The 68,793-nt window shown below is 38.2% G+C and overlaps 1 protein-coding gene and 1 pseudogene across 2 annotated transcripts; one reads left to right on the top strand and one right to left on the bottom strand.

Moving 5' to 3' along the window:
- Positions 1-3,929: 3,929 nt before the first annotated feature.
- LOC118888940 lies at positions 3,930-4,311 on the bottom strand (annotated as a pseudogene).
- A 14,630-nt stretch (positions 4,312-18,941) lies between these two features.
- CUL4B (cullin 4B) lies at positions 18,942-50,990 on the top strand. Of its 2 annotated transcripts, none has more exons than XM_036840563.1 (21): positions 18,942-19,034; positions 19,775-20,323; positions 22,486-22,601; positions 31,392-31,495; positions 32,831-32,900; positions 33,669-33,742; positions 34,543-34,705; positions 34,985-35,074; positions 35,375-35,457; positions 36,095-36,162; positions 37,093-37,211; positions 37,825-38,017; positions 39,673-39,777; positions 40,272-40,382; positions 40,837-40,922; positions 42,038-42,145; positions 43,019-43,132; positions 43,854-43,959; positions 45,074-45,246; positions 47,528-47,680; positions 49,830-50,990. In XM_036840563.1, the coding sequence occupies exons 1-21, from the start codon at positions 19,007-19,009 to the stop codon at positions 49,923-49,925; spliced, it is 2,709 nt and encodes a 902-aa protein (XP_036696458.1). In that variant the 5' UTR covers positions 18,942-19,006; the 3' UTR covers positions 49,926-50,990. The 2 variants fall into 2 exon arrangements, with proteins under 2 accessions (XP_036696458.1, XP_036696457.1); XM_036840562.1 differs by having other exon boundaries at positions 40,837-40,928.
- Positions 50,991-68,793: the final 17,803 nt, after the last annotated feature.

The following is a 68,793-nucleotide window of genomic DNA, read 5'->3' as shown; positions in this document are numbered from 1 at the left end:
CCACATTGGCTTTCCTGCTATTCCACAAGCATGCCAAGCATGGTCCCTTGCTTCTCAGAGTCTTATTTTTTTCCATTGGTTCTTGGATGAATAGAATTAAATTGATCATAAACTTTGATTCATGGCACATTCTCTTTATTAATACAAGTATGGTTCATTTTTAGTTAGTTTTTTAAATAATGTAATAAGTATCCATGAACCTAATAACTAAATCTAACCATATGGCCCTAATCTCATTCCTCTGTCTCCCCCAACCCCCTGGCAAAGAATCAATATCCTGAATCGTGTGTTCATCATTTTGTGGTGCTCCATTTAATACAATTTTATGTCATACATATATATGCACACACACATATATAGATATATATACATATATATACACATACATATATAGATATGTGTGCCTACATACATATATGGATATATATATATCTTTCTTAAAAGTATAATTTTTATTATAATGTATTTTAACTTTATACAGCTATATGCTGTATGTACTCTTTGGGAACCTAATTTTTCCCCCTCCATATTTACTTTTCTAAGATTCACCCATGTATAATTGCATGTTGCTGTTGTTCATTCATCTTGATTGTTGTATAATATTTCATTGTGTGAATAACACTTCAAGGCCTTGGCGCTTTTGCCCTCTGCCTAGAATGTGCTTCTCTTAGATATCCACATGACTCCCTCCTTCACTTCACTCACGCCATTATTCAAATGCCACATCATCCTAACACTATCTAAAATAGTGCCCCATTTTACACTCTCTCTTTTACTCTTCTTTACTTTTCCCCATAGCACTTATCACTACTGCGCTGAATATTCTCACTTTGCCTCTCCGGATCCACTCTCCCCCTTTCCACCCTGCTCTGTGCCCCGCAGCAGATCTTTATGATCTGAAATAATAGCTTCCTTGCCTTCTGGTTTCCCCTTTGGTTTTGCCTGTGAGAGATACCCTCAAGAGACAGGAGGGTGGGAGAGACTGGAGTTGTAGCATTTATTCCCCAGCTCCCTCCCTGCTGTGATTTTCCAGCAGCTGTGACACTCCTGTCCGGTGACTCTCTCCTATTGCCATACTTCTCTCCAGCTTGACTCAGGGCCAAGCTATGGTAATGTCTTCTCATCCCCCTCCCACCTGTGGCTGCTGAATCATTTCTTGTCCTTTCACTTAACATTGTTTACAACTTTGTAAATACTCCTTCATTAAATGCTTATCAATCCTTCTGTTTGAATGCACCTCTCTTTTCTGCCAGTACCCTGAGTGACAGGACTGCCTGACGTTAAAATTATTTATTTTTTTTGTTGTTGATTGTCTGTTTCCCCCAGTGGATAGTAAGCTTCAAGAAGGTAGGGGCTTCCCTGGTGGTGCAGTGGTTAAGAATCCGCCTGCCAATGGAGGGGACACGGGTTCGATCCCTGGTCCGGGAAGATCCCACATGCCACAGAGCAACTAAGCCTGTTGGACACAACTACTGAGCCTGCGCTCTAGAGCCTGTGAGCCACAACTATTGAGCCTGCATGCCACAACTACTGAAGCCTGCACGCCTAGAGCCCATGCTCCGCAACATGAGAAGCCACCGCAGTGAGAAGCCTGCGCACCACAATGAAGAGTAGCCCCCACTAGCCGCAACTAGAGAAAAGCCCACACATGGCAACAAAGACCCAATGTAGCCAAAAATAAAATAAATTAAAATAAAATAAATTTAAAAAAAAAGAAAATAGGGACTTTGGGACTTCCCTGGTGGCGCAGTGGTTAAGAATCTGCCTGCCAGTGCAGGGGACATGGGTTCGAGCCCTGGTCTGGGAAGATCCCACATGCCGCGGAGCAATTAAGCCTGTACGCCATAACTACTGAGCCTTTCCTCTAGAGCCTGCGAGCCACAAGTACTGAAGCCCGTGTGCCTACAGCCCGTGCTCTGCAACAAGAGAAGCCACTGCAATGAGAAGCTCACACACCACAACAAAGAGTAGCCCCCACTCGCCGCACCTAGAGAAAGCCCACGCACAGCAATGAAGACCCAACGCAGCCAAAAATAAATAATAAATAAACAAATAATTTTATTTAAAAAAAAACAAATAAAAGAAGAAGGTAGGGACTTTGTCTGACTCCCTGCTATATCCCCAAGGCCTAGAATAGGCTGAACTCATAATAAGCATGCAATAAATATTTAAGTGAATTATCAATACATATAATACTGCATTTTAAATGCTTACACACAAAAAAATTGCTTGCACATACCTCTTTCAAAACAAATGCCATTATTTCTTTAAGCTACATACCTAACAGAATTGCAGAGTTGAGGGTTAAGTGGATATTTAATTTAGTAGATAGCACCAAATTTTCCTCCATTCTCCAATAGAAGGAATCAGGGCTCCATGGAGAAATGGCTGACTCTAGGACTGGGGCATGGAAAATATAAGATGAGTCGGGAGCACCATAAAATTTTTTTTAATTATAAAAATCTGAACAAACATAAAAACAAAAACCCCCTGCAATTATAGAGGTATGTCAAAGGGATATAGGAGCCAAATGAAAGAGCTTCCAATGGCCAAATTTGAAACAATTTGAGCAACAAAATTATCATTGGATTATAATTCGAAGTATAAAATAAATATCAACAAATCCATACTGATATTAATAAATGATTGAATAAATAAATTAAAGGAGAGTACACAAATCTCTTGTACAGAAGAATTCCCAATAATTTATGTAGATACTCTCTCAAGCCAGTGGAGCATAACTGCCCACTCCTTAAGTGTAGGATGTGCATAATGACTTCCTTATAAACAGTGGAGTTTGGAAAGAGAGAAAGAGAGTAGTGTTGCAGTAGAGAGACAAGCCAAACACTGCCTCAGCCAGGCAATCAAGGTTCACCTCATCAATGATAAATCATGTTGATAGCATGTACCCTTGGTATGACTTGGTATAACTATGGAAAATGCATCAGACAAACTCAAATTGAAGGATATTCTGCAACATATCTGACCGGACTCCTTAGAACAGTCAGGGTAGTCAAAAACAAGGAAGGTCTAAGAAATGGTCACAGCCAAGAGGAGCCTAAAGAGATATGACTAAAGATGATGTGGTGTCCTGGATGGGATCCTGGAGGAGAAAAAAGGGGCATTTAGGTTAAAACTAAGGAAATCTGAAGAAAATATGGACATTAGTTATTAATAGTGTATCGATATTGGTTCATTAGTTGTGATAAATGTACCATAGTAATACTAACAATAGGAAAAACTGGGTACAGGATATATAGGAGCTCTCTGTAATATTCTTATATATTTTCTGTAAATGTAAAACTATCCTAAAAGAGTTTGTTAAATGTTTTAAAAATACCCTATCAGGATGGCTATGATTAAAAAGACAAATAATATCGTGTGTTGGCAAGGATGTGGAGACACTGGAACCCTCACACATTGCTGTGGGAAGATAAAACAGTACAACCTCTTTGGAAAACAGTTTGACAGTTCCATATAATGTTAAATATGGAGTTACCAAATGGTCCAGCAATTCCACTCCTAGGTATCTACCCAAGAAATGAAGACATATGCCCACACAAAAACTTGTACATGAATGTTCATAGCAGCATTATTCATAATAGCTAAAAAGTAGAAACAACACAAATATCCTTCAACTGGTGAAATAAACAAATATGGCTTACCCATACAATGGAATATGATTCAGCCATAAAAAGGAATGAAGTTCTGATGCATGCTACTACATGGATGAGCCTTGAGAATATTAGGCTAAGTAAAAGAAGCCAATCACAAAAGACCACATATTGTATAGTTCCATTTATATGAAACGTCCAGAATAGGCAAATACATAGAGACAGAAAGTAGATTAGTGGTTGCCAGGGTATGGGGAAAGGTGGGAATAGGATGTGTCAGCTAATGAACACAGGATTTCTTTTTTTTTTGTCAGCAAAGAGCTCTGCTCTTTATTGAACGTGTTACTAAAGAGGTTTAGTCAAAAAGACCAAAGCCCATGTCATCATCAGATTCTTCACATTCTTCTTTCTTTGCTTCTACTTTCCTCAGCTGGGGCAGCAGTGGTGGAGGAGGCAGGACCTCCTGCTGGTGCAGGTCCACCAGCCCCCACATTGCAGATGAGGCTCCCAATGTTGACACTGGCCAAAGCCTTTGCAAACAAGCCTGGCCAGAAAGGTTCAACATTTACACCAGCTGCTTTAATGAGGGCATTGATTTTATCCTCCGTGACCGTCACCTCATCGTCGTGCAGGATGAGGACGGAGTAGATGCAGGCGAGCTCTAAGACGGAGGCCATGGTGCGGGCGAGTGCTAGGCAGGGGCTGCCTGGCGTGGTTCTAGTCGCCCGATGATGTGAGGGCCTCACCCCAACGCGGCCTTAGCCACCTAAGTGGCAGCTGAGGAAAGGGACAGGATTTCTTTATGGGGTGATGACAAGGTTCTAAAATTAGAATGTGGCAATGGTTGCACAACTCTGTGAATATACTAAAATCATTGAATTGTATGCTTTAAAGGGGTGAATTTTATGGCATATAAATTCTATCTCAAGAAAGCTGTTATCTAAGGGTGTTGATTTTGGGGACTCTTTCTGTTGCTAATTTGTAATGTTATTGCACTGTGATCAGAGACTGTTACTCCTATGATTTCTGCATTTTTGCAGGCTAATAAATGAGTCATTTTGGCAAATGTTCTATGCGTATTTGCAAAGAAAACACATTCTATGTTTGGACAGGGTAATCTCATATATCTTATATATATATATGTATATATATATATATATTCAACCTTGTTGAGTAGTGTTATGAACTTCTGTATATCCTTACTTATTCACATGATCTGATGATTTCTTAGAGAAATATTTTACTTCAAATATGCCTGAAAGTCTGGCCAGCAACCCCAATCTTATCTCTTATTAAGTTATTCTGAACTATTTCAAACCTTCTCCACTTTTCTCAAATTTTTGCCACCCCTCCCCTAACCATCACATCCTACTTTATACATAAAATGGAAAGGAAGATGGGATTGCCTTCATCTGCCTGGTACCAAACATACAACTTGCAACTGTCTACCTTCATCCCGTTCCATTTAACTTTTCTCATTCTTCTAACAATAGAAGAACTACTCCTCCTTCTGAGACCCATTTCTCCACCTGCCCTTGGAATTCCATTCTTTTCCATTTTCTCAGAAACCTTGCCTTATCAATTATCCCTTTTCTCTCTTGATTCTTCAGCACCTCTCCCTCTCTGGAGTCTAATTCTTCTCTCCTTGAATCTGGGCTTGTCTTAGTGACTTCCTTAACCAAAAGAATGCAGCAGAAGTGATATTCTGGAATGTATAAGGCTAGGACATAAGAAGCCTTGCAGCTTCCACTTAGGCCTCTTGGAACACTTACTCTTGGACTCTTGAAGCACCATGTAATGTGTCTGCCTACCCTGAGTCCGTCCTTCTGTGAGAAGACCCAAGCTTGCCACGCGGAGAGGCTGTCTGGAGAAGAAGGTGTCCAGCCCGCCCCCAAATATTCTAGTTCTCAGCCATTCAAGTCATCCCAGCTGAGGCCCCAGACATCATGAAGCCAAAATGAGCTTGATGTGCTTTGTCTAAATTCTTGACCCAAATAAGCATGAGATATAATAATAATTATTATTACATTTTTGTGTTAAGCCACTAAATTTTGGGATTGTGTGTTAAGAATAACTAGAAAAGAATAACTAGAACGGGGACTTCCCTGGTGGCGCAGTGGTTAAGAATCCACCTACCAATGCAGGGGACATGGGTTTGAGCCCTGGTCCAGGAAGATCCCACATGCTGCAGAGCAACTAAGCCTGTGCGCCACAACTACTGAACCTGCACTCTAGAGCCCGTGAGCCCACGTGCCACAACTACTGAGCCCACACACCTAGAGCCTGTGCTCCTCAACAAGAGGAGCCACCACAGCAAGAAGCCCGCGCACCGCAACGAAGAGTAGCCCCCGCTCGCCGCAACTAGAGGAAGCCTGAAGACCCAATGCAGCCAAAAATAATTAATTAAAAAAAAAGAATAATTAGAACGGTCAAAAATATTCCAATAAAGATGTTAAAAAAAAAAAAAAGAATCTGCCTGCCAATGCAGTGGACACGGGTTCGAGCCCTAGTCTGGGAAGATCCCACATGCCACGGAGCAACTAAGCCCGTGTGCCACAACTACTGAGCCTGTGCTCTAGAGCCCACAAGCCACAACTACTGAGCCCACGCGCCTAGAACCCGTGCTCCACAACAAGAGAAGCCACCACAATGGGAAGCCCGCGCACTGCAATGAAGAGTAGCCCCCACTCACCGCAACTAGAGAAAGCCTGCGCACAGCAATGAATACCCAACGCAGCCAAAAAGAAAGAAAGAAAGAAAGAAAGAAAGAAAGAAAGAAAGAAAGAAAGAAAGAAAGAAAGAAAGAAAGAAAGAAAGAAAGAAAGAAAGAAAGAAAGAAAGAAAGAATATGTCTAAGAAGCTTGAGTAAATTATTAAGCTATTACTAAGAAGATCAAGCAGAATGAAACCATTATAAAAAATTAATAGCAAGGTGGAAATCAGTTTCCTGAGAGGGATCAGGGGATGGTGGTCAAGTGGGCAATTCTACTTTTGCTGTGTTGTGGTTGTTTTATAGTGAGAATGAACTCATGTAGTATTTTGACAAAAACTTTTTAAAGTTTCATAATATTTAGTGTTGCTAATGGTGTGGGCAATCAGTGGTCATTCTGAAGGTGGATGTGTATGTGCAACATTCCTTAAGGGTAATATGGCAGTCTATCGAAATTTAAATATACCTTCTTTTTTTCTTAACATCTTTATTGGAGTATAATTGCTTTACAATGGTGTGTTAGTTTTTGCTTTATAACAAAGTGAATCAGTTATACATATACACATATCCCCATATCTCTTCCTTCTTGCGTCTCCCTCCCTCCCACCCTCCCTATCCCACCCCTCTAGGTGGTCACAAAGCACCGAGCTGATCTCCCTGTGCTATGCGGCTGCTTCCCACTAGCTATCTATTTTACATTTGGTAGTGTATATATGTCCATGCCACTCTCTCACTTCGTCCCAGCTTACCCTTCCCCCTCCCCATATCCTCAAGTCCATTCTCTATGTCTGCGTCTTTTTTCCTGTCCTGCCCCTAGGTTCGTCAGAATCTTTTTTTTTTTTTTTAGATTCCATATATATGTGTTAGCATACTGTATTTGTTTTTCTCTTTCTGACTTACTTCACTCTGTATGACAGACTCTAGGTCCATCCACCTCACTACAAATAACTCAATTTCGTTTCCTTTTATGGCTGAGTAATATTCCATTGTATATATGTGCCACATCTTCTTTATCCATTCATCTGTTGATGGACACTTAGGTTGCTTTCATGTCCTGGCTATTGTAAATAGAGCTGCAGTGAACATTTTGGTACATGACTCTTTGAATTATGGTTTTCTCAGGGTATATGCCCAGTAGTGGGATTGCTGGGTCGTATGGTAGTTCTATTTTTAGTTTTTTAAGGAACCTCCATACTGTTCTCCATAGTGGCTGTATCAATTAACACTCCCACCAACAGTGCAAGAGTGTTCCCTTTTCTCCACACCCTCTCCAGCATTTATTGTTTCTAGATTTTTTGATGATGGCCATTCTGACCGGTGTGAGATGATATCTCATTGTAGTTTTGATTTGCATTTCTCTAATGGTTAATGATGTTGAGCATTCTTTCATATGTCTGTTGGCAATCTGTATATCTTCTTTGGAGAAATGTCTATTTAGGTCTTCTGCCCATTTTTGGATTGGGTTGTTTGTTTTTTTTAATATTGAGCTGCATGAGGTGCTTGTAAATTTTGGAGATTAATCCTTTGTCAGTTGCTTCATTTGCAAATATTTTCTCCCATTCTGAGGGTTGTCTTTTCGTCTTGTTTATGGTTTCCTTTGCTGTGCAAAAGCTTTTAAGTTTCATTAGGTCCCATTTGTTTATTTTTGTTTTTATTTCCATTTCTCTAGGAGCTGGGTCAAAAAGGATCTTGCTGTGATTTATGTCATAGAGTGTTCTGCCTATGTTTTCTTCTCAGAGTTTGATAGTGTCTGGCCTTACATTTAGGTCTTTAATCCATTTTGAGTTTATTTTTGTGTATGGTGTTAGGGAGTGTTCTAATTTCATACTTTTACATGTAGCTGTCCAGTTTTCCCAGCACCACTTATTGAAGAGGCTGTCTTTTCTCCACTGTATATGCTTGCCTCCTTTATCAAAGATAAGGTGACCATATGTGCGTGGGTTTATCTCTGGGCTTTCTATCCTGTTCCATTGATCTATGTTTCTGTTTTTGTGCCAGTACCAAACTGTCTTGATTACTGTAGCTTTGTAATATAGTCTGAAGTCAGGGAGCCTGATTCCTCCAGCTCCATTTTTCGTTCTCAAGATTGCTTTGGCTATTCGGGGTCTTTTGTGTTTCCATACAAATTGTGGATTTTTTTGTTCTAGTTCTGTGAAAAATGCCAGTGGTAGTTTGATAGGGATTGCATTGAATCTGTAGATTGCTTTGGGTAGTAGAGTCATTTTCACAATGTTGATTCTTCCAATCCAAGAACATGATATATCTCTCCATCTATTTGTATCATCTTTACTTTCTTTCATCAGTGTCTTATAATTTTCTGCATACAGGTCTTTTGTCTCCTTAGGTAGGTTTATTCCTAGATATTTTATTCTTTTTGTTGCAATGGTAATTGGGAGTGTTTTCTTAATTTCACTTTCAGATTTTTCATCACTAGTGTATAGGAATGCAAGAGTTTTCTGTGCATTAATTTGTATCCTGGTACTTTACCAGATTCATTGATTAGCTCTAGTAGTTTTCTGGTAGCATCTTTAGGATTCTCTATGTATAGTATCATGTCATCTGCAAACAGTGACAGCTTTACTTCTTTTCTGATTTGGATTCCTTTTATTTCTTTTTCTTCTGATTGCTGTGGCTAAAACTTCCAAAACTATGTTGAATAATAGTGGTAAGAGTGGGCAACCTTTTCTTGTTCCTGATCTTAGTGGAAATGGTTTTAGTTTTTCACCATTGAGGACGATGTTGGTTGTAGGTTTGTCATATATGGCCTTTATTATGTTGAGGAAAGTTCCCGCTATGCCTACTTTCTGGAGGGTTTTTATCATAAATGGGTGTTGAATTTTGTCGAAACTTTCTCTGCATCTCTGGAGATGATCATATGGTTTCTCGGAAATACTTTTACACATGCACAAAGATATATGTTACAGGATGTTCATTGCTGCATGTTTGTAGTAGCAAAAAATTGGAAGTAACCAAACGTCCCAAAATAGGGGAATGATTACATGAAATGTGGTATGTTTTTATTACCAAATAGTACAGGCTTTAAAAAGAATTAGATAGATCTCCATGTACTATCATGAAAAGATCTCCAATGTATATTAGGTTTAAAAAGCAAATTGTAGAACTATATGTACAGTAATGATACCATTTTTTAAAAAGACAGTAAAGCTTATTTGTATAAATATAAATATATATGTACATAAATGCTGAGGAAGGCTGTGCACCAAACTTAACAGTGAAGGGACACTTCTTCTCTTTATCCTATGTTCTTCTATATTGTTTTTGTATTCTTTTTTACAAAAATGTGTTTGTGTGTCATTTGTATAAATAAACAAAACCGAAAGGTAACCATTAATAGAATATAAATAGTTCATAGAACTTCCCAGCCACTAATAGTTAAAAAAGAAGGAAAAAAGGAAATTCAGTCGGTCCAGCAAAAGTAAGGAAAGGGGAAAAAGGGACAAGACAGTGTGATAATTAGAATTTTTTAAAAATGACAGGAATATGTACATCCATATACAGTTGTCCCTTGGTATCCACCGTGGATTGGTTCCAGGACCCCCTCGCCCCACCGCCCTCCCCCTTCCTCTCCCTCCCCCCTCCCCCTCCCGCCACCTCCCCCCCTCCCCCCTTCCCCTTGCCCTCACCTCCCCCCCACCCCCTGCAGGAATAACAAAATCCCCGATGTTCAAGTCCCTTACCTGAAATGGTATAGTACATTCCACCCTCCGGATCCACTGATGCAGAACTGGTGGATACAGAGGGCTAAATGTACTATGCTGCCCGCAAAAATGGTGAGGTAAATCTATGAATACTGACACGGAAATATGTCCATGATATAATATTAAGCGAAATAAAAGTCACAGAACAATTCACACAGTGTGAACTATTTTTTTAAAAAAGCAAAAACTCTGTATATAGCTAAATATATAGAAAAAGATCTTTAATTAGCAAACTGTTAACTGAGATTACCTTTGGGGATTGGGGGGAGCTGTCACCTCATTTTGTAGTCAAAGGTTGTTGAGACCTGGACATATCTAAATGTACAGCTGATCGTATTACTCCCTTCACTGCTTGAAGCCCTTCAGTGGGTTACCCATGACCTAATGGAGCGAATCCAAACTCTGGAGCATGACGTACAAAGTTTGTCATGATCTGAACCCTGCCTGTCTTCATCTCCCGCCATCCGTCCTGTAGGCCTATTGCACATCAGTCACACAGCATGGTCATGCTTGCATTTGCTTAAATGGGCCATGATTTTCCTCATACTTCCATGTCTTTGTACACATTGTTCCCTTTTTCAGGTAACCCGTAGATTTCCAGATCTCACCATCCTGATACTACAAATTAAGTTCATATTTGTATAATTAATATACAAATAACAATTCCAAGCCCCCATCTTCTGGACCATGGGAAGTCTATTCTTCCACCAGTTAGGATGGCGATTCCTCCAGCTCCTGAGTAATTTCAGGGAATCCAGGAGAAATGCTTAAATGTTCCAAAAATCAGCCCTAGTTGTCATTTGCCATCTCTTCCAGGTATTCATTCTCCAAACTGCTATGCTCTAGCATTCAACTGATCACCACTTGCTGTCTTTATACTTTTTAAAACTTTTTATTATATAATTTTAATATATACATAAGAATATGTGTGACATGTAATTTATGGAGCATAATAATAAAACAAAAATCCAAGAACCCATCATCAGCTTAAGAACTAGAACACTACCAATGCTTTTGAATCTACCTAAATTCTCCCCCTTTGCTTCCCCTAAAGCAGTCCCCTATCATGGATTTTGTGTTTATTATTTCCCTTCTATATTTTAAGTTTTATCACATTATATATCCATGAGTTTTCTTATTTTTGAGCTTTACCAAAAAATTACCAAATTGTATGTATGTATTCTGTGATTTGCTTTTCTCATGTAACATTATTTCTGTGATTTATGCATGTAACTGCAATTTATTTTTCAATGCTGTGTAGTATTTTCTTGTGTGAATATACCACATTTAGTCATTCTGTCGAAGAATATTCTCTTGCCATTCTTTGAAGTCTGTGTCAAAGGTGATGCAGACTAGGAACAGAAAATCCTTAGCATGTTTTGAATCACTTCGTCCTTTGTGCCACCACTAAACATTCTCCATGTATCTTTTTTTAGCACTTAGCGTATTTAAGAGCAAGGGTCAGCAATTTTTTTTTTAATTTTTATTTATTTATCTATTCATTTACGGCTGTGCCGGGTCCCCGCCTCCACGCGAGGGCCCTCTCCAGCTGCGGCAAGTGGGGGCCACTCTTCATCGCGGTGCGCGGGCCTCTCACTGTCGCGGCCTCTCCCGTTGCGGAGCACAGGCTCCAGACGCGCAAGCTCAGTCGTTGTGGCTCACGGGCCCAGCCGCTCCGCGGCATGCGGGATCCTCCCAGACCAGGGCTCGAACCCGCGTCCGCCACACCGGCAGGCAGACTCTCAACCACTGCGCCACCAGGGAAACCCAGCAATTCTTTTTTCTGTAAACGACTAGGTAGGAAATATTTTACGCTCTGCGGGCCATATGGTCTGTTGCAGCTTCTGAACTCTGTTGTTTTAGCACAAAAGCAGCCACAGAAAATATGTAGATGAATGAGTATGGCAGTGTTCCAATAAAACGTTTTTTATAAAGATAGGCAGCTGGCTGAGTTTGGTCCACTGGCCATCATTTCCCAAACCCTGCTCTAGTTCGTCTGAATTCCTGTAGCATTGTCCAATATTGCAGTCATACGTGCATCTGTGTCATCTCATTTCTTTCTCATTATCTTATTTCCCATGCCTCATCACCCCCTCCTCCTGCCCTTTGTGATTCTGAGCTCCTATATGTAATGATGAGCCCAACTTCTCCAATTCCTGAACCAGTGTGGCTCAAAGCAAGAATTATTATCAGTAGCCACAGCTCCAACAGCAAGTAGAGTATAGAAGTAAGGCCCAGTGCTAAGAGGCCTAGGAATTGCTGTACCAGATTTGAGACTGGGATGCTGCCTTGATTTCTGTCCTGAGCACTCCAGGGTTTCTGGTTAAGACTGAAACTACTCCCGAGAACTAGTCTCCTTGCAATTTCCTGAATATGCCTTATTCTCTCTCACCTTCAGGATTTAACTGTGCTCCCCATTTTTCTTTTCTGTGCCCCGCCCCCGCTCCTTCCCACTCCCCTTTCCTGGCTAATTCCCACTTACCCTCTGGGATTTAAATTTACTTTCTCTGGAAGCTATTCTTAACTCCCCACCCCTACCCTTTCTCCACCCCACCACACCCTACCTTCCTAGGCTGTGCAGGTGTCTCTCCTGTGTGTTCCTATTACCAGCCTTTATCTGCTCTGTCCTGTAGTTGTATGCCTCGCCCACTAGGCCAGTTGAGAACTGTTTGAGGGCAAGGATTGTCTTTGTATACTCAGTGACTGGATCATGATGGGTCCTCGGGCAAGGTTTGTTCAGTGTTTGCTTGGATTTGGCTAGGAGGAGCTGGATTCAGCCTTTGGTGAGGATCAGCCACTGGCTGAGGGTCCAGCCAGGGAATGGACTGATTTTCTATAACCAAATTGCCACTCTCTCTTTGAAGGTGCATTGCTTGGTGCTGTGTGCTGTGTGCTTGATGATGGCCTGAACTAAATCCAAGCTTGGGCTCCTTTTGGGCACTGTGATTTGGCTCATCTCCATAAAGGAGTTGTTTCATTATTCCTCATTTTTTCCTCCTGGTGAGTGGGGCTCTGAACGTTTTTTCCTAACTTGTCTATTACTTGAAACGTTTTTATGGCATGTCTCCTTACTAAATTATAAACTATGGGAAGTACTGTATTTGGAGTTAGAGAAAAGCTGGGTTTGGTTTAAGTCTGTGCTTTGTGACTTTGGCAAGTCATTTTAACCTCCTGCCCTGAGCATGTTTCTCATCTGTAAAATGGGGATGACACTTGACCTATTTCACAGTGTGGTTATGAGGATAAAATAAGATTGTGTGTGAAAGTGCTTTGAAAAACTGTAAAATCAACTGCAAATGGAATTTCGTATTAGTTCTGTATTCCCTTATGACATCTAGCACCATGCCTTGCCCAGAGTAGTTTGCTCAATACATTTTTGTTGAATGACCAAATGAATTGGCAAGAGAGATAATGCTATCTGTGGGAATAAAGAACATTTAATAGAATCAGGAAAAACAGATCATTTGGCAATAGAAACATCCATATGGTGAGTGATAATTCAAAAGTTGGGCATCTATGGATAGCTCCAAACCTACATTTCCAATGTCTGCTCTTTGTTTTGCTTCTTTAAAAAATTTAAATTTTCTTTTAACATGATTTTGGCAGCTGAGATAAGCTGTCAAATTTGACTTGATGCTCAATATGCAGTCCTCTCAAAGCAGGGTTGGCCCCAGGCAATACTGTGAGGTCAGCAAAATGTACTCTCAGAAATCTTTCCTCCCTTGATGGTAACTTTCCTCCCCTACCCACATTGCAATGCCTACACATAGTTCTGTTTACCTCCAGGCACTTAGGACTTTTGTATTATCCTTTGTTCCCAAGAAGCATTCACCTAAAAGGGTCAGGAACTAAGTCTCCCTGGCTAATTTGCATTTGAAAAAAGGATTTCTAGAGAAGGCGGCTATTTTTATCAAAAGGAGTGAATAAATAATTGTGAAATTTCAGGCATTAAAAGGAATACAAAGGCTTATCAGCCTCATTCAGATCACAGTGGTCCTTATTTCACCTACAGCTGTTGCCTCAGCCCTGGAGTTATGTAGAATCACCCAGAGAGCTTCTTAAAAAAACTGATAATTGAGGCCCTACTCACTGAGATTCTAATTCTGTTGGACTAGGTGCAGACCTGGGCAAAGGTGTTTTTTAAAAAACTCCCCAGGCAATTCTGTTGTGCAGTTAGAGTTGGGAACCTCTGATTTAAACGTAAATTGGCCCTCCTCTTAAGAAAAGCTGAATGCCATTGGAAGATCAAACCTTAAAGCAGGGTGGGGGTGGAAGGGCTGTGAGAGGCATTGATAAAGTGAACAGAAGGTTAAAAATAGGCCCAGCAACTCCTTAATAAGCAAGTGCTTGACAGCACCAAAGGAAGAAGTAATCTGTGACTGATCTGTCCGCCACTCCCAAACCCCCAGGGGAAACTGCCTGCCCCTAACTGTTGGTCCTTAAAAATCTACTTTCCAGATGGTTCACAGGTTATGACAGTAGATAAAACCTCTGAGATAAGGAGATAAGTACTCTAATGGTTGATGTACCCAAGTCAGTAAATCTTCAGTTGCTAACTTTACATAGAAGAGAAATGATTTTGTTAAAAACATGAGATCTGTGTCATTTATTTACATTTTACTGAACACCATAGGTTCAGGATTTGTTATTAACTTCCTTGCTTTATAAAGCAACTCCAGGATGGACAAAGGGTGAATTCACATTGTGTAGCTGGATCATCATTGCTTAAGCTTTGGCCTCCTCAGTCATCCCCTAGCGGTCCCTTACTACTGATAGCATAACAAAACCCTTATTATGGTATAATGTTTACTACGTCACCACTGCTAGGTTTGACTCCTCTGTATTTCCCTCCTTCAGAGATGGTCCTTCCGAAAAGTGGGTAGAGAACATGGACCAGCTTTTACCCAGCAGTTGTCTTTTCTGGACACATTCTTAAACAATGCTTGCTGCAGGAACATCTTTCTGAGAAAGCAGTATCTCCTATTTTTAAGGAAAATCCCACCCATGGATAACAAGGCTTCAAGGAGTGACTATTCACTGACAAGCCCCTCCTCAGAGATGTCTGGAGAAGACCCCAAACCACGCACCCTGGGGAATCTCCACGATCAAAAAAGGGAAACTGGTTACACTCTGCCTTTTTAGAGAGATGCCTACAAAAATAGGGGAATGGACATTAGATAGTCCTCTGTCTTTATTTGTATCTCTTCCTTTATGCATATACTTACCTTTATAAATAGCTACAGATTTATTTATTTACTTGATTAAAAGAAGGCCAATAATAACTGTACCTCATCTGGCAGCATTGTAAAGTTTTATTAATGTTTCTAAGATATGAGTTGAACTCACAAGATGAAAGATTCTATATATGGAATATGTTAGGTGCCCAATCGGGTTTAGTCTGATAATGGCCATAATTGTATGGTGTCCTACATTGCACAACTTGATTATTGTGGTTTCATTGAGTTAACCTTGAAAAATGAATTTTAATGCTGAGAATGTCTTTAATGTTGGTTGGCAAACATTTGGGTATATAGAACATAAGCTTATGTTTTAGCTAGCCCCAATTAGTCGATTCTTGATGTAAAAGATGTTTTACAAAGCAATGTGGGTTTTTCTTCCTTTTAAATTGGTCCAAAGTTACAAAAAGACACAAAGTCCTGGTCTTCATACATCACATAGTAATATCTAAGTTGGTTTGTGCCACAAAATGTAAATGTTAAATTAAAAAAATTACATAAATTACGTATCCATATTAAGATGCGCTAAATATGTGAGAATTGACATGGCACAAAATAAATTAAGACTGTAAAATGTCAAAAGGAAGATTTTTTTTAATTAATTAATTTACTTATTTATATAAATTTATTTATTTATTTTATTTTTGGCTGCGTTGGGTCTTTGTTGCTGCGCACGGGCTTTCTCTAGTTGTGGCGAGCAGGGGTTACTCTTTTGTTGTGGTGCAGCCTTCTCAATGTGGTGGCTTCTCTTGTTGTGGAGCACGTGATCTAGGGCGTGCAGGCTTCAGTCGTTGTGGCTCACGGGCTTAGTTGCTCTGTGGCATATGGCATCTTCCCGGACCAGGGCTCGAACCCGTGTCCCCTGCAGCGGCAGGCGGATTCTTAACCACTGCACCACCAGGGAAGTCCTCAAAAGGGAGATTTTTATTAATCACTAAGAAAAAAAAGAAAAAATATTTTCCTACAAAACTCACTTAAGGATATTTCATGGAAAACTTAACTAGTAGGTTAGACTACTGGGTCATTCAAAGTGAGCTAGAGCTCAAGAGTCAAGTATCTGTGCTTTTAGAGCTAACATGTAATGTGGAAAACTGAAGGGCTTAGATAACCGTGTCAGATTGGGAGCTATTATTACTACCATGTAGTTGGATATTAACAGGATTCAGCTATCCTGTATATTAGCATAAAAGTTTATCTTTGTATGGCACTAATTTTTGTAATTTTTAAAATAGCTAGCACTTCCATACACCCTTCTAAGGAATATAATTACATGAATTAGAACAAGGCCCACTTTTTTTTTCTTTTTTTTGGTCTTGAAAAGTCCCTGGTTAAAATACAAATCCTCCTAGAAAGGGTACCACTGTGGGCTGTTATCAGCTGGCCCATCCATACACCCTTCTAAGGAATATAAGTACATGAATTAGAATGACCTTTATCATTGTCCTGAAAATTAGCCAGTTAATCCTCCCTTATGAAGACTTGGCATTATTTTATTCTCAATCAATGAAATACTCAACTCAGTAAGTATTTACTCTGCATTTACACAGTTGTTCAGCACCGTGTGAAATGTGAGACACAATAAAAGAGGGTTTAATATTTTCGGATACCTTCCCTGGCCTTAAGAGTTTACAGTCTCATTTTGGACAGGAACAACAACACGGTACATTCAAAACAGGTAGGAGTCCATCTTCCCCCTTTGAGGCCTCTTATCTCTCTTCTCTGTGGCCCTGGGGCCTTAGTTCCATTAGAGTCTTGCTTTCAGCCTGTTGTCATCAAACAGCACAAAGCTGATAGTGGCCCAAGTTGGTGCCTTTTCTAGGAGGATTTGCTTTTTAACCAAGGACTTTTCAAGACAATAAAAAATAAAAAGTGGACCTGTGTAAACAAAATTAAGAAAACTGATTTATTCTTAGGGTTCTGATTTGTCTATCTCAAACTATACAATACAAACTGCTTTTACTCCATCCATAATCCTGTCACTACCCTGCTTTTAAAAGCCCAGTTTGGTCTCCATACCGTCTACCCTAGCCTACAGGGTAGACTCCAAAATTTTTGGCTTCATGTTCCAGGCATCCTTGAGCCTCATTTTTCTTACTTTCAACCAGACATACTACTTTCCAGCCTCACTGCATTTTCCATTTTTCCATAAACAGGCCAGGACCTTTCACAACTCCCTGCTTTGCCCCTGTTTCCACTGCCCAGGATGCCTTTCACCCTCTCTCCTCTTGTCTTTTTGGAAACTTCCTCTTTGAGACCCAGCATAAACCTCAATTCCTCTGTGAAGCTCTTTCTGACTATTCCAGAATTCTCTCAAATGTCTTGTTTAACCTGTTGCCCCAGCACTTTGTACATTGGTTATAGTACTGTTATAGAAATTAGTTTTGAGACTCTTCTCCCTCTGGCTTCTTGATGGCAGGACCTGGTATAGTGTGTGGCATACAGAGTCTTTCAGTACATGCTCCTTGAATGTTTCCGCAGTTAGAAAGATCAACAGGTTGGCAAATTTAGTTTTATTTGGCATTGTGTTCTCCTACCTCCCCTCCCCCCCAATACCCTCAGGTTAAATAAAAACTCCCAACAGGGGATTTACACGGTTTATTGTTGCTAATTTAACCAAATTTAGAGGTTTGTTCTTAGGATTACTTCATTTTAAAATTTGCGCTCATGTACTATATTGGTAGCAAAGATTGACTTTTGCCAATATTGTTCTCCTAAAATGTCTTGAGACAAAACGTATGAACCAGGATTTGGTAAAAGAAGTGGCTTTGTTTAGTCTGTAAATTACTGGGTTAATGACTGATGGGGGTTGGGGTTGGTCCTGGGAATTGTGTTAGGGAGAAGTGTTAGTTACCTTCCTGTTTCTTGGCCTTAGAATACAACCTTAACTAGGGCTTCCCTGGTGGCACAGTGGTTAAGACTCCACCTGCTAATGCAAGGTACACTAGTTCGAGCCCTGGTCTAGGAAGATCCCACTTGCCATGGAGCAACTAAGCCCGTGAGCCACAACTACTGAAGCCCGCGTCCCTATGAGCCCGTGCTCCGCAACAAGAGAAACCCCCGTCAATTAAGACCCAACGCAGCCAAGAAATAAATAATTTTTTTAAAAAAAGAATGCACCCTTAACTCTAGCCAGCCATCTTAGAAAATGCTCCTGGTAGGAAGGTAAAAGGATTTGCAACTACATTACTGAGAAAAGTATCAAAACACTCAGTATTGGGTCAGCTGTGTCCTTGACATAAAAGAAACAATTTATAGCTCAACCAAATGAAAAACTCATTTTTCTTTCTATATAAGCTCTTTTTCTTTTCCTTTCCTATCTTAACATCATGACATTCCTCCCTAGCATTAGGCATAATGGCATGATTATGTTTTCCTCCATTTCGGGTTATTCCTCTCGCCTTGCAACCCCTCCTTATTCCTTTATCGCTTTCAAAGTTTCCATTCTCCGTTCCCTTACTTTTACTCCCTCCCTCTTTTTTCCCAGCTAGCTCACCCCGCCCCTCACCGTCACCACCTTCCCTCCCCTTCAGGCTCCTTCCCGCTCCTTCTCCCGCCACCACCCCTCCCTGCCCGCCTCGCGTTCGGGAAGCTCCAATCAGGAGCTCCGAAGGTGTCTCGAAGGCCCGCCCCCTCCCCCCTTTCCACTTCTCTACCCCCCCCTTCTCCCTCCCCCACCCCACCCCCACTCAAGTCCTGCGGACCTGGGGGCTTCGGGATCTGGGCGCTATGAAAAGTGTCTGCTCAGTCACTTCCGGTAAGGGCGTTGCGGCGCGAAGCTTCCCGCGGGACCGTTTAGGAGGGGGTGGAAGTAACCGGTGGGCCGGGGGCGGAGAGTGCTGCCTGGGAAGGGGAGCGGGAGAGGGAGGGGGAGGGAGAGCGAGCGCGAGCGTCTCGAGCGCCTCAGCGGCCCCTTTCCCGCCGCCTCCCCGCAAGCCAGCTCCCCCGCCCCCCGGCCGCCTGCAGTGCTGCTCTCCACCCCCCACTCTCGCGGACTAACACCGCCCCTCCCTCGCCGCCGCGTGACCGGAAGTGGCGCCATCTTTAGCTTCTTGTGCTATTGACAATAACAAGCTCCGGTTCTCTCCCCCTCCCCCCTCCCCCCAACCACGGCATCTCCCCTCCCAGAGAGAGGGAGAAAAGGAGGAGGAGCTGCAGCCTCACAGACTTACTGAGTCGCTCCTGCAGAAAGGGGGGAGAGAGACCGAAAAGCAGGGGAGGGGGACGGCACGGCCGTTTACCTGTCTGCCTCCTCATTCGCTCTCCCCCCCTTGTTCTGCTCACTCCTGGTGTCAGCCTATCCTCCTTCCCAAACCCTCCCATTCCCCCGGTGGAGCCCCCCCTTCACTTTCCTTCTCGTCCTCTGTGTTTCTCCTCTCTTTCTTCCCTTCCCCCTCTAGCATTGCCACCTTCTCTCCTACACGCACTCAGGCATATAAACGTAGGTTTTTGATGCTCGTCTGCCTGTTGACCCCGCTATTTTCATGTTTCCAACAGGTTTTTCTTCCCCCAATCCCTCAGCTGCTGCTGCTGCTGCTCAGGAGGTCAGATCTGCCACTGATGGTAATACCAGCACCACTCCGCCCACCTCTGCCAAGAAGAGAAAGTTAAACAGCAGTAGCAGCAGTAGCGGCAGTAACAGTAGTAACGAGAGAGAAGACTTTGATTCCACCTCTCCCTCCTCTTCCACTCCTTTACAACCCAGGGATTCGGCATCCCCTTCAACCTCGTCCTTCTCCTGCCTGGGGGTTTCAGTGGCTGCTCCCAGCCACGTACCGATACAGAAGAAGCTGCGTTTTGAAGACACCCTGGAGTTTGTAGGGTTTGATGCGAAGATGGCTGAGGAATCCTCCTCCTCCTCCTCCTCATCTTCACCAACTGCTGCAACATCTCAGCAGCAGCAACTTAAAAATAAGAGTATATTAATCTCTTCTGTGGCTTCGGTGCATCACGCAAACGGCCTAGCCAAATCTTCTACCACCGTCTCTAGCTTTGCTAACAGCAAGCCTGGCTCTGCTAAGAAGTTAGTGATCAAGAACTTTAAAGGTAACCAAGGCCAAAATCCATAATCATCTAAGGATTTGACACTTGAGTGGTCACGTGCTCTATTTATGTTAATATATTAAACAGTATAGAGGTGGCCTAATGTTTTATGCATAATCAGTGAGGTGGAGGGAGGTCCTTTTTGGGTGGAGGGTTCATTTTCCGGGGGTGGTTAGTATCCTTGTGCTGAAGCAGACACCAGGTGTTTCTGTGCAGTATTTTGAGGTCTGTCTCAGCCTATAGTATCTAATCTGTTATTCCTTATAACATTGACAATCGATATGATTGATCCGGATTTTACAGGTGAGAAATTTGTATTCTAAAAAGGTTTATTTATTTCAGGTGCATAGTGAACCTTGGGACTGTTGGGATTTTTATTTTTATCCTTCAGTAGGCCACGTTATCTAGTCCCTAGAAATGCAGGTAGGACTAGTGATTTTTTTCATGTTCAAAGAAGACTTATAGTTAGATTTATAATGTTGAATACTACACTCTTGAAACTCATTGTGGAAGCAATAGTTGGAGAAAAGTATTTATGATCTCTGCATTTCTTTCCAAAGGTAGGGTTTGGAAGTGAAAATACTGTGTATACACAGTAGTAACTCTGTGTACCACTAGTCTAAAGATAGGAACAATTACTACATCTTTTTTTTTTTAATCACTGAAATGGGTCTTAAAGTACTGACCTGCGGCTTTTAGGAAAATTTGTTCATTTCAAGTTTTTGAGATATGTGCTTGAGAGTATTGTGAATGCATTGATGCAAATGTAAAATCAACAATTTTTAAAAATGTAATTGAGCTGAATTACTTTTTAATCTCTTGAGTGTGTTTCTGTTTCTCTGACTTTTTCGACACCCTTAACTGGCAAGTAGTGGATGCTAAAATGTTTATTAAATGGGCAAGTAAAATGAATGAACTAAAGTAATATTTACCAGATCAGTGCCTTGTGGCTAAATATTAGTATTGAGAAAATTAGATTCTCCATGCTTGTATTTTCAACATTAGTGTGGAAATCAGTAATATGCTCTATTTTGTCTTAAGCAGAGCATGGTGTTGTTTATTTTTAACCTTTTCTTTTTTCTATCACTCCTCTCCCACCTCCAGGCTCTCAAGTGTTGTAATCTTTCTGATTTAATAGTAGACCTTTCTGAAGTAAATATGAATTGTAATTGACTAATTTGTTCACTGTTTTATTTAAAATATATCAATTTAATAGCCAAGGATTTTTAAAGAGATGAGCTATGACCCTAATTGCATTTGTATACTGGTTTCAGAGATTTGGTTTGGGTTTTTTTCTCCCCCTCCCAAAATAAAAACACATTATTAAGGTATCTGGATGTTTTAATAAAAAATATACTCATTGCTGGTCAATAAAGTTTAAATTAAAGCCTGGATTAAGATGTTCCTTTCCATTCTGAAAGTGCTACATAGGTTCTGGAGTTGTTTGGATGTTTTAATTTTTTTATATTTCACTCTGCTCATAAACGCAGTTTAAATTAAAACATGAATTAAGATGTTTCTCTCCATTTCTGTAGATGCTACATAAATAAGGGGGTCAAACAGACCTGAGTTAGAATCCCAGTTTTACCATTGACTAGCCATGGTGACCTTGGGCAAGCCTTACTAAATGAGTCTTCCAGCCTCAGTTGCAAAATAGGGATAATAATACTTTCCTTAGGACATTGTTAGGAAAATTAAGATGTTTATAAAGTACCTTGTACATAGTAGGCACTCAGTATTTTAAATTTCAGGTACAAAATTCATGTTGACTTTGGTTTACACATGATGGGATAGGATCAGGATTGTTATTTTTTTGTCATTCTTGAATTTTTATTTTTTGAAGCAATTCAGTCAATAGCAGAAAAAAACCCTCACCTTCAGTTTTAATAGGTGAGTCAAAATGACTTACACAGTATTCTGGCATTTCAAATTTTATACTTTATACTAAGCCTAAATATAATGGTTACTTTAATAGTTAGATATAATACTTACAACAATTTACCCTTAAAGAGCAATAATACTAGTATTTTATGGATCTTTTCATTAATAGTAATACATATTATTAATAGTAATACATATTATTCTGTATAGTAATTATTCTGTAATAGTAATACATATTATTCCTACATATTATTCTGATTATCAACCTTTTACATACCATCTAGATAAGCCTAAATTACCGGAAAACTACACAGATGAAACATGGCAGAAACTGAAAGAAGCAGTGGAAGCTATCCAGAATAGTACTTCGATTAAGTACAATTTAGAAGAACTCTATCAGGTATGTATTAACTTGGATTGCCAGATTTGGTTAGCGTAAATTGAGGTGCAATGTATATGGATTTTACTTTCTGAAATGGGCGCTTATGTAGATTTTTGGTTCCCTTCTAATTACAATTTCTTGATTAATGTATGCACTCTGTTTTATAATCAGACCATATATTCTGACATAAACTATGGGTACAGTCTTATTGGTATAAATTGGGCTTATCTTGGACCCTTCTAATTAGGATTTACAGTTAGGAGTACCTTGCTGTAATAAGTTTGACCTATAATGGAATCCTATAGCCTGGATCCCAAAGATGATTTCTGGTGACATGTCATTCTGTTGTGATACTTCTTGCTAAGTGATGTTACCTATATAGGAAAGCCCTCAAGAAATGCAGATATTCTCCATATACTTTATTCTGCGTCTTTGCTGTTAGCATACTTTTGCCATTTCTTTCTCTTGTTCTTTATGTTTGTCTTTTCTCCTGGTGTACAAGACATACCTTAGCCCAAAAATGATCAGCAGGTTGTAGTTCAGCAACTTGGTCTGAGGTTCAGGTTTGTTTCTTTTGCTTAACACATGGATCTGTATTTGAAGTGTTGAACTTAAATATACAATTAAGGGCAATTCCTGATTTAGACTTCTTGCTACCAAGATACTTTGACCTACTGTATTTTTGCCACAACCAATTCAAGAAGTTACTTTCCATTATAGCGTCAGCAGTTTCATATTAAAAAAAAATCCAATGGCTTGAGTTTTTGTATTGATGAGTACTTTGTAAGAAATTATGTTGGTTCAGTTTATCAGAATTCATAGTTTTCATCTATTCATTTTAGTTGTAGAGATAGTATGGTGATGGACAAACAGTGGATTAGGAGTCAAAAGACAAAGGGATCTAGTTTTGGCTCTATTACCCTTGTGGTCTTGGGCAAGGTACTAAACCTCTCAGCTTCTGTTTCCTCCTTTGTAAATGGGGGAAGAACTGCTCTGTCTACCTCACAGTGTTGCTTATAAGACTCAAATAAGATGTTTGTGAAAAACACCTTGAAGCACTATGATAGAAATATAAGTTGATGTTATCACTAGTTAAATTTTTTCATAAGGCACAGTATGACTTTTTCACTTGTAATATGTCAATTGAGATCACCAGTTTCTGTTGCTGTTTAAATATAATGCGTCAATGCATGCCAAACACTCAGAACGGTGCCAAATACATAGTAATGATGCTGTGTAATATTATAAGCATTATAATGCTATGTAAGTGTCAGGTAGTAGTCAGTAGTAGTTCTAAGGTATTAAGGGTAAGCCCACCTCATTTGGCTATGTTGGTATATTACACATGTGGCTCCTGAGTTGTACAGTAATAAAAGTAGAATTACAGTTGGAAAGGCCTTAAGCAATTATGTGGTCCAGTATCTTTTCTTCATATAGTGTTATGTGACAGCCTACAAAGTAGAATTATCTCATTTAAGCATTATAGAAACCCTTTGTGAAGTAGATAAGGTAGTAGTTATCCCTACTCTATTGATGAGGAAATGGAGTCTCAGGGACTCCGAAGTCTAGAGTCGCGTATTGGCAGAGCAGGGGACTTAAACCGAGATGCCCAAGTTTTTAGTCCAGTGCACTTTCACTAATACACCACAGCACTTCACATACCTCTGTAGTGCAGTGTTTGAAGCAAATAGTCTTACTTTAGGAAAAACAACTCTGTCATCAAAGAAGGTAATTTTTTGGGGCTTCCCTGATGGCGCAGTGGTTGAGAATCCGCCTGCCAGTGCAGGGGACATGGGTTTTTTTTTTTTTTTTTAAAAGACAGTTGGGTCTTCTTACTTTTTTTTAAAAATTAATTAATTAATTAATTTATTTTTGGCTGTGTTGGGTCTTCGTTTCTGTGCGAGGGCTTTCTCTAGTTGTGGCAAGCGGGGGCCACTCTTCATCACGGTGTGTGGGCCTCTCTCTATCGCGGCCTCTCTTGTTGCGGAGCACAGGCTCCAGACGCACAGGCTCAGTAGTTGTGGCTCACGGGCCTAGTTGCTCCGTGGCATGTGGGATCTTCCCAGACCAGGGCTCGAACCCGTGTCCCCTGCATTGGCAGGCAGATTCTCAACCACTGCGCCACCAGGGAAGCCCAGGGGACACGGGTTTGAGCCCTGGTTCAGGAAGATACCACATGCCGTGGAGCAGCTAAGCCCATGCGCCACAACTACTGAGCCTGCGCTCTACATCCCACGAGCCACAACTACTGAGACCTCGTGCCACAACTACTGAAGCTCGCATGCCTGGATCCCATGCTCCACTACGGGAGAGGCCACAGCAATGAGAGGCCCGCGTACCGCAGCAAAGAGTAGCCCCCCGCTCGCTGCAACTAGGAAGAAGCCCACACGCAGCAATGAAGACCCAACGCAGCCAAAAATAAATAAATAAATTAATTAATTAATTTAAAAAAAGGTAATTTTTTTGCATTCGTGCATGTATGTGGTGTTTCTTTGGATATGCTGGCGTACAGCGTCTTTAATTTCAGTAATGTGTTACTTTACATATTTCATATTTATGACATTTTTAAAATTTTTTATTTACTTACTTGTTTATTTGGTTGCTCCAGGTCTTAGTTGCGGCAGGCGAGCTCCTTAGTTGTGGCTCACGGGCTCTTTAGTTGTGGCATGCGTGTGGGATCTAGTTCTCTGACCAGGGATCGAACCTGGGTCCCCTGCATTGGGAGCTCAGAGTCTTAACTGCTGCGCCAACAGGGAAGTCCCCATATTTATAACATATTGATTGTAGTTGCTAATGAACCCTATTTACTTTACCTTGAATATTTTTCTAGAGCTTTTGGGTTAAAAAAAAATACTTTTCCTGATAAATTGATTCTGTTAAATCCCTTTGTGTTTCAAGAGCTCACAGCTCACATTTTTTGTGTTTTTCCTTTCTTGTACTTCAGAATTTTTACCTGCTGTTGTTCAGTTGCCTTTCTTTAGCCTAAAGTCAGTGTTACAACTTTTCACTCTTTGCATTTTTCATAGTACTTTACTACTTCTGTGATAATAAATTCAAAAGCATTTGTTTCTAGCTCTTTTGCTGTTTTTGACCTTAATTTTATAAATGCTCCTTGGAATTGTTCTCAGAAAGATTATTTTGAGGTGTTCAAGTTCAAAAAAGAGGATAAAAGGATAAAGGGAGTAAAATTATTTCATACCATCTGGATTTCAGGTGCTTGTTTGATTTTTAACAGGTTGAAATGTAATTTAAAAGTACTCTTCTAAAATTGAAACAATATAGAAGTATGGAGTGTACCAAACAAAAGTTCTCCAAACTCCTCATCACCCCCCCATCCCCCCCACCCCCGTCCCTGAAGTAAACACTTAACTTGGCATATGTCTATGCAGAACTTTTTTCTATAAATGAAAAACCATTTTGCTTTAAGGCTTAAGCATGGAAGTCTTCCCTAGTGTGGATTGCATATACTACCTCATAAGTTTTTAATTTCTAGAAAAGAACGTGCTGTTCTGAGTATATTTGCGATAAGTAAACATTGTCTTTCAAAAGTGATTTAAAGTGTGACTTGTACCTGAGTTTAAAAATTATTTTTCCTCCACAACCTTGAAATCCTGTTAAGAGTGAGGCAGTGGTTCATGTTGTTTTGGTTTGGGTTTTTTTGTTTGTTTGTTTGCTTGTTTGTTTTTGATTGACTACAGATAGGGGTATGGTAAATGCACTGACTTTTGAGTTGATCAGCCTGCCTTAGATTTGAGATCTGCCACTCATGATAACTTTGCGTGAGTTACTTCTCTAATCCTTGGTTTCCTCATTTGCAAAATGGGGAGACTACCTATATGGCAGGGTTGTTCAGTTGTAAATAAAATACTGCCAAAACGTACTTACTACACTGCCTGCTGTATGTCCGTGTCATCAGTGATGATGATGATGATGATAAGTAGTATTTGAGTCTTTAAAAAAGGTATCTTTAAGATTATGTTTTATTATACAGCTCTAAAACCACACATGTTTTTAAATTCTAAATCCACACTGGGCCAGAACAGCTGGCTGATAAATAGATTACATCCCAAATATGCATCAGAAAACATCATTAGCCAAATTGAAAAAATAATAGAAAAAGAGGACTCTCTAGGAACAGTGTCCCTCCGCACTGCTCAAGAATGTGTCTTGTTTTTATATGTGGTATCTTAATAGTTGGAATCTTGGTTTTGGCGTGTGACTTTTTTACTAAGTGATATTTTAAGTAATGGGATTATTTTCCTCATGTTCTCAGCCTTGTGTGAATAGCTGTGTAGTGTTTTTAAATCAGCTACCTTTTTTGGAGCTGGCTGGTTTCTGTATGAAAGTGTTACATTTATTCTTAGTATAAATTTTTAGCTATTATCTTTGAAGGTAAGCTTAGTCCATACTTCAATTCCGATGAAAATAATTTCATCATTAATAATGAGAACTCTTGTTTGGTTAGCTTTTTGTGAAATAAATCTTAAATAACAGAGCCTTTCAATTAATGATTCATTCATCAAGTACATGACCGCAAGACTGGAAGCAAATAGTGCATCCATCTGAGTATAGGTTATTTTCCATTGTAAAATCGGGTTTCTTAAGCAGTCAGTGGAGAGCAGGTAGTAGATTCTTAGCAGAGGTGACAAGCTATTATATTGATGACTAGGTATTGTGTTCTGTAAGTTTAACCTTTGATGTGTTTAAGCTTAGTCTGTCACGTTACTATTACTCCTCTTTTTACTGAATTGTTAATACTATCCCTGCTATTTATCCCAACTACAAATTCTTAGTCCTTGATAATTTGTCTTATTTAAGCTCTTTTTTACTAGATGTAAAAAGAGAAATAATTTAGGTTTCATTGTTCGGCTTCCTTTCTGCAAATTCTTAGTTTTTGATATATTTTGATTATCTTATTTTAGGCATTTTTACTAGATGTAAAAAGACATAATTTTGAGTTTTATTGTTGTATCAGTTGTTGAAAAGTTTTGTGGTATGCTTTTCTTTCTCTCTTTAAACATTATGGTTTGAAAAATAAGCCCCAACCTGTTAGGCCAGTGACCAGAGTTCAGCACCCTGGTGGGAATTTACTATCTTTCTTAAGTGTCTGTTGTTGCTAAATCAGAAAATTTTCCAGATTTCCTCCCTTACCATTTATTTTCGCATTCTTTGTATTTTTTATCCTTATTCTAATCCTCTTCATTTTTTTATTCTAGTCTTCTTACCCTCATTCCACTCTTTTCCTCATCCCAAATGCAAGCTTATGTGCCTTTGCTGTTTCTAAATCTTATATTCTGCAAATTTCAGGAACTATAGTTTTGCATTTCATTTGCTACACGTTTATATTTTCTTAGGAGTTCTTTTTTTTCTTCAGACAAACATGTGTTTGATGCAGTGTATGAATTTTGGAGGGAGGGGGCTGGGATTTGGAGGAATAAAAGTTAAAACCTTATTAGAATGTTTTTATCTTATATCCGACTACCTGCAAAAAGGATTTAAGGCAGCATATTTAACCAGTAGTGATTGGGAGCTTAAGTAAAAAAAAAGATAGTTTTATTTAAGAGACTTCTAGAATTATCCAGAATGTTTAATACAAATAGTTACCTGTGAAACAAGGTTATATTAGTAATAATTATACCAGATCAAACTTCCAGGGATTTCCAGAGTGTTTAGTGAAATGTAAAATGATACATTTCTAAAAGTGCTTTTCAAAGATCTGGAATAAAATAGAGTTTACCTCAAGCTCCTCAGTAGTGATTTAACACTTATTCATGTTTCTATCCCAGCACCTAACAGGACAGAGTACTTAGTAAACACCCCATTCTTGTTGAATCAGTGACTGCGTGACTGCTTACTGTGTGCACAGCTGGACAAATGCCATGGGCATATAGAGATCACTTAGTCCTTGCCCCTAAGGCACTTATATTTTAGTAGGTTCATGAAATTAGTAGTTTGTGACCAGCATTTTTTAAAAAAGGTAAAATAGAAAATATCGGAGTACATCACACATAGTAATGGTAAGTACAGTTTCATGAAGATTTTGTTTCAATTACATAAATTTTATGTATAATGGATTGTGACATAAAATGTATTTCTTACTGTGGCTTGTCAGAAACTTTTGGAAGCCACTGTTTTAGGCACACATGATTGCTCCAAACAAACCTTGCTTGAAAGTGAGCAAAGCAGAGTATTTAGATCACGGGGTGTATGGAAGATTATAGACAGACATGAGAGTAAAATAATGGTAATATTGAGCCTTGAATGCCATGCTAAAAAGTACGGTGGTGGGGAAGATAGGGTTTTATTGGGGGAGGCAAGTACTGAAGTTTTTTGAATAGTTAGTATATTCATCTGATTCAAAGTCCCAAAAGTATTACAGAGCATGTAGTAAAAAGTTTCACTTCCACTCCATCCTCCAACCCTGCTCCCCCAGCTAATTCCCCTCTCGACAAACATAATTGGGGGTATCATTCCAGAAATGGTTCATGTGTGTAAAAACAACTGTGTGGAGGTTTTTTAAATTAATTTTCTTTTTTTTTTTTTACATAAATGATAGTAGACCATGCACCACACCATTCAGTCCTTTGTATTTTTTTATACCACTTATGGGATTTCTCCATAATGGTACCTGAAGAGCTTGATGGAAAAGTTCTTAAGGAATGGAAATTACTAAATCTGGTCTATATGTTAAGCAGTCAAGGCTAAATTAGAGAAGCAGGATGTTCTCTTCCATCTTGACCTTCAAAACTCACCTTAGATCCTCCTGCCTTTTCCTTTCCTTCTGTTGTTGCTTCTCATATCTTAAACCACTCTCCAACTAAACACAGGTGAAGCTGTATGCATATGAAGACCAGCTTAATTCTCTTATTTCTCACTATTCCCATAAGTTCTTTATCTATTTCCCCCTGGGTCTTTGGGACTCCACCTCTTTACTTGTGCTCTGGAAGCCTTTCCTGACTTACCTCTGCCCTAAAGATTGGGTTAGGGACCTCACCTCTATCTTATCTCCATCATAGCACCCAACACAGTGTATTGTAATTATATGTTTTCTGACCAGTTTTCTCCTTACGCTGTAAGCCCCTTCTGTGTGCAGGACACATTGCTAGTTATAGGTACATTAGTTTTTTGAATATTTACTATATTCACCTGGTTCAAAGCCCAAAAAGTATTAAAGAACATATAGGTACATGAGCACATGGTCTCTTTCTGTCATTAAAGAGAGTTGGGGGACAGGTTATACACATTAAGAGATACAGTATTGACTCAGGGACAAGTCAGTGTCGTATGATTGGTGATAGTGCCAAATGAGTCACTGGTAGCCAAGGCAATTAAGGAAAGCTTATTGGAAGAAGTGGAACCTAGCTGAGTAGTAAGGGAATATGGTATCTTGTGTAAGAAGATAAATAGATGTGATGAGAACTAATATATGGAAGAAAGAGTAACAGAGCAGAAGGGAATGGTGAAGGAGGACTCGGAAAAGTACTGCAGGTGGGAAATGTGGAGAAGGTGAAATACAAAGAATCTAAGCAGGAAAACGAGAAATGCTGAGAAAATTAGTCACTCAAAAAGAACACCAAGATACAATGAGAAGACTACTAAAGGAGGAAGGGAGAGAGTCCATAGAGGACTAACGTGAACCAGTCAGGCACATGAAATAAACATAAACACACCCTTAGGCATTTGTGGCCTGACCCAAGGCCCCATGGAAAGTGGTGGCACTTAGCCTTCTTATTCCTCCTTAGCTGCTATATCTAAGTGGTCTGTTGTTTCCTGGTAAGGTGTAGTGCCTTTCCTCCTTTGGTATAAGTGGTTTCCTTTAGGCTTTCTTTTCATTTGCTAGTTTATTTGCTGGACCTGCATGCTGGGAATATGACTTCCAACTACATATTTATAAAATTCCACTCCAACCAACAGGACTTGGATGGTCCCTTAGAGTCAATTATAATGGAATTTTTGCCTTCTGTTGTGGTGAGAAAAAAATCCTGGTGTTATACTTAAGTCATTACTAGTTGGAATTGTAGATTATATCAGAGTTCATCCAAAGAGTTTTACCATGCCTGTTGTATTAAATTTGAAAGTCTTTTCATGCACATAAGAAGAAACTCACTGAAATCTCAAGTTTGTCCTTTTGGGATCTGAGTATAAAAGACCAATTCAACTATTAGAATGAAGTAAAAATTCAGTATTTCTTTAGTAATTAACGTTTATTCCATTGTGCAAATTTTAAAACCTCTATTTATTTAAATATTCTTAAGCTGCAATGTTGGAGAAAAATCCTTGTGTATAATTATATCATACTCATTATAATACTGCTAGCAATAAATTCTGCATTGCTCTGTTCAGGAAAACCAAAGAAAGTATAAATAAATTTTATTTCAGTGGTGGTTGGACCACCCAACCCATCTAATAAACAATTGGTGAAATTATTTTCAAACTCAAAATGGAATTCTGCTTATGAAAACAATTAACATTTTTAAGAACAAGACAATTTATATGTAGCAGTTGTTACAAATTGGTCTTCACAAGGTGAGAATTTGGCTTGATTCCCTCCATCCTTAACCTGTACTGCCACAATAAATGTATTAATTTGTGTGGGGGGGGTTGGTATAGTACACTGGTTATGAAAAAAGTTCACTACCCATGTTGATATTTTGCTATTTTACCTTGTGTTTTAAATGGACGAATAATCCTTTTTAATAAGCCGACATGGTAGAAATAACAAATAATAGGAATTTGATGTAAATAATCAAGAAATCCCCCCTCCCCGCCCCATTCACTCCGTAAGAAAGTATGTGTTTAATTTTGCAGGCTGTGGAAAATCTCTGTTCTTACAAGATTTCTGCAAACTTGTACAAACAGCTGAGACAGATTTGTGAAGATCACATCAAAGCACAAATTCATCAGTTCAGAGAATATCCTTTTAAAAACAAAAAACCTTGTATTTTCATCTATCCCTACCTCTCTGTCCCTCACTTTTAAACCCAGCTTAAAATGGAATGCCTGTGTTTTGTAGATTTATTTTTTGTTCATCTTGCCTCTAGAGTAAGAAGATGCAAAATTTGACTTTTTATCTCTAATTAGGGTCCAAATCTACATTGTACTATTTTGTTTTAAAGATTTATTTATTGATTGATTGATTGATTGATTGCTATGTTGGGTCTTCGTTTCTGTGCGAGGGCTTTCTCTAGTTGTGGCAAGCGGGGGCCACTCTTCATCGCGGTGCGCGGGCCTCTCACTATCGCGGCCTCTCTTGTTGCGGAGCACAGGCTCCAGACGCGCAGGCTCAGTAGTTGTGGCTCACGGGCCTAGTTGCTCCGCGGCATGTGGGATCCTCCCAGACCAGGGCTCGAACCTGCGTCCCCTGCATTAGCAGGCAGATTCTCAACCACTGCACCACCAGGGAAGCCCTACATTGTACTATTAATGTAAATAAATAAAATGTGTTTATGTCTTTACTCTTTTTGAGGAAAGATAATTGGGAAATAATAAACTGAAAACACAGTGCTCAGTTATGTCTAAGACTTGTTTTTTGTTGTTTTGGCCTAGTGGCTTTCAGGATCTTAGTTTCCCGACGGGGGATTGAACCTGTGCCCCCTGCAGTGGAAGTGCAGAGTCTTAACCACTGGACCTCCAGGGAAGTCCCCTAAGACTTGTTTTTTTTGTTTGTTTGTTTGTTTCGTTTTTTTTAAAGACAGTTTGTTTGGGTTTTTTTTTTTTTTGCTGCTTTGGGTCTTCGTTGCTGCGTGCAGGCTTTCTCTAGTTGTGGCAAGCGGGGGCTACTCTTCATTGCGGTGCTCGGGCTTCTCATTGTGGTGGCTTCTCTTGTTGCGGAGCATGGACTCTAGGCACACGGGCTTCAGTAGTTGTGGCACGCAGGCTTCAGTAGTTGTGGCATGCGGGCTCTAGAGCGCAGGCTCAGTAGTTGTGGTGCACGGGCTTAGTTGCTCCACGGCATGTGGGATCTTCCCGGATCAGGGATCGAACCCGTGTACCCTACATTGGCAGGTGGATTCTTAACCACTATGCCACCAGGGAAGTCCCACTAAGACTTGTTTTTAGAGGTATTTTTTTTTTAGTGGGATCTAACATGTTTTTACAGTTTAAGAAGTAGCATTTTGTTTCATAATTAAGTGCTGTTTAGTTTCATTTAGTACGTAGGGCATTCCGTATTTAAGGCAAATGTGCTCTTACGTTGCATATATTACTTGTACTAAGCACTTTTAAAATATCCTTAACGTATATCTCATGGATTCATTGGATAGTGTTCTTTTTCTAAAGAAGATCGATAGATGTTGGCAAAACCATTGCAGACAAATGGTAAGATGGAAAAAGCATTACATTTCAGCTAAATATTGTAGTTAAAATAAGTTTCTTCAAATACAGGAATGCTAGTTTTAAAAGCTTTGCAATGGGGGGACTGAAACTAATTTTGGTTGAGTTTTCTATTTTAAAACTGCAAGTTACAGGTAAACCAGTATTTTAGAATGACTTGCACCTTATGATCATTTTTATTTTTGTAACACTTAAGCAAAAAGTATTTATCTCATTAAAAAAGTTACATTTTGCCTGTCAGTTTTGATGGCTATCCCACTCGCTATTTGGTTACTTGTGAAGGTGCCTGATGGTTCTGCATTTTAGCTTATTCGGATCACAACCTTTTCCTTTTTCCCTAATCTGGTATTATTTTAAACCTTATATTCTGCAAATTAAAAATCTTAAAATCCATCCCACCCACCCAAAATCCCACGTATACAGTTTAAGGCAGTTTCACCCTGAGGACTGTTGCTGAGGAAAAATCGTATGCCCCTTGATTCTGTTTTTATTTTTAGTTGCTTCTCAGATTGCAAAGAAGTCATAGACCATTTTAAGTGTCTTCTTTTTTTTCTGGAAACTGCAGCAAGAATTAAGGTTTATTAATAGTTTAATAAAAATGGTGTGGGCATATTCTCAGGTAGATGTGTTTATCTGTATGTTTGATCCTAGTAGTCTAGTATATATACAAGTAAACCCTGCAATCTTATTTTATAAAATATTTAAGCTTCACAAAATATAAAAAATTGTTTGATTTCTTTTTTTCATTGGCAGATCATGATCAGGAGCATTTTTTTGTTTCTGGATAGGACTTACGTTCTTCAAAATTCAATGCTACCCTCCATTTGGTAAGGATACCAGAAAAAAATTATGAAAAGATTTGTAACAAATCATAGTCAAATCTTAATTACACTAATAGAGAGTGATACTGTGAATATTCTCCTAAAAACTCATATTTGGCTTCTAGACTTCTGTTTATAGCAGTGTTACCTTGTTAATTATGTTTTGCCTATGCTAATATTGGAGATAGCTAACATTCCCTGGGCATATAATAACTTATGAAGAAGTTTCTTTGTCAGCCAAGGGGACTAAAGTTTGCTCTGGATTGTCTGAGTGTGCATCATTTTGTTGCTGATCAAGAGTTCACTCATTATCTTTTAACATTATTGTGGAAAATTCCATGTATACACAAAAACAGAAGAGTATAATGAGCTCTTCCCCCCACCATGTGCCTAGCATCTACCTACAGCAATTATCAGAGTTTACTGATTTTTGAGTACTGAAACCAGATGACAAATGAGCAGTTAAGCCTTCATTACCAGTACAGTGAAGACCATTTTATAGCTTTGAACTAATTTTGTCTCTTGATTTGACCAAGGGAGAAATCTACCAAAGAAAATAATACAATAAAACTTAGTTATGGAGGAAGATGGGAATTTAGCTTCAGTTTTCATTAAAGACAAAATGAGTTTCCTGTATGCTTTAATCTAATAATGTTATTTAAAATTAAATGTGTGGATTTTATACTTTTACAATTGCTGCTTCAAAGCCTAGAACCCTAATTAACATGTGGTGAGAAGTTAAGCAAGCCTCTCCAGAAGTGGTGTTGTCGTCAATTAATTTAGATTATATATATTTTTTATTTTAGGGATATGGGACTGGAGTTATTTAGGGCTCATATTATAAGTGATCAGAAAGTCCAGAATAAGACAATTGATGGCATTCTTCTTTTGATTGAGAGGGAAAGGAATGGTGAAGCAATTGATAGAAGTTTACTCCGAAGCCTTTTAAGCATGCTCTCTGATTTGCAAGTAAGTCAACTACTTCACTTACTACAGAGCTGATTGCTATCCCTAATTTGATGTTTAAAAAGTAAGCTCAGGGAATTCCCTGGCGGTCCAGTGGTTAGGACTCCGCGCTCTCACTGCTGAGGACCCAGGTTCGATCCCTAGTTGGGGAACTAAGATCCCAGAAGCCGCGAGGCATGACCAAAAAAATAAAAACCAAACTCATAGTGCTGTTCCCATTAAGGGCATTCAATAAACATTTACTGGATAACTGAACTCCTTTATTTTGTTACCCCTTCCCAGATTTATCAGGATTCTTTTGAACAACGATTTTTGGAAGAAACTAACCGACTCTACGCAGCCGAAGGCCAAAAATTAATGCAGGAAAGAGAGGTATTTAAAAATCATGATTAATAAATCCACTGTGTCTCACAATAGACCCTACTTTATTGAACATAAGCTGCCCTTTGCATTTATCTTCCCAACATTATGCTGCTTTTCTCTCACTTAGGTGCTCCTTTCTTTTCTCTCTTCTTAAAGGCCAGAATTCTGGATCGTAAACTCTACCTATAATTTTACATATGATTCAACCCTGTCACATTTGACAGGGCTGCTCCCAGGATCTTTTGGACTTGACATTTTCTGAATGATTTATGGGGAGGAAAACAATAATATAAAAAACTATCTTTGTAGGTTCCTGAATATCTTCATCATGTTAACAAACGTCTAGAAGAAGAAGCAGACAGACTTATTACTTACTTAGATCAGACCACCCAGTAAGTATTACATGCTCAGCCTAATAGCCTTAACCTGTGTTGTTGAGTCACTTAAGGCACTTTGGGCATCCCCAAACATGTTGTTAGTAACTATTTTCAGGTGTCTTGAGTCTTTAACAATTGTTTTCATAATGCAACCTTCGAGTTGTTATTTTCCCTACTTAATTAGATTTAATCAAGGATTTGATAATTGGTTGTCTATGTTTAGGATGTAATTAAAAAATAGTATTACAAGCTGATGTGATCTTTGAAATCTTCAGGCCGATTAAAATTCAGTGGGTGTTCATAGGAGAAAGTATTTCTGTGCTTTCCTAAATATTACCAGCCAAGGAGTTCCTGTAAGCAGCACAGATAAATTCTTTACTTTCCTAGTGAAAGCAGAGAAATTTGGGCAAAGCCAGCCATAGCAAGACCCTTAAAATATTTATTTCGTGATGTAACAAAATTCTGAAATATGCAATGTTTTCCTTCTAGGCATAAAGTAGAGTAACTCTGAGCACAATAAATTTATACATAGGAATAGGAATATTGAAATTAACATATAATGAGCTATTTGACTTTCCCCCCCCCCAGGAGAGACTATAAATTTTCAGCAAAGTCAAAGTCAATAATTCTAAACTTTTTTTTTTCCTTGTAGAAAGTCATTAATTGCTACTGTGGAAAAACAACTTCTAGGTGAACACTTAACAGCGATTCTTCAGAAAGGTATTTGGTAATTTACAAATAAGAGATTACTTTTAAAATGGTAGCAGCAAACAAGTAGAAAAATTTTTAAAGATTGCCCTTTTAAAAGTTTGGTAGCGTGTGGCTGCATTTCTGAGGAGGGACACAACCCCTTTTCCCTATTCATCACAGTAAACTTTCAGGAGGTGCCTGTTTCCTTAACTTAAAGGTACAGGGAGTGAGATGAGAGGAGACTACCAACTCCAGTAAAGAAACAGTGGGAATTGGGGGATTCTTGATTTAATTTTTAAGACTGCAGTAATAAGGAAATGCGTTCCTTTTTGCACTAAAATGTTTTTGTTTCTAGCATATAAAACCAAGCATTTCTATTAATCCTAAGTGATGTATGAGTATACCCTGAATTTTACTTTGACAATGCTACAAATAGGCAAAAAAGTCTTACCTTTCTCTCCAGCCATCTTTTCTTTTGTTTAAGGTATTTTAGTACATTAATGCAGTTACACTTTTATTTCATTCTGAAAGTCAAATACTTTAGAACTTCATTTAAACTTGGCCTATTGATGCATGGTTTTTGATATACCACAGGCCATATCCAATACTCTGAAATATATATATGTGTATACTAATGCAAATATGTGGCTATTGCACATATGAGGTATTTATAATGTGTATTTATGTAAACCAATTTTTATAAGTTGGTTTATACATCTCATCTACTATGCTAAATGGTACAAACCATTACACAATTTTTGTTTTTATATAAAGTAAAGTTCCCTATAGTTAGTTTTCACTTGGAAAGGTGATTGTTTCTTTGAGTTTAATTCAAAGCACATCTTTATATTAAAATCACAGGCTAGTCATAATTCAGACCAGTATCACAATAACTTATTTTTCATTAAAATATCTGACATTTTTGTTCACTTTTTTAATACCAAATGTTTCAAAATTCAGGTTTGAATAACCTCCTTGATGAAAACCGAATTCAAGATTTATCTCTCCTGTATCAGCTCTTCAGTAGAGTTCGAGGTGGCGTGCAGGTTCTCTTGCAGCAATGGATTGAATACATTAAGGTATTAACATTAACCTGTTTTTTTTTCTCTCTCATGGCTTATAATCTATACATCTAGAGTACATATCAGCAAGAATTTCTTATTTGTTAGATCCTTTTTTTTTTTTTTAAGTAATGGGCATTTTGAGAACAGTCAACCTGAGAATGATAGCTGTGTGGCAAATTAGCAATAAAACAGTTCTCTTCTTGATGTCTGATGTGATTTCTAGCTCCAATAATTATAGCAGTGAATGTGGAAGAAGGAAGAGGGCTTTTTTTGGATCCAAATTTCTTTGCTTTCTTTGATCTTACACTGAAGGCAGATTGCTGTTTTTTAAAAATTCAACCCGACTTCTTTAAAAGTAGGAAAAAGACCCTAGAGACTTCTACAATAATGCCCCATTATGATATTATATAGCCAGTGGCCATTACTTATTTTATGACTATAGATGAATGGTATCAGTCTGGATGTTTTATAACTTTATTTTTTTATTGTCTTGACTTCAAAGCCAGCTTTATTTTATTTTAATTTTTTGAGATTTTAAAGTATGTGTATCTATTTAAAATATGATTTGGGGGATTGTTTTCATTGCAGATAATTAAATTCTAATAAAAAGTCATTTTTGTTTCTTTAGGCATTTGGTAGCACTATTGTAATTAATCCTGAAAAGGATAAAACCATGGTTCAAGAATTGCTGGATTTTAAAGATAAGGTTGACCATATAATTGATATCTGTTTCCTGAAGAATGAAAAATTTATCAACGCCATGAAAGAAGCATTTGAAACATTCATTAACAAAAGACCAAACAAACCTGCTGAACTTATAGGTATTTCTCCAGTCCCTTTTCCCGGTTCTTTAATGTTCTTCTTTTACTCATAAAATTCCAGTTAACCTGAAATTTTGACAAGGTTTTGTATATTAACACCTAATTTATTTGGAGTTGCATGCTTGGTGGTTTCTAAGAAGCTGGATGCAAGGAATAAGTCCTTCATGCTAAAGAATATCTCAAAACCCACATGTCAAACATGGTCTTTCTTTGTAAGACCCTATTTACTTTTATTTATAAAAAGCTTGATAGCTGTTTTACAAACCTCCTGCAATTTAGAGGTGAGGCAGGGTGCCATTTCTTGAGGCCCACACATAGGGCTACAGGAAAGGATAGCACAAAATTACAGTTGCCAGTGAGAAAGGTAGAATGTCCAGGATGAAAATAAACCTAATAATCTGGGCTCATTTAGAGTAAAAGGTGTGGTATACTTCAGTTCTCAGTTTCTCCCACCTGGGTACCCCTTAATGTCGAGGAGGAGGTAGCTGAGAAGGTCCTTCGCCAAAAGGATGAAATTTTTTCTTTTTTTTAATTTTTGGCTGCGTTGGGTCTTCGTTGCTGCGCGCGGGCTTTCTCTAGTTGTGGCGAGCGGGGGTTACTCTTCATTGCGGTGCGTGGGCTTCTCATTGCGGTGGCTTCTCTTGTTGCGGAGCATGGGCTCTAGGCGCGCGGGCTTCAGTAGTTGTGGCACGTCAGCTCAGTAGTTGTGGCACACGGGCTTAGTGGCTCCGCGGCGTGTGGGATCTTCCCAGACCAGGGATCGAACCCGTGTCCCCTGCATTGGCAGGTGGATTCTTAACCACTGCGCCACCAGGGAAGTCCCAAAAGGATGAAATTTTGTTGGTTTACTACTTAACCCTTAAAATTTTTGCAAAATTTGCCTCCTACTCTGTAATGTATCTGGTTTGTTTTAATAGAAAAGGGTTTAAGATTGCCTACCATCAGTGTAAAGTGAATACTCCAGAAGATGTGCCGTGTCTTTCAATGGCTTTGATGACCCCAGCACAGGGCTGTATACACCCCCCACCCCCGGGGTACCCATATCCCGCATATCCCATTTTAGTAAGCATCAGTATGGTAGAAAGTATGTTAGATGTAGAGCCAGAAGACTTGGGTTTGAGTTGAGGCTCTTGTATTTTTTAGCTCTGTGACATTGAACAAGTCACTTGATCTCCCTGACTTTGGAGACTGTTTTAAAAATGCATGTATAGGGCTTCCCTGGTGGCGCAGTGGTTGAGAATCTGCCTGCCAATGCAGGGGACACGGGTTCGAGGCCCGGTCTGGGAAGATCCCACATGCTGCGGAGCAACCAAGCCCGTGAGCCACAACTACTGAGCCTGCGCGTCTGGAGCCTGTGCTCCGCAACAAGAGAGGCCGCGACAGTGAGAGGCCCGCGCACCGCGATGAAGAGTGGCCCCCACTCGCCGCAACTAGAGAAAGCCCTCGCACAGAAACGAAGACCCAACACAGCCATAAATAAATAAATAAATAAATAAATAAATAAATAAATAAAGTAACCTATTAAAAAAAAAATGCATGTATACATGTGAAACATTGAAAAAGTCAGTATATCATACTCCTATTTGGTATTTATAGTGACCAGTACCTCATGGATACCCATGATCACTAAACAACAAACTTTCCCCCCATTTTAGCTAAGTATGTAGATTCAAAGCTTCGCGCAGGCAACAAAGAAGCTACAGATGAAGAACTTGAGAAAATGTTGGATAAGATTATGATTATATTTAGATTTATCTATGGTATGTATTTTTGTTTTAATATTTTTCTTTTAAAACAAAGCACTCAACAGAGAAACTAGCAAGTATAACCAGCCTAGAAGGTATATTTATTTGGGGGTTAGCTATTTAAAATTCTGTTACATTCCTTGCATTTAATTTATTGGGGTACTTGAGGAATGTTACTTAATTGCCTTGTGCTTTGACTTTTCCACTATTAAGAGCCTTGAATTTTGCTACTTATTTTAATCTCTAGAGTATTGATGCTAAAGCTACTAGTTGACTAAAGCTTTTCTAAAGAAAAGTTAATTCAGTCTTAATTCTTTACAGCAAAGAACTTTTGAAAGGTTTGGCACAAAAATCTACCTCTAATGTTTCTTGCATTTAGCAAACTTGGATAAAATCTATAAATTTAAATAACTTGGAGTAATGGTGCGATTTATTAAGCACTTTGAGTCAATTTTGTCAAAACCTTATATTGGAGTATTATGAGAGTTGTGTTTTATTATTTAACATAGGCAAGGATGTTTTTGAGGCCTTCTATAAGAAAGATTTAGCCAAGCGCCTGTTAGTTGGGAAGAGTGCATCTGTGGATGCTGAAAAATCAATGCTGTCCAAACTTAAACATGGTATGTTTGTCATTCTTTCTGTTCCTTTTCTTCTTTGATTTCTGAGAGAAAATGTTAGCTTAATTTTTACTCTTTCAGTCAGTTGCCTCTTTTGTCAATCATTGTATGTTCGTATGATAAAAACGTAAATTGAGTAAGCTCATTAGGTTTCCAACCTATTTACATATCCAGAGCTGTTGTGATTTTTTTTAAAATAAAGCATTATTCTTTTATTATTTGTATAAAAGTTTCCCATTTATCTTATGCCTAAATAGTAGATAAGGTTACTACAGGATTAAAGATTTGACTCTGAATTAGTGGGGCATACACTTTGGGGTAAGGATTTTTTTTGTTCTTATGAATAGTTACAGATCATATTTCATGCTAAAGTAAGTTTTATATTTCATGTTTTCAATTCTAAATTCTGTGTTTTTACCACTTTAAAATACTGTAAATGTACAAACATCTTTAATAGAATGTGGAGCTGCTTTCACCAGTAAACTTGAAGGAATGTTTAAAGACATGGAACTTTCTAAAGACATCATGATTCAGTTCAAACAGGTAAAAGTGAGTTAAACTCTTACTTAATTCCTCCAACTTAAATGTATTTAGTTATCTCCTTACTTTGGTTTGTACTGAAGAGGATAAATAGAAACATGTATTTGTTATAAATACTTCATAGCAACTTAGATGATAGTCACAGTAGAGGAAAAAAATCACAAATGAAATGTAAGTATATTTGACCTACTTCAAAATTTATTCTCAGTATACACCCAAGATAACACAAAAATAGAAATAAAATGTATTGAACAGAAATAAGGACAAGAAAAGCTGTAGCTAGTGAGAACAGGGCTTCTAGCATCTAATCACTGTTGGTGAGTTGCATGTTCAAAGCTGGTGGTGGGGAGGGAGGAGAAGTGATAGAGTGGTTGTATAAGGCCTTTAGGGACATTGGGAATGAAAAGCTAGATCCATAGTTTTGCAGGTGTTGGTAGAAGCTGGTTTTGAAATATTTGAGATTATAGGTAATAGTGATAGCAAAGTAGATTTTCCTCTCCTGGGGTTTTAATAATGACTTCTTTACCACTATATTGCTACGGTGGGAAATGAGAGTGGAAGACTCAAGAGAAAGATCAGGGTCAGTAGGATCATGGGTCCTGTAGTAGCTACAGAATAGGGTTTATTTGCTTTGCCCTTTCCCCTTCTTCCTTCCCCATTTCAGGTCACCCCCTGCAAACAGGCAGTGGAGCAAGTGAAAAACCGGAGACTTGGGCTGGCTGGTGGGGTGAGGAATGGGGGTTGCTGCCAGGTTTTCCAAGCCACATAGGGGTCTCCAGAGATGGGGACTGCAGGTGGTATGGGGAAAAGAATGGAGAAGAAATCCTTTAACAGCCCGGTCGTATGTGAGAAATTATTTATTTAAGTCGTTAATGCCTCTAACAGAGTCATGTGATCTTTGTGTGCCATTGTAGCAAAATGTTACACAGTGTACTTTTCTAGTGCACTTAATATAGGCTTCATTTATAGTCCTTTTAATAGTTGCCTTTTATTTTAAAGATCGTCAGTATTCACATGTAGTTTTGTAATGGGGAACTTCTTAAATGGGTCATTATTATGGCATGAAATGTATGCACTTTTATTTTTTAAGATCTCAGTGTGTGTTGTTCTTATTGTAGTATATGCAGAACCAGAATGTACCTGGGAATATTGAATTAACTGTGAATATCCTGACGATGGGTTATTGGCCAACATATGTGCCTATGGAAGTTCATTTACCACCAGAGGTAAGAGTTGCTGTTTAGGACTTGAGTTATAAGTGTAGAAATACATGACATTTCTATTTTGCTTATCATTGAAAAATATGTACTTTTTTAAAAGTTTGTTGTCAGTAAGCACACCACCACCAAATGTCAACTGTTTTTAATACTTTATTCTTTTATTTATATTACTCTTGTACTTATATCATTAGAGCATAGCTAAAGATGCCAAGTTTCTGAGTTCAGGGCCAATTTCCTTGACTCTTCCTTCAGTTCCCCAGATTGTACCCATCACTCTGCCCGGCTCTCAAAAATTCTTGCCCGTATATCACCTGGGGGTTGGACTGCTGAGTGATAGATGCTTGAGTAAATCCATCCTAACTCCTGGGGAAATGTCTTAACCCAGGACTGAAGCTTAGAAAAGGGTTAAGGCTAGAGAGATAGATACTGAGAGTCCTCCATGGAGATAATCATGGAAGCCCAAGGAGCAGATCTCCCTCATTAAGAGGGAGAATGTGGAAACAGGAAGAACAGGCCTAAGGCAGAACTTTGAAAAAGGATCACATTTGGTAGGTGGTAGGAAGAGGTACCTGTGAAGGAATCCAATGAAGAAGCAATAGTGAGATAAAGGAACCAGCATGTTGCAGAGACACCGAAGACATTGGAGATGAATGTTTCAAAAGAGGGGATGATAAAATGTTGCAGACAGATCAGAGAGTGTAAAGACTGATTAATGCCATTAGATTTGGTGGTTATTACCTTACATCAAAGTGATCAGTGGACTTGCTCTGTATAGTCTTTAAAACTTCCAGAAATTTTTACATATGAGGTAAATATAAAAAGTGGTGAACGTGATATTGGATACAGAGCTTAAATAAAGCTTTGTTTTATTTATTGTAGATGGTAAAACTTCAGGAGATTTTCAAGACCTTTTATCTAGGCAAACATAGTGGCAGGAAACTTCAGTGGCAGTCAACCCTAGGACACTGTGTGCTAAAGGCAGAATTTAAAGAGGTAAGTGGATGTTCCCCAAACTTAGTTTTCACCTTCATCTTTGATATTGAGGTCATCCCTCTTAATTTGAAGGTTTAAGGTGTTTTACAAATTTGTCCTAAATATCTGCATGAGATAGTGATAGCTTGTCACAGCCCTGTGTATATTATAAGAATGTGGTCTTTTCCACAGTTGATTGGGCCCTGCTGCAAAACCAAAACCAATAACCCTTTTCTCCCACACCCTTTCCCCACCTGTGGATGCAAAATTCACGCTGCCACTTCTTGACAGGAAACTTCTTTTCTTGTTGCTGGGAGCTAGAGAATAGAGTGGGTGTTAAGGGGAACAGTTCTCATATCTAATTTCAAAAAATCCTACAGCTTTTCATGACTAATCTGAATCAGACAAGTTGAAAATGCATTGAAATAGTGATTTCTTGTTGCTCATGATAAATGTCTGTAATGACACATAAAACCGAGTTATTAATTTTCATTACTTTGTTGTTTTAATTATAAGGCTTAAAAAAAGACCTGTAGAAAGGTCACCCAATCCTTCCTCCTATTTTAGGTAGGATCACACCTAAACCCTACACTGAACATACCGGCTTTTCTGGATAATGTTAATCCGAGTTTCTAAATCCACTAATTGAAAAATGCTTTTCCAGTAAGAGATTAGTTATTTGATTAATTTTCATGCATTTTTTTAAAAAAATGATGGCTAAACACTGTTGTTTCTCCAACAGGGTAAAAAGGAACTCCAGGTCTCTCTTTTTCAAACACTGGTGCTGCTAATGTTTAATGAGGGAGAGGAGTTCAGTTTAGAAGAGATCAAGCAGGCTACCGGAATAGGTATGTGTTGAATCGTTTGATTAGCATGCATTATTCGGTGTCCACTATGTGCACTCCACTTGGTTAAGAGCTCTGGGGGACTATAAAGGGATAATCCCCCTCCTCAGCACTTATAACCATGGGGAAAGGGAGAAATGACACTTAATTTCACGACCAATAAATACCAATCTGTGATGCTGACAGAGTGTGTTAGGAGTTCAGTGAAGCAAGAGATAACTGTGGACTGGCACAACTGGGAAAGCCTTCATGAAGGAGGTAGGACTTGAGCTGGGCCTTCAGATTTAAGTTAGGGAGAAGGCATATGTTGCAAGAGGAAATACCGTGAGAAAAGGCGTGGAGGAAGGAATGAGCACAGTGTGGGCAGGAGTCATAAAAAGTTTAACTGCAGCATAGAGTAGTGAGATACAAAGTTAGATAGGTAAGATATGGAGAGCCTTACAAATCTAGCAAGTGAAACATACATTGTAGGATCTCAAGTGTGTGACATATTGGAAGTGACTTACTTGGGCAGCTTGCCTATAATCAATAGATAGTAGGGCAGCTTGAAGGATGAAGAGATTCCAGTCCAGAAGCTAATGGGATAATTCAGGCGTAAAGTGATAACGAGCTTAGACTAGAATGAGGCCAATGAGAAGAGAGACGAAGCATCTCTAAGGAAGCAACTACTAGATATGTGGAGGATGAAGGAGAGGAAAGAGTTAAAAGATGATTCCAGGGTTTCTCACCAGAGGAGGTTGGTAGCTTCATAACTAACAATTGGAAAGAAGACAGTTTTATGGGGAAGATGATGAATAAAATGTTGGACATACTGAAATTGATGATAGTAAAAGAGCCAGCTGGAGGTATCCTTTAAATGTAGGACTGGGGAAAATGAGATGTCATTTCTGAAGATGTGGTGGTTATCCACTTGGAATGATAATTGAAGCCTTTAGAGGATGACCAGGAAAAAAGCCATTGGATAGGACAAAGAGGAAGTTGTTCATGATCTTGGGGAAAAAAGGAAACAGTTTTAATAGATGGGTGGGGTAGAAGCTAGATTGAGGTTGAATGTAGCTGTGCGTGTTGATGAGTTAGTAACAAGTAACAAATAACTAAGCCACTCTTTCTTCTTCAGAGGATGGAGAGTTAAGAAGAACACTGCAGTCATTGGCTTGTGGCAAAGCTAGAGTTCTGGCGAAAAATCCAAAGGGTAAAGATATCGAAGATGGTGACAAGTTCATTTGTAATGATGATTTCAAGCACAAACTTTTCAGGATAAAGATCAATCAAATTCAGATGAAAGAAACGGTATTTCTTTTGCATTCTCCTCATTCTAATGTACTGGAATTATATTTGTTCATAATAAAGATTTATAAAGAAGATTTTAGCCTAGAATACTACCACTAACATTAACATTATCTATGCCTATATCTAGCTCAGTGTATTTCACTATTTGATTTTGTAGGTTTTGAGGGGGCGGGGGTGTACACAATTGGGCCTGATAGTTTTATATCCTGCTTTTTGTGTGTTTAACATAAGACTTTAGAATTTTTTTAAATTTATTTATTTTAGGCTGCGTTGGGTCTTCGTTGCTGCGCGCGAGCATTTTCTAGTTGTGGCGAGTGGGGGCTACTCTTCATTGCAGCGCGCAGGCTTCTCATTGCGGTGGCTTCTCTTGTTGCGGAGCACGGGCTCTAGGTGCGCGAGCTTCAGTAGTTGTAGCACGCGGGCTCAGTAGTTGTGGTGCATGGGCTTAGTTCCTCCACGGCATGTGGGATCTTCCCGGACCAGGGCTCGAACCTGTGTCCCCTGCATTGGCAGGCAGATTCTTAACCACTGTGCTACCAGGGAAGCCCCAAGTCTTTAGAATTTTTCCATGCCATTAAGCATCTTTATAAAATGGCAGATGGCCACACAATATTCTTTTACACAGCTATAATAATTTATTCAGCCAATGTCCATTGTTGGGCACTTAAATTCATAGCTTCTTAGTATTGTAAATAAAACAGCAAGATACATCTCTGTACCTAAATATTAATCTCTGATCCTTTCCTTACAAATTTATCATGGAAGTAGATTTTTTGGGTTAAAGAGTGTGAACATTTTAAGAGTCTTAATACATTATGCCATTTTGTGTTCTAGAAAGATTGGACCAATTTACACTGTCTAATGTGAGTGCCTGTCTTACTGTGCCCTTGCCAGCACTAAAGATTATATTTTCTTTTTTTAATCTTTGCCAGCTTGCTTGGTGAAAAATTGGAAGGTTTAGTTAGTGTTTCTTTGATCAACAGTGAATATTTTGTTTGTTTTTACCATTTGAATTTGTAAGAGACTTTTATTAAGGAAACCAACAACTGCAGCATTTCCTGAAACCAGTTGGTTTCAATTCCAACAAGGTTTAATGCAGTACTTGAGAAAAAGTTTTATAATAGGGATAGAAGTCAAGGTCGCAAACAGGTTCCTGTCTCGTTAACATTCACATCAAAGGCGTGATATTCCCTTAGATTACTGTGTTATTTTAAAACGTGTGCTGTATCAGAAAGAAACTAACTGCAAAAAGCCCAAACTAGGGACTTCCCAGGCAATCCATTGGTTAAGACTCCGTGCTTCCACCGCAGAGGGCACAGGTTTGATGGGGGGAATAAAGATCCCGCATGCCGAGTGATGAGGCAAAAAAAAAAAAACCCAAACTACTCTTTTAATTTAGGTGCTAAAGAGGAACATTCTTCCTTTAGCATTAGAATTGGTTAACTGACTTTTTTTAACTGTGCGTTTCTGATTTATATATTACAAAATAAAAATTAATGAAAAAAAATTTGGGACTTCCCTGGTGGCACAGTGGTTAAGAATCCGCCTGCCAATGCAGGGGACACGGGTTCGATCCCTGGTCCGGGAAGATCCCACATGCCGCGGAGCAACGAAGCCCGTGCACCACAACTACTGAGCCTGTGCTCTAGAGCCCGCGAGCCGCAACTACTGAAGCCTGCGCTCCTGGAGCCCATGCTCCACAACAAGAGAAGCCACCACAATGAGAAGCCCACACACCACAACGAAGAGCAGCGCCCACTCGCCACAACTACAGAAAGCCTGCGCAGCAACGAAAACCCAAGGCAGCCAAAAAATAAAATACAATAAAATAAAAAGTTAAAAAAAAAAGTTTGACACTGGTTAGCTTAGCTGGTTGGTATCATACTTTGAGTCAGATGTCAGAATCAGTCACTTTTACAGATAAGCTAATGTCATACAGAAATCTGGTCAATAACCTCTTGTGACACATTAAGATTTTGAGAAGAGAGTAAAAGAAAATGATAAATTCTGCATCAGCTGTCTCTCTTTCTAGAAAAGCAGCTCAAAGATGGTATTTTTCTATTAACTAATATTGGCGTTACTTCATTGATATAGGACATTAGGACAGGTAGGAGTTATGTTTGTAGGGTTTTTCCTGTCCTTGTCTGTATTTATAAGGTTTCTTTTGATAGTTCAATATATTTAAAGCATTAACTGTATCATGTCCCTAAAATGTACAATTTGTATAAGTAATCAAGTTTCACTTCAGGTACAGTTCCTAAGTTTAAAACTTTTTTGTTAGGTTGAGGAACAAGCAAGCACCACAGAAAGAGTATTTCAAGACAGACAGTATCAAATTGATGCTGCAATTGTTCGAATTATGAAGATGAGAAAGACACTTAGCCACAATCTTCTTGTTTCAGAAGTGTACAACCAGTTGAAATTTCCAGTAAAGGTAGGTACTTCTGTATTTTATTATTGAGCTGCTTATATATAAAAAATATTGAGTTCATTTTATATAAAAATTAGATTTTTCAGACACAAATCTTACAAACATAGAATAAAACCTCAAGACCATTTGGAGGGACAAAAGTTTTCATTTCTTATGCTCATATATATGATTCCAAAAAAACCTTTGTTGGCATATGTGGGCAGTTGTGACAAAAGGGGAAAACAATTTATAAAAGCTCCTATACCTGAAAGTTTAGCTGCTAAGTGAGTCTTTGAAATTTTCAAGTTTATTCACTTTATTTTTTTGAGCTTCCTTGTTATTTTTATTTCCTTTTTCTCCTTGAAATACCTAGCTATTTGACAGATTTGGTTATTTTAATTAAGTTAAATCTGTTTAGTTAGCTTGTGTAAGTGTCCATTAAAAACTATACAGATAACTAGTAATCATTAGGCATCTTTTTTAAAGCTTAGCGGTAGTTCTGGCAGACAAATTAGTCGTCACATGGACATGTTCCATTATAAATGCCCAGTAATAAAGCACCTTAGACAATGTGGTGTTGTACTGGACTGTATCTCATGTTTTAGAAGATTCCCAAACTCTTGTGATGATAAACACTTGGTAAAGTTTGGATAGACTCTTGGCTGTTAGGGTTCTCATGAGCTTTGGGCCTAGGTAAGTCATTTCACCTTTTGAGCTTGTTTCCTCTTTTGTAAAATGGAGATGATAATAGTACTTATCTCGTAGGATTATTGTGAAGCTTAAATGAGATAATATATGTAAAAACTTAGCACTGGGCCTGGCACATAAGTGCTCATTAGCTGTCACTGCTAATAAGGTAGGCTTTCTCTCTCCTCCAAACCTAATACTGCCTCCTCATTACCACACTCTCACCCTCATATTCTGCCTTAACAATCATTTCACCTCTAGCCAGAGAGATCACTGATGCTAGCTAGCTAGGGAAGGTAGAGGATCACTGTAATAAATATTGTGCTGATATTCTAGGTCTTTCACCATAATTAAGAGAAAGTCATTTTGATTTTCAAATCTTGGAATTCAAACTTTGGTGAAATTTTGGCTGCCCCATCAAACTACTTTCCCTCTTTACCTTTCTTGATCAAGTAGCCATTTTACACAATCTGAAAAACTGTTAGCAAGCAAGATTATATTCTCTTTATAGGCTAGATACAAAAGACAGTGGAATTTTGTTACCCAAGAGCTAAGAATGCAATCATGAGAACAAGCTATAAGCTTTCTCAATGATTTTTCAACAAGTAGGATTCAAAAATTCAAATCATTTATAGCAGGTAACAGTTAAACCTTAAACCTGAAATACGAAGATCTGAATTATGAGATGATACTTCACTTATCAAACCATTTGTTGTAGTATTCTTGTAAATAGTGATTTCCATAGTACATTTTTAATTTAATTTATAAAAATGCAACCTGACTTTGAGAACCAGCTTTTGTCCAAATTTAGGGTCTACTTATTTTCTCAAACTATCTTGGCAAAACTAAATAGCGTTCTGTTTCCTTAAACTATAATGTGTTCCTTTTGTGAAGTTATGGTAGTCTTTTGTATTTGTGCAGAGAATAGCTGGTTCTTAGAAGACCCCTTTAAAATAGAAAAGTAAAGTATTGTATAACAGTATGACAGGGGACTTCCCTGGTGGTCCAGTGGCTAAGACTCCCTGCTCCCAGTGCAGGGGGCCCGGGTTCCATCCCTGGTGAGGGAACTAGATCCCACATGCCACAAGTAAAGATCCCGCCCGCAGCAACAAAGACCACTCGTGCTGCCGCAACTAAGACCCAGCACAGCCAGATAGATAGATATAGATAGATAGATAGATAGGTAGATAAATAGATAAACAGATAAATAAATAATATGATAAGATGTGACAGTGTATGTATAGTGTAAAAACATTTTTTAACCTGGTTTATTTTCATTATACTTTCCTCTTTAAAAAATCAAGGAGATTTAAAAAATAAAAATTAAAAAATATTAAGATTTTAAAAATAAAAATTAAATATTAAGGAGATTAAATACATTAAATCAATGAGCCAAAACTGTTCTTTTTTTTTTCATGGGGTATTGGTAAATGGGCTTGAGCCAGTAATTATGAGCTTTGCACTGAAAATTTGCCTTCTCTTACAGCCTGCTGATCTTAAGAAGAGAATAGAATCTTTAATTGACCGGGACTACATGGAAAGAGATAAAGAAAATCCAAACCAGTACAATTATATTGCATAAAATGTTGGCCTTGGAGCATTTGGTGTCATAAGCAGTAGCCAGTGGATAAACTAACCTGTTATTATTTGACTTCTTTTATACTACCAATGACCAAATGAAGCAGTGTAATGGAAATAGTTGAGTGACTTTTCAGTGGTTAACATGCCCATTTAAAGAGTAATACTTACCTTTAAGAAGAATGTTGTTGAACTCTTTGCATGTTATTTAGTATGATGTGCAGAAAACTCTTAAGAAAGTACCTGGTCTTCATGATTCCTATTTGGAACTGGGGAAGAGGTCCCTATGGCTATTAAAAAAAGAGGAGGGGGGTTCTTATACACCATTAATTATGAAGCAAAAGGTTTATTTGCTTAAAATGTCATTTAAAGATACTTAAACTGCATGCAAACTTTATTTACTGTACAGAGTTCTGGATGTATTTATCAAATAGAAAAACCACCCTGGACTTGGTTGTTCACCTGTTTTGTGATTTCCCTTGAAGAGAAAAATAAGTTGTCATAGCTATTGATATTTTACTAAATAATGTTCTGTTACACTGAAAGGGATGATTTTAAAAATTTTATTTGGAAACAAGTTTTCAAGCAGAGGGACAGTTGCTTACATAGTCTTGTATACACACATCCTAAAATGTTCCCATGGGATGTGTGTATATGGTTCAGCCCTGAGTTTACTGTGCTGATTAACAGGTACTTATAAAAATAGCTGAAATAGAAAATTGCTGGTCAGTTGTACTAGAAGAACATGGTAGGAGAGAAAAATCCAACTCTTTCTTCATATTAAAAATGAATATAATATGAACATCGCAAAAGAGACCAAAACCCACGTGTTTTGTAACTTTTTACAAGAGCAAAAATTCATAAACTAGTTTTCAACTTCCTTTAGACTTTAATGTTGTTTGGACAGTTTTGTCTTTAACTTGGACCAATTGTAGATTGTTACAGGCTTCCTGGGACTTAGCATTCCTATTTTCTCTACCAAAGTTTTTTTTTTTTTAACATCTTTATTGGAGTATAATTGCTTTACAATGGTGTGTTAGTTTCTGCTTTATAACAAAGTGAATCAGTTATACATATACATATGTTCCCATATCTCTTCCCTCTTGCGTCTCCCTCCCTCCCACCCTCCCTATCCCACCCCTCTAGGTGGTCACAAAGCACAGAGCTGATCTCCCTGTGCTATGCAGCTGCTTCCCACTAGCTATTTTACATTTGGTGGTGTATATATGTCCATGCCACTCTCTCACCCTGTCACATCTTACCCCTCCCCCTCCCCATATCCTCAAGTCCATTCTCTAGTAGGTCTGTGTCTTTATTCCCGTCTTGCCACTAGGTTCTTCATGACCTTTTTTTTTTTTTCTTAGATTCCATATATATGTGTTAGCATGCTGTATTTGATTTTCTCTTTCTGACTTACTTCACTCTGTGTGACAGACTCTAACTCCATCCACCTCACTACAAATACCTCCAAAGGTTTTTTTTGGAAGCACCTCAACTCTCCTTTTTGTTGGCATATAAGCATTTCCTATCATCCTTATTTTAACTTCCTAAAGCCCTAGATAGAACTAGATCCTTCCTCATTTCCCCCATACACCCCCTAGTTGGGAATTTCAAATTCTGTATTATGCTGATCTTATTCCTTTCAAAATTGCTTGAAGATAAAGAGTTCTCATAGCCACTGGACACCTACTTTTCAGGGGAATGTCCTAGGATTGTTCATACATAGAAAATAGCAAAAGTATTGTTCTTCAAATTGATAATGTGAGTAAAAGTCTTCTCTTTTACCATCAGTGGTCTTTTGTTTTTGGGTTTGGGGTTCTGTTTTGCTTCCTTGTTTGTTTTTCCTTGAAGCTTTGAAGGGAATTGATCTTGGAGGAAAAGCAGAAATTTTGTTTTGATTTTTAAAAAAATCAGAACTGCTTTAATGCTTTTTTGCAACAGTGTATTTCCTTGACTATTTGGAACCATTAAGAAGAATACCTAGGTCCTAACCCTCAACTGAGACTTTTGGCTCTTGTGTTTGCTATTGATTGTTTTCTTGAGTTCTCAAAGAACTGTGACCAGCTATTTTTTTTAAAAAGTTGCCTGTTTTCTTGATAATTGCATCAAACTTAACATACTGTTGTCCAACAGTATGTGGTATTTAGAATGCCTTCCTAACTATTTTTGAGCAGCCATTGCCTGTATTTTCTTAGAGCCTCCCTGGTTTCCTTAACTGAGCTTATCTGACAAGGAAATGCAGCTATTTTGTTTGCCCTCTCTCCATACTGGACCATCTAAGTCAGTGTTCTAACTCATCCCTGATGGTCTGTGAGATACGTAGACTGTTCCACCAGACTCGATAATTACTCTTAATGAATTTTTAGGTAGAATTGGTACCATTAGGAGACTCTTGGTGTTACCTTTGTTATCTTGAAAGCTGGTCCCTTCCCTGAGGCTCTTAATTTTTTGAAAACTTGATGCTATTTCAGCTGAAAAAATTGGTGAGACTATTAAACAAATTGAGGGGAGCTGTTTAAGAAATTGAGAAGTAATCGCAAACAACATTGGATAATTGTGACTTTCAGTTCTGTATCAGTTGAATTTTTGTGCTCTTTTCCCTGTGTACGTGGTGGTTCTATTTTTCTCCAATAAAACTTTTATTTAAAAAAAGTTTCTGGAGAAGATCTTTAAAATTCAAATATTGTAAGAATATTATAAAACCACAGAACTTAACATCTTCTTCCTAATGATTTCTTTAATGAATTCACAGTTGTCAATTTTGTTATTTTTTAAGTTTCTCTTTAATTTTTGTGGTGGTTTGATGGTAATGTTGTAGGAATGTGGAGGGGAAGGTATGGTAACGGATGATTCCCAGGAATCCTCAAGGTGAGTATTTATTCTTAAATGTTCTATTTTAGAAAAATCAAGCACAAGTAGAAACATTGTTTTATCCAAATCCTCAAAGTCAAGTAGTTTTGTAAAGTCAGTATGAAACTAGTCTAGATTTAAGTTGAGAAGGATTGGTGTTAGTTCTTTAAATATTTACTAGAATTCACAAAGCTATCTGGTCCTGGGCTTTCTTTTATGGGGAGATTTTTGATTATTGATTCAATCTCTTAATAGTTTTTTTCAGATTTTCTATTTCTTCTTGAGTCAGTTTTAGTATTTTGTCTTAAAATAACTACCCAGACTTTTGTCTAGTATTTGCTTGGTATATCTCTTCATTGCTTAACAGCCTTTTCTTATATTCTTATATTTTAGGTGTGTCTCTTCCATATTAGATGGATTTTCCCATCTTTCCCCTAATCTGACAATTTCTGTCATTTTTTTCATAATATACATTTATTTTTTTATTGAGGTGTAGTTGAAGACAATTTCTGTCCTTTAACTGGAAAATTATATCCATTTGCATTTGTTTCTAACATCTTACGGGTTGCTCTTTATCTCTTCTAATTTTCTTTGCTTTTTCTCCTTTCTCAGCTTTAAAAACTATATATTGAGTTTTGTTTATTTTGTTTTTTATTCCATTTTCCCCACTACTTATTTGGAAGTTATATATTCTATTTCTATTCTTTTACTGATTACCCTTGATATGTTAGCATGTATGCTTAACAAAGTCAAAAATATCTAAATTTTCCTCCCAATTAATATAAAGATGTTAAAACACTTTAATACTGATCACCTCTCCCCCAACGTAACACAGTGTTGTTGTCCAATGTTTTAGTTTTGTCCTCTTTTTAAAAATGAACACCACAAATTAAAACATTAGTCTTTGCTCAAACACCACCTTCTCAGTGAAGCTTACCATAGCCATTCTATTTAAAATTTCAACTTGCCCACCAATGCCACCACACATACACTACCGATTCCACACTCACCCTGCTCTTTTTCCTTTTTTACATATCATTTGTTACCTTTTACATACTATGCAATTTACTTGTTAACGATACTTAACGGCATATTGTCTGTTTACTCTGCTAGTGTAGAGTTTAAGCTCCATTAGGGCAGAGACCTTTGTTTTGTTCATTGATGTATCTCAAACACTTAGGGAAGTTTCTAGCCATAGTAGGTGCATTAGATTCCTGTGGCTGCTGTAACAAATTACCACAAATGTAGTGGCTTAAAACAGCAGAAATTAATTCTCTCACATTTCTAGAGGCCAGAAGTCAGAAATCAGCTTTACTGGGCTGAAATCAAGGTGTTCGCAGGGCCACACTCCCTCTAGAGCTACATTTCCTTGTCTCATGTCCCCTCCCTCTACTTTATTTTATTTTTCTTTTTTTGTTTTTTTGTCCCTTCCTCCAAGTTAAAAGCTGGTTCCATAACATCTTTTTTTTTACTGTTTTTTTAAAATGTATTTATTTTTATTATTTATTTTATTTTTGGCTGTGTTGGGTCTTCGTTGCTGCACGTGGGCTTTCTCTAGTTGCGGGGAGCCGGGGCTACTCTTGGTTGCAGTGTGCGGGCTTCTCATTGTGGTGGCTTCTCTTGTTGTGCAGCATGGGCTCTAGGCGCGTGGGCTTCAGTAGTTGTGGCACGTGGGCTCAGTAGTTGTGGCTCGCGGGCTCTAGAGCACAGGCTCAGTAGTTGTGGCACGTGGGCTTAGTTGCTCCACGGCATGTGGGATCTTCCCAGACCAGGGATCGAACCCGTGTCCCCTGCATTGGCAGGCGGATTCTTAACCACTGCGCCACCAGGGAAGCCCTCAACCATTATTTTGTTTTTCAAATATTGCCTCTCCTCCATTCTTTCTCTTTTCTCCGCTTGGAACTAAGTCAGACATGTAGAGTTTCTTATTTTATCCTCTATCTCTATCTCTCTTTCATATTTTCCATCCCTAAGGCTGCATTCTTGGTAATTTCTTTAGAACTGTTTTCCAATAAACTAATTCTGTCTTCAGTGCCCAATCTTCTCTTTAATTCATCCACCAAACTTTTAAGTTCAACAGTTTATATTTTTTATTTCTAAAAGTCTTATTTGCTTCTTATATAAATCTGCCTAGTCATTTTGATAATCTGCTGTTGCTTGCTCATTTTTGTCGTTCTTTCTTTTAAGTAAATATTTTTCTTACACTAGTAACTTTGTGTCCTGTATCAGTTAATTCCAATATCTAAAGCACTTGGGGGATATAAATTTGTTTCTTTTTTTACAGAAGTTCCTTATATATGTTAGATCATCAGTGGCCGATAGAAATATAATGTGAGCCACGTGTAATTTTAAATTTTCTAGTAGCCATCTTAAAAAAGCCAAAAATAAACATGAAAATAATTTTAATATATTTTATTTAACCCAATCTATTGAGGTTCTCCAGAGACATAGAACAAGTAGTGAGTGTGTGTGTGTGTGTGTGTGTGTGTGTGTGGAGAGAGAGAGGTTTATCCTAAGGAACTGGCTCACACAGTAATGAAGATTGAGAAATCCCATGATCTGCAGTCAGTAGAGCCAATGGTGTAGTTCCAGTCCAAAAAACCAGCAGACTGGAGACACAAGAAGAGCTGTTTCAGTTGGAGTTCAAAGGCAGAAAAAGACTGATGTCTCACCACAGCAGTCAGGCAGGAGGAAATTCCCACTCACTCATGGGAGGGTTAGCCTTTTTGTTCGATTCAAGCCTATGATTGGATGAGGCCCACCCACATTAGGAAGGGCAATCTGCTTTACTCAATCTACCAATTCAAATATTAATCTCATCCAAAAACACCCTCACAGACAACACCTGAAATAGTGTTTGACCAAATATCTGGATACATTGTGTCCTGGTTAACTTGACACATGAAATTAATCATCACAGCCATCATAGCCAAAGTATTTTTGTTTCAACATGAAATCAATATAAAAATTATTAGAGAGATTTTACATTTTATACAAAGTCTTCAAAACCCAGACTGTATTTTACACCTCCAGCCCATCTGAATTTGGATTAGTCACATTTCATGTACTCAATAACTGCATATGACTAGAGACAATTGTATGATACACTGTAGCTTGACTTTTTACACTTTTTTAAAAATACATTTATTTTTTGGCTGCGTTGGGTCTTTGTTGCTGTGCTCAGGCTTTCTCTAGTTGTGGCGAGCAGGGGCTACTCTTTGTTGCTGTGTGCAGGCTTCTCATTGTGGTGGCTTCTCTTTGTTGCAGAGCACAGGCTCTAGGCATGCAGGCTGCAGAAGTTGTGGCACATGGGCTCAGTAGTTGTGGCTCTTGGGCTCTAGAGCGCAGGCTCAGTAGTTGTGGCGCACGGGCTTAGTTGCTCTGTGGCATGTGGGATCTTCCTGGACCAGGGTTCGAACCCGTATCCCCTGCATTGGCAGGCGGATTCTTAACCACTGTGCCACCAGGGAAGTCCCACTTTTTACACTCTTACAGGTGACTTATGATGTACAGAATTTCTTAATTTACTCAAATTTATCAATCTTTTCCTTGATGTTTAGAACTTTTTTGTATCTCGTTGAAAAAGTATTTCCCTACCACAAGGTCTTAAGAATATTTTTTTCTTGGAAGCTTTATTTTCTTATGTTTTTATTGAAGTATAGTTGATTTACAATATTATATTAGTTTTGGTGTACAGCATAGTGATTCAGTATTTTTACAGATTATACTCCATTAAAATTATAAGACAATGGCTATAATTCTCTGTGCTATACAATATATCCTTGTCGCTTATGTAGTTTATACATAATAGTTTGTATCTCTTAATCCCATACTCCAACTTGCTGGTCCTCCATTCCCTCTCCCCACTGGTAACCACTAGTTTGTTCTCTATATCTTAGTCTGTTTCCGTTTTGCTATGTACATTCATTGTATTATTTTTTTAACTCTGCATTTAAGTATTTGTCTTTCTCTGACTTATTGCACTAAGCATACTAATCTCTAGGTCCATCCATGTTGCTGCAAATGTCAGAATTTCTTTTCTTATGGCTGAGTAATATTTCATTGTATATATATACCACATCTTCTTAATCCAATTGTCTGTTGATGGACACTTGGGTTGCTTTCACATTTTGACTATTGTAAATAATGCTGCTGTGAACACTGGGGTGCATGTATCTTTTTGAATTAGTGTTTTCATTTTTTGTGGATATATACCCAGGAGTAGAATTGCTGAATCATATGGTAGTTCTATTTTTAGTCTTTTGAGGAACCTCCATACTGTTTTCGATTGTGGCTGTACCAATTTACATTCCCACCAACAGTGCAGAGGATTCCCTTTTCTTCACATTCTCACCAGCAACTGTTATTTGTAGACTGATTGATGATAGTCATTTTGACAGGTGTGAGGTGATATCTCATTGTTTTGATTTGCATTTCTCTAATGGCGATGTTGAGCATCTTTTCATGTTCCTGTTAGCCATCTGTATGTCTTCTTTGGAAAAATGTCTATTCAGGTCTTCTGCCCATTTTGGGGTGTTTTTTTTTTTTTGATATTGAGTTGTATGAGTTGTTTATGTATATTCTGGATATTAATCACTTGTCGGTCATATCATTTGCAAATACTTTCTCCCAGTCCATAGGTTGTTTTTTCCTTTAGTTGATGGTTTCCTTTGCTCTGCAAAAGATTTTAAGTTTAATTAGGTCCCGTTTGTTTATATTCGCTTTTATTTCTTTTGCCTTTGGAGACAGATCCAAAAAAATATTGCTACGATTTATGTCAAAGACTGCTCTGCCTATGTTCTCTACTAGGAGTTTTATGGTTTCAGGTCTTACATTTAGGCTTTAATACATTTTGTGTTTATTTTTGTATATGGTGTGAGTCTCTTGTAGGCAACATATTCAAGTGTATTGTTTTTTTATCAAATCAACCACCCTCTGTCTTTTGATTGGAGCACTTAGTCCATTGCCATTTAAAGTAATTATTGATAGGTGTGTACTTACTGCCAGTTTATCACTTGTTTTCCAGTTGTTTTTGTTAGTTCTTCTCTGTTCATTTCTTCTTCTTTTTGTTTCTTCCCTTGTGGTTTGATGATTTTCCTTAGTAGTTTTCTTGTGTACCTATCTTTTTAGTTTTAGTGTATCTATTGTTGGTTTTTTATTTGTGGTTACCATGGGGTTCATATGTGTTGGCCTATAATTATATCTACTAATTTTATTTTTTTATTTTTTAATTTATTTTATTTTTTTGGCTGCGTTGGGTCTTCGTTGCTGTGTGTGGGCTCTCTCTAGTTGCGGTGAGCAGGCGCTACTCTTCGTTGTGGCGCACGGGCTTCTCATTGTGGTGGCTTCTCTTGTTGCGGAACATGGGCTCTAGGCATGCGGGCGTCAGTAGTTGTGGCACGTGGGCTCAGTAATTGTGGCTCGCGGGCTCTAGAGCACATGCTCAGTAGTTGTGGTGCACAGGGTTAGTTGCTCTGCGGCATGTGGGATCTTCCCAGACCAGGGCTCGAACCTGTGTCCCCTTCATTGGCAGGCGGATTCTTTTTTTTTTTTTTTTTTTTAATATTTTAGCTTTTTTTTTTTTTTTAAAGTATTTGTTTATTTATTTATTTATGGCTGTGTTGGCTCTTCGTTTCTGTGCGAGGGCTTTCTCCAGTTGCCGCGAGCGGGGGCCACTCTTCATCGCGGTGCGCGGGCCTCTCACTGTCACGGCCTCTCTTGTTGTGGAGCACAGGCTCCAGACGCACAGGCTCAGTAACTGTGGCTCACGGGCCCAGCCGCTCCGCGGCATGTGGGATCTTCCCAGACCAGGGCTCGAACCCATGTCCCCTGCATTGGCAGGCAGACTCTCAACCACTGCACCACCAGGGAAGCCCCGGCAGGCAGATTCTTAACCACTGCGCCACCAGGGAAGTCCTGTATCTACTAATTTTAAACTGGTAGTCATTTAAGTTCAAAAACATTCTAGAAGGTCTACATTTTTTACTCCCCTCCCCCCATTTTGTGTTTTTGATGTCCTATTTTATATCTTCATGCTTATCCCTTAACTGTTTATTTTAGTTATAGTTGCTTTTACCGTTTTTTGTCTTTTTATGTTCATACTGGCTTAAGTGGTTGATTCTCAGTCCTTACTATATATTTGCCTTTCCTAGTGGGATTTTCCCTTTCCTATACATTCTTCTTATCCACTTAGAGAAGACCCTTTAATGTTTCTTTCAGGGTAGGTTTAGTATTGATGAAGTCTTTTAGTTTTTGCTTGTCTTGTTCTTTATCTCTTTTTCTTTTATAAATGGTAATCTTGCTGGGTACAGTATCCTAGGTTGCAGGTTTTTCCCTTTCAACACTTTGAACATTATCATGCCACTCCCTACTGACATGCAAAGTGTCTGCAGAGAAATCAGCTGATAGCCTTATGGGGATTCCCTTGTATATGATTTTGTTTTTCTCTTGCTGCCTATAGAACTCCTGCCATGCAGCATGCAGGATTTTCCCTGACCAGGGATCCAACCCATGCCCCCTGCAGTGGAAGCCCAGAGTCTTAACCACTGGACCACCAGGGAAGTCCCAAGACCTCTTTAGTTATCTTTAACTTTTGCCATTTTAATTATGATATGTCTTGGTGTGGGTCTGTTTGGGTTCATCTTGTTTGGGACCCTCTGTGCTTCCTGTATACATATCTGTTTCCTTCTTCAGGTTTGGGAAATTTTCAGCCATAATTTCATTAAATACATTTTCATTCCCCTTCTCTCTCTTTTCTCCTGGGACCCTTACAATGCAAATGTTGGTACACTTAATGTTATCTCTTAAATTGGCTTCATTTTTCAAATTTTATCATGATCTTAAATGTAATATATAAAACTTTTAGGAAAAAACAGGGAACAATCTATGGGGATTTATGATAAAAAGTTCTTAGATACCAAATCAAAAATATTCATAAATGGAAAAAGTGATAAATTAGACTTAAAGTTAATATTAATTGAGCATTGTTATGATTTTATTTTATCACTTTTGTTGTTTTATTAACTATAACTGTGTTATTTTAGAGGTTGCTTTAGATTTTATAGTTATATATCTTTAACCTATCATATTCTGCCTTTGGGTGATATTATACCATTTCACTTACGGTATAAGAATCACACAATACTGTTCTTCCATTTCTGCCCTCTGGATCTTTATTCATTTTGTTTTTATATATGTTGGAAACCACACAAAACACTGTTCTTGTTTTTAAGTCAAATATCTTATAAAGAGATTTAAATGATTTTTTAAAATCCTTTGTATAGATCCAGATTTCCATCTGGTATCACTTTTCTTCTGAAGGACATCATTTAACATTTCTTTTAGTGGGGGATCTACTGGTGATGAGTTCTTTCTGCTTTTTTATGTCTGAACGTATTTCACCTTTGGTTTTTGTGTGTGTGTGTGTGATTTGAATTTTATTTATTTATTTTTATACAGCAGGTTCTTATTAGTTATCTATTTTATACATAGTAGTGTATATATGTCGATCCTAATCTCCCAATTCCTCCCACCACCATCACCCCCCCCCCGCTTTCCTCCTTTGGTGTCCATACATTTGTTCTCTACATCTGTGTCTCTATTTCTGCCTTGCAAACCGATTCATCTGTACCACTTTTCTAGATTCCACACATATGCATTACTATATGATATTTGTTTTTCTCTTTCTGACTTACTTCACTTTGTATGACAGTCTCTAGGTCCATCCACATCTCTACAAATGACCCAGTTTCATTCCTTTTCATTTCTGAGTAATATTCCATTGTATATTTGTACCACATCTTCTCTATCCATTTGTCTGTTGATGGGCATTTAGGTTAATTCCATGACCTGGCTATTGTAAATAGTTCTGCAATGAACATTGGGGTGCATGTGTCTTTTTGAATTATGGTTTTCTCTGGGTAGATGCCCAGTACTGGGATTGCTGGGTCATATGGTAATTCTATTTTTAGTTTTTTAAGGAACCTCCATACTGTTCTCCATAGTGGCTGTATCAACTTACATTCCCACCAACAGTGCAAGAGGGTTCCCTTTTCTCCACACCCTCTCCAGCATTTGTTGTTTGTAGATTTTCTGATGATGCCCATTCTAACTGGTGTGAGGTGATACCTCAGTGTAGTTTTGATTTATATTTCTCTAATGATTGCTGATGTTGAGCAGCTTTTCATGTGCTTCTTGGCCATGTGTGTGTCTTCTTTGGAGAAATGTCTATTTAGGTCTTCAGCCCATTTTTGGATTGGGTTTTTTTTTTTAATATTGAGCTGCATGAGCTGTTTATATATTTTGGAGATTAATCCTTTGTCCATTGATTCGTTTACAAATATTTTCTCCCATTCTGAGGGTTGTCTTTTTGTCTTGTTTGTAGTTTCCTTTGCTTTGCAAAAGCTTTTAAGTTTCATTAGGTCCCATTTGTTTATTTTTGTTTTTATTTCCATTACTCTAGGAGGTGGACCAAAAAAGATCTTGCTGTGATTTATGTCAAAGTGTGTTCTTCCTCTGTTTTCCTCTAAGAGTTTTATAGTGTCCAGTCTTACATTTAGGTCTCGAATCCATTTTGAGTTTATTTTTGTGTATGGTGTTAGTGAGTGTTCTAATTTCATTCTTTTACATGTATCTGTCCACTTTTCCCAGCACCACTTACTGAAGAGACTGTCTTTTCTCCACTGTATATCCTTGCCTCTTCTGTCATAGATTAATTGACCATAGGTGCGTGGGTTTATCTCTGGGCTTTCTATCCTGTTCCATTGATCTATGTTTCTGTTTTTGTGCCAGTACCATATTGTCTTGATTACTGTAGCTTTGTAGTATAGTCTGAAGTCAGGGAGTCTGATTCCTCCAGCTCCGTTTTTTTCCCTCAAGACTGCTTTGGCTATTCGGGGTCTTTTGTGTCTCCATACAAATTTTAAGATTTTTTGTTCTAGTTCTGTAAAAAATGCCATTGGTAATTTGATAGGGATTGCATTGAATCTGTAGATTGCTTTCGGTAGTATAGTCATTTTTCACAATGTTGATTCTTCCAATCCAAGAACGTGGTATACCTCTCCATCTGTTGGTATCATCTTTCATTTCTTTCAGCAGTGTCTGACACTTTTCTGCATACAGGTCTTTTGTCTCCCTAGGTAGGTTTATTCCTAGGTATTTTATTCTTTTTGTTGCAATGGTAAATGGGAGTGTTTCCTTAATTTCTGTTTCTGATTTTTTGTTGTTGGTGTATAGGAATGCCAGAGATTTCTGTGCATTAATTTTGTATCCTGCAACTTTACCAAATTCATTGATTACTTCTAGTAGTTTTCTGGTGGCGTCTTTAGGATTTTCTATGTATAGTATCATGTCATCTGCAAACAGTGACAGTTTTATGTCTTCTTTTCCAATTTGTATTCCTTTTGTTTCTTTTTCTTCTCTGATTGCCGTGTCTAGGACGTCCAAAACTATGTTGAATAATATGGTGAGAGTGGACATCCTTGTCTTGTTCCTGATCTTAGAGGAAATGATTTCAGTTTTTCACCACTGAGAGTGATGTTTGCTGTTGGTTTGTTGTATATGGCCTTTATTACGTTGAGGTAGGTTCCCTTTATGCCCACTTTCTGGAGAGTTTTTATCATAAATGGGTGTTTAATATTGTCAAAAGCTTTTTCTGCATCTATTGAGATGATCATATGGTTTTTCTTCTTCAATTTGTTAATATGGTGTATCACATTGATTGATTTGCATATATTGAAGAATCTTTGCATCCCTGGGATAAATCCCACTTGGTCATGGTGTCTGATCCTTTTAATGTGTTGTTGGATTCTGTTTGCTAGTATTTTGTTGAGGACTTTTGCATCTATATTCATCAGCGATATTGGTCTGTAATTTTCTTTTTTTGTAGTATCTTTGTCTGGTTTTGGTATCAGGGTGATGGTGGCCTCATAGAATGAGTTTGGGAGTGTTCCTTCCTCTGCAATTTTTTGGATGAATTTGAGAAGGATGGGTGTTAGCTCTTTTCTAAATGTTTGATAGAATTCATCTGTGAAGCCATCTGGTCCTGGACTTTTGTTTGTTGGAAGATTTTTAATCACAGTTTCAATTTCATTACTGGTGACTGGTCTGTTCATATTTTCTATTTCTTCCTGGTTCAGTCTTGGAAGGTTATACCTTTCTAAGAACTTGTCCATTTCTTCCAGGTTGTCCATTTTATTGGCATAGAGTTGCTTGTAGTAGTCTTAGGATGCTTTGTATTTCTGCGGTGTCTGTTGTAACTTCTCCTTTTTCATCTCTAACTTTATTAATTTGAGTCCTCTCCCTCTTTTTCTTGGTGAGTCTGGCTAATGGTTTATCAATTTTGTTTATCTTCTCAAAGAACCAGCTTTTAGTTCTATTGATCTTTGCTATTGTCTTGTTTCTATTTCATTTATTTCTGCTCTGATCTTTATGATTTCTTTCCTTCTGCTAACTTTGGGTTTTGTTTGTTCTTCTTTCTCTAGTTCCTTTAGGTATAAGGTTAGGTTGTTTATTTGAGATGTTTGTTGTTTCTTGAGGTAGGATTGTATTGCTATAAACTTTCTTCTTAGAACTGCTTTTGCTGCATCCCATAGGTTTTGGATCATCGTGTTTTCATTGTCATTTGTCTCTCGGTATTTTTTGATTTCCTCTTTGATTTCTTCAGTGATCTCTTGGTTATTTAGTAACGTATTGTTTAGCCTCCATGTGTTTGTGCTTTTTACGTTTTTTTACCTGTAACTCATTTCTAATCTCATAGTGTTGTGGTCAGAAAAGATGCTTGATATGATTTTAATTTTCTTAAATTTACTGAGGCTTGATTTGTGACCCAAGATGTGATCTATCCTGGAGAATGTTCCATGCGCACTTGAGAAGAAAGTGTAATCTGCTGTTTTTGGATGCAATGTCGTATAAATATCAGTTAAATCTATCTGGTCTATTGCGTCATTTAAAGCTTGTGTTTCCTTATTAATTTTCTGTTTGGGTGATCTGTGCATTGGTGTAAGTGAGGTGTTAAAGTCCCCCACTATTACTGTGTTACTGTCGATTTCCTCTTTTATAGCTGTTAGCAGTTGCCTTATGTATTGAGGTGCTCCTATGTTGGGTGCATATATATTTATAATTGTTGTATCTTCTTGGATTGATCCCTTGATCATTATGTAGTATCCTTCCTTGTCTCTTGTAACATTCTTTATTTTAAAGTCTATTTTATCTGATATGAGTATTGCTACTCCAGCTTTCTTTTGATTTCCATTTGCATGGAATATATTTTTCCATCCCCTCACTTACAGTCTGTATGTGTCCCTAGGTCTGAAGTGGGTCTCTTGTAGATAGCATATATATGGGTCTTGTTTTTGTATCCATTCAGCGAGCCTGTGTCTTTTGGTTGGAGCATTTAGTCCTTTCACGTTTAATGTAATTATCGATATGTATGTTCCTATGACCATTTTCTTAATTGTTTTGGGTTTGTTTTTGTAGGTCCTTTTCTTCTCTTGTGTTTCCCACTTAGAGAAGTTTTGTTGTAGAGCTGGTTTGGTGATGCTGAATTCTGTTAGCTTTTGCTTGTCTGTAAAGCTTTTGATTTCTCCATTGAATCTGAATGAGATCCTTGCCGGGTAGAGTAATCTTGGTTGTAGGTTCTTCCCCTTCATCACTTTAAATATGTCATGCCACTCCCTTCTGGCTTGTAGAGTTTCTGCTGAGAAATCAGCTGTTTAACCTTATGGGAGTTCCCTTGTATGTTATTTGTCGTTTTTCCCTTGCTGCTTTCAATCATTTTTCTTTGTCTGTAATTTTTGCCAATTTGATTACTATGTGTTTCGGTGTGTTTCTCCTTGGGTTTATCCTGTATGGGACTCTGCGCTTCCTGGACTTGGGTGGCTATTTCCTTTCCCATGTTAAGGAAGTTTTTGACTATAATCTCTTCAAATATTTTCTTGGGTCCTTTCTCTCTCTCTTCTCCTTCTGGGACCCCTATAATGCGAATGTTGTTGTGTTTAATGTTCTCCCAGAGGTCTCCTAGGCTGTCTTCATTTCTTTTCATTCTTTTTCCTTTATTCTGTTGTGCAGCAGTGAATTCCACCATTCTGTCTTCCAGGTCACTTATCCGTTCTTCTGCCTCAGTTATTCTGCTATTGATTCCTTCTAGTGTATTTTTCATTTCAGTCATTGTATTGTTCATCTCTGTTTGTTTGTTCTTTAATTCTTCTAGGTCTTTATTAAACATTTCTTGCATTTTCTCGATCTTTGCCTCCATTCTTTTTCCAAGGTCCTGGATCATCTTCACTATCATTATTCTGAATTATTTTTCTGGAAGGTTGCCTATCTCCACTTTATTTAGTTGTTTTTGGGGGGTTTTATCTTGTTCCTTCATCTGGTACATAGCCCTCTGCCTTTTCATCTTGTCTGTCTTTCTGTGAATGTGGTTTTTGTTCTACAGGCTGCAGGATTGTAGTTCTTCTTGCTTCTGCTGTCTGCCCTCTGGTGGATGAGGCTATCTGTGGGAGCATTGCCTCTTAATGTCTCCAGTTCACTTCTTTTCTTCCAGATTACCAAACTTAGTAGAGCCACAGGTGCTCACTCCTCTCCGGCAGTCTGCCAAACCTCCAAAATGCCTTTTTTTCCTCTGGTTGCTTTTAAGTTTTTCTCTTTACCACATGTTTTGAGCTGTTTCATTATGATGTTCCTTATGGTGTTGTTTCTTCCTGTTTCTTCTAATTGGGGTTCATTGAGCTTTTGGGATCTGTGGGTTTATAGTTTTCATAAAGTTTCGAAAGTTTTTTGCTATTTTTTTTTCAAATATTTTTTTCTGCCCTCTCCCTCCTTTATGGACTCCAATTAGGCCATTTGAAATTGTCACACAGTTCATTAATGGTCTTTACATTTTTTGGTATTGTTTTTCTCTCTGTGTTTCCTTTTGGATAGTTTTGTTTGCTTATTTGATTGTTTTCAAAAGCAGTTTTTATTATTATAAGAATTTTCAATTTATACCTCAAAATGGGTCAAAAATAAATGAGCTCTTAAAGACTTGGGTTAAACATCTCTGCTATCATTTGCAAATTGATATATCTTAATATTAATCAAAACTAAATGATTTAGTGATCATATACGCCTGATATTTAACTGTTATTATAAACTACCTTGTTCTGTACAAGTATTCAAGGACAGGGCAAATATTTAATAGAATAGATTATTTATTTCCTCCTTTAAGTCATTAATGCAAGTAGCATTTATCTAGGTCACAAACTAAACAGATGATGACAAGAAAATAATCTCCGCAACTCAAGTTTAATAAGAGTTCTTACTTAATGGCTATATTTTTTATGTATAGATCCCTTGTCCCTTGTTACTGAGAAGAATGTTTCTGATATATGAACAATTATAAAGTAAGCCAATAAGGGCTTCCCTGGTGGCGCAGTGGTTAAGAATTCACCTGCCAATGCAGGGGACACGGGTTCGAGCCCTGATCCGGGAAGATCCCACATGCCGCGGAGCAGCTAAGCCCGCGAGCCACAACTACTGAGCCCACGTGCCACAGCTGATGAAGCCCGCCCGTGCTCAGCAGCAAGATAAGCCACCGCAATGAGAAGCCCCCGCACCGCAGTGAAGAGTAGCCCTCGCTCGCAGCAGCTAGAGAAAGCCCGCGTGCAGCAACAAAGACCCAACGCAGACAAAAATTTTTTTTTAAAAAGCCAATAAAATTAATTTTCTGGATACAATTTTATACTATTTTAAGTCTTTCAGTTAATAGTTTTCAGTTCTCTAAGTAGTATATTATCAAGAAATCAGAAGTTATAAATTAGGAACCATGAATAAATCATTGTGTAAGATTTCTCAAGCTTTGGAACATGCAATGTTTATTGTTTTAATTTTTTCTGCTTTTCTAAATCTCCTGTCTGTTTTCTAGGATAAATACACCAACAATAAGAGGGAGGGTGCACTACATTAAATAATTTTTTGGTAAAAGAAAAGGCAAACCATATTAAATATGAACCACTTTGATGTGTTTCAAGCAAGATATTAGTAAGCTACATATCTATAAAGTAACATAAATCTTCAATTTCCAGTGTTACAGCAAACATGATACTTAGAAATGTTAGATGAATGATATTATCTTTAACATATTTAGTGTTATGACAATAAACTCTTCAGGTCAGTAAGAATGTAGCCATCTTTCTGTCACCCCTACAATCAGAGAAAGTATATTTGCTTCCCACACAAATCCCTCCATCCTGTTGCCATAGGTCTCTTTAGTTTTCAGACATATGGCAGACACCAGCTCTAAGGGTGCTGAATTGCCCTAAACACACTTCAAACTTTCAGGTTATCTCAATGGAAGTAACTATCCCAAGGAAGCTTGAGGTGAAGGAGTTACCAACTCATCCACCTCTCCCCTCCCTACCCCAACCCCCTCCCTTCATGATACATAGCATGGCCACATACTTTACAAAGAAATCTTCATAAAAACTCTAACCTTTTTTTTATTTGTATATTTTATACTACAAATAGGATGAGAAATTTTAAAAGTTGTACAGTCAGCCTTGAAATGTTTGTTCACTACGCATGTGTTGATCTTCATATTCAGATTGGTCCTCAGTCAAAATGAAAGACATATTCCCAAATGATATCCTCTTAAAATAACTTATTTTTTAACATTAGGTATAGTTGGCAAAATTGTAAGATATTTAAAGTGCATTGTGGTGATTTGATATGGGTATATATATGTATACTGTGAAAGAATTTCCACCATCTAATTAATTAACACATCCATCACCTCATTTATTTATTTTTTTTGTGAGAACATTTAAGTTCTACCTTCTTAGCAAATTTTAATTATACAATACAGTGTTAACTATAGTGACCATGGTTTTGTTTGTTTATTTATTTATTTTTGGCTGCGCTGGGTCTTTGCTGCTGCACATGGGCTTTCTCTAGTTACAGCAAGTGGGGGCTACTCTTCATTGTGGTGCGCAGGCTTCTCTTTGCGGTGGCTTCTCTTGTGGAGCATGGGCTCTAGGCACGCAGGTTTCAGTAGTTGCAGCATGCAGGCTCAGTAGTTGTGGCACGCAGGCCCCAGAGCGTGCGGGCTTCAGTAGTTGCGGCATGTGGGCTCAGTAGTTGTGGTGCACGGACTTTAGTAGTTATGGTGCACAGGCTCAGTAGTTGTGGTGCACGGGCTTAGTTGCTCTGCGGCATGTGGGGTCTTCCCAGACCAGGGATCAAACCTGTGTCCCTTGCACTGGCATGTGGATTCTTAACCACTGGACCACCAGGGAAGTACTATAGGGACCATGTTTTATATTAGATTCTCAGACCATATTCATCTTATAGCTAAAAGTTTGTATCCCTTTTCCAACCTGTCCCTATTTTCCCCACCCCTGTCCCAGCCCCTGGCAACAATTTTTCTGCTCTCTGTTTCTATGAGTTTGACTTTTTTTTTATTCTACATGTTAGTGATACCATACAGTATTTATCTTTCTTTGTTTGGCTTATTTCTCATAGCATAATGCCTTCAGCTCCATCCATGTTGTCACAAATGGAAAGATTTACTTCTTAATCATAACTGTTATGTTTGTTTATATATACACACACATACACACACCACATCTTCTTTATCCATTCATCCGTTGATGGACACCTAGGTTGTTTCCATACCTTGGCTGTTGTGAGCAATGCTGCAATGAATATGGGAGGGCAGATATCTCCTCGAGATCCTGTTTTCATTTCCATTGGATGTAAACCCAGAAGTGGAATTGCTGAATCATATGGAAGGGCTATTTTTAAGTTTTTGAGGAACCCTTATACTGTTTTTCACAGTGGCTGCACCAATTTGCATTCCCACCAACAGCACATAAGTGTTCCCTCTTCTCCACATCCTCACCAGCATTTGTTATTTGTAGACTTTTTGATGATAGTCATTTTGACAGGTGTGAGGTGATATCTCATTGTTTTGATTTGCGTTTCCTTGATAATTAATGATGTTGAGCATCTTTTAATGTAACTATTGGCCATTTGCATGTCTTTTG

The sequence above is a fragment of the Balaenoptera musculus genome, chromosome X (assembly GCF_009873245.2).
Source record: "Balaenoptera musculus isolate JJ_BM4_2016_0621 chromosome X, mBalMus1.pri.v3, whole genome shotgun sequence".
Lineage (NCBI taxonomy): Eukaryota > Metazoa > Chordata > Mammalia > Artiodactyla > Balaenopteridae > Balaenoptera > Balaenoptera musculus.
The sequence above is the reverse complement of the archived record's forward strand: the minus strand, read 5'-3'. Positions and strand labels throughout refer to the sequence as shown.

Excerpts from the sequence above, each read along its gene's own strand:
- CUL4B (XM_036840562.1), top strand. The coding sequence starts at position 19,007 with ATGAAAAGTGTCTGCTCAGTCACTTCCG. Across the intron at positions 40,383-40,836 it reads GCTGTCCAAACTTAAACATG|AATGTGGAGCTGCTTTCACC; the intron begins GTATGTTTGTCA and ends CATCTTTAATAG. Across the intron at positions 43,133-43,853 it reads TAAAGGCAGAATTTAAAGAG|GGTAAAAAGGAACTCCAGGT; the intron begins GTAAGTGGATGT and ends TTTCTCCAACAG.